General features: G+C 43.8%; 1 long non-coding RNA gene and 1 pseudogene across 1 annotated transcript; both read right to left on the bottom strand.

Moving 5' to 3' along the window:
- Window positions 1-28,132: 28,132 nt before the first annotated feature.
- On the bottom strand, window positions 28,133-43,319 carry LOC129347550 (uncharacterized). The gene is made up of 2 exons (XR_008599693.1): window positions 43,014-43,319; window positions 28,133-28,377 (listed from the first exon to the last, which is right to left on the bottom strand). It is a non-coding gene; the product is annotated as an uncharacterized LOC129347550 (long non-coding RNA).
- Window positions 43,320-44,519: 1,200 nt separating this feature from the next.
- LOC129347501 (probable serpin E3) lies at window positions 44,520-60,932 on the bottom strand (annotated as a pseudogene).
- Between the last annotated feature and the right edge of the window lie 11,157 nt (window positions 60,933-72,089).

The following is a 72,089-nucleotide window of genomic DNA, read 5'->3' as shown; positions in this document are numbered from 1 at the left end:
TCTAACATTAGATTTGAAGCCGGGTTAAATCAGAAACCAATACTTCAAATTAAATTTGTGGGGGTTCTTTGTTTCCCAAGTTCTTTACATCTAATAGAATTTATACAATGAATTGTGTTTTACAAAAACCTATGGCGCAACACATTAGTAGAAATATGAGAAACAGCACCAGAAATAGTACTAAAAACAGAAACATACGGCTGTGGCACCTAGTGGGCAAATAAAACCCACAGTTACCACACTGCCCTCTATAAGCCTCTGTTCTAAACACATACTGCAGTAACACAAAAGCAGTTAGAAATATCTCATCATTAACCAACACAAAAACACAATGCATATAATAATACATTCATATTTCATGGAACTAAGAACATCATGATTGATCAGCTTGGGTCAAGATGGTGCCAGTGTGTGTGGCAGCTTGTCTCTCACTGTCAGTTTTGTTGATGATTTTATTGTAGTTCACCCTCGGCACTCAACAAATCAAGTCGCTGCTCATGTATGATGGACAAACACTGCTGGAGCTTCGTTTCTCTGCTAAAGATGGAGTTACGCCCGCTGGGGGCTGGAGTGCAGCTTATAGGGGGGGCTCCAAGCCAAACAGGTTGGGAACCACTGCTCTAACTGTCGCTACTCCTCAGCACAGTACACGGACATAAAGTGGATTTTTAATGCAAATAACAAACTATTTACCACCCAGTCACTGTATTTCATAATTCAGTCTTTCATAGCACGGTATTATTTACATTTTCTTACTGTCCCACAGTAACCAGTAACCCTTTGTTCTGTTCCCACCACTTCCAGTATCTTGCCCTTTGACCTCAAAACTACCCCCAATACAACAATAACAATACGCCCCCTGCTGTCCAAAACGACAATCAGCAGAAGAGTCACAAACAGGGATTTCAGTGGTTTTCAGGATATTTACTTGCCTCTGTTTACCACCTGGTTACACCTGTATTAAAATTCAGGCCCAACAGCAGGAACTTTATGCATTTGGACACATTATGAGTCAAGACTGAAGTTTCCAGTGATTTTGTGCAGAACTTTAATTAGTTTTGGGCAAATTCTAAGTCATTTTGGTTGAATTTTAAGCTTTTAAGTCATTTCAGACATTTTCAAGTCAGTTTTTATCATTTTGAGCAGGTCATGATACAGTTTGATTATGAGACAAATATTATAACTTGTTTTGGACAAATTTTGAGCTTTTAAGTCATTTCATACAATTTCAAGTCAGTTTTTATGTTGAGGAATTTTGTACAATATTTTAAGTTGTTTTGGAAAATTTAGATTTTCTTTAGTCTTTTCAAAGAATTTCAAGTCAGTTTTTTATCTTGTTTTGAGGTATTTTGCACAATATTGTAAATTGTTTAATTGCCCTCATTTCTGTCTCCTTTTATTCCTTTTCTCTCTGTAGCAGATAATTTAATGAAATACTGGAAAAAATGATCCCACAGAACAAAAGAAAAGGACCCTAAAAACTGTGTTAAAACCCCTACTAGAAACCAAACAGATACCACAGGAAGCATAAAACCATCTGATACCCACATCCAATGTTACCCCCCCCAGATATATGGAACACCCAAAATACACAAAAAGACACTGCACTGCACCCCATAGTGGACAGCATCAGATCAGTTACCTACAACCTTTATAAAGCTCTGGTAGAAATCATCAAACCCCTCCTTGGTACATCACAACATCACTGCAAGAACTCCAAACAACTGGACAAGAACTAAACCATATCCATCCATTATCTATACACCGCTTAATCCTCACTAGGGTCGCGGGGGGGTGCTGGAGTCTATCCCAGCTGACTCGGGCGAAGGCAGGGGACACCCTGGACAGGTCGCCAGTCTGTCGCAGGGCTACATATATAGACAAACAATCACTCTCACATTCACACCTACGGGCAATTTAGAGTAATCAATTAACCTCAGCATATTTTTGGACTGTGGGAGGAAGCCGGAGTACCCGGAGAAAACCCACGCATGCACAGGGAGAACATGCAAACTCCATGCAGAAAGATCCCGGGAAAGCCGGGACGCGAACCAGGGACCTTCTTGCTGCAAGGCGAAAGTGCTAACCACTACGCCACTGTACAGCCCCTAAACCATATCACAGTAGAAAAAGAGGAGATATTCATATGACATGACGTAGTTTCATTCATCACTAAAACCCCGTAGACGTCACATTACACATCGTACAGGAACGACTCATGAAGGACAGGACACTGAAAGAACACACAAACCTCCCAGTAGACGACATCATCACATTACTCCGGTTTATTGCCAAATCCACCTGTTTTCAGTTGAAAGGAATAATCTACAGTCAGAAACCAGGTTTAGCAATGACACATCTGGCCAGGTCATCATTGTAAAGGAGAAACTGTTCTCATCTGATCTTACCTGGTAAAATAAAGTTGAAAAAAAGATCCACTTTCAGCCATAATGAGTAACTTTTTCATGGAGGACCTGGAAACCAAAGCCATCCCCGCTCTGCAGACCCACACTCTGGAGAAGATACGTCCACGACATCCTGGAAATAATAAAATCTGGACACACACAAGAACTCACTGATCATCTGAACAACATGGACGACACGGGAAACATACAATCCACACAGGAAGAGGAAATAAACCGGACCATTTCATTCCTGGACATGAACATTCACCACAGAGAAGACAGCAGCATGAAAATAACAGTTTACAGGAAACCCCCACACACGGACCAGAACCTCCTCTGGACATCAGAACATCCACAGAACACAAACTGCCAGTTAGAACACTATTAGAACAGACCAGAACCTCCTCTGGACATCAGAACACCCACAGAACACAAACTACCAGTTAGAACACTATTAGAACAGACCAGAACCTCCTCTGGACATCAGAACATCCACAGAACATAAACTACCAGTTAGAACACTATTAGAACAGACCAGAACCTCCTCTGGACATCAGAACATCCACAGAACACAAACTGCCAGTTAGAACACTATTAGAACAGACCAGAACCTCCTCTGGACATCAGAACATCCACAGAACACAAACTACCAGTTAGAACACTATTAGAACAGACCAGAACCTCCTCTGGAAATCAGAACATCCACAGAACATAAACTACCAGTTAGAACACTATTAGAACAGACCAGAACCTCCTCTGGACATCAGAACATCCACAGAACACAAACTGCCAGTTAGAACACTATTAGAACAGACCAGAACCTCCTCTGGACATCAGAACATCCACAGAACACAAACTACCAGTTAGAACACTATTAGAACAGACCAGAACCTCCTCTGGACATCAGAACATCCACAGAACATAAACTACCAGTTAGAACACTATTAGAACAGACCAGAACCTCCTCTGGACATCAGAACATCCACAGAACACAAACTGCCAGTTAGAACACTATTAGAACAGACCAGAACCTCCTCTGGACATCAGAACATCCACAGAACACAAACTACCAGTTAGAACACTATTAGAACAGACCAGAACCTCCTCTGGACATCAGAACACCCACAGAACACAAACTACCAGTTAGAACACTATTAGAACAGACCAGAACCTCCTCTGGACATCAGAACACCCACAGAACACAAACTACCAGTTAGAACACTATTAGAACAGACCAGAACCTCCTCTGGACATCAGAACATCCACAGAACACAAACTACCAGTTAGAACACTATTAGAACAGACCAGCATCATAACCAATGATAAAGACAGACAGGAGGAGGAAAAACACATCAGAACTCACTCACACACTACCAATATCCCATATGGGCCATAAACAAAGGAAAACAACAAGCCAAAAACAAAGAGAAAAAACTAAAACAAACAAAAACAAAACATACACAAAAAACAGACAACAAAAATGAAGACATAATCAGCATTCCATATATCTGAGGGACAACAGAACCCATACATCCCATAATGAGAAAACACGTCATCACATGTGACTCACTACCACAGTTCTTGAACTTACAGTTGTATGTGACCACCGTTTGCAAAAGGTTGAGATTATTTCTACTGACTCAAGAATAACCAGAAAATGGGTATTCAGATTATGTAATTAAATGCTAAATTAGCTATTTTTGCTTGTTATTGTTTGAATAAGCATGTCTATAAGACCTGAATTTTTAGATGTTAAGTAGAGCTACCTGAGATTTCTTTGTTTTGTCATTTTCAGATTCAGATTCAGAAAACTTTATTTATCCCCTAGGGGCAATTCAGTTTGCAGACATGGGTCGCAGCAGGACAGGACATGAAACACACATTCCACATACATTTGACTTGGATCTGTCAATAGTCAGGGTTCAGCAATAAAGTGCAACAGTGACAAAGTGCAACAATATCAATATATACCTCACTACATTTAAAACTACATGTAAAACTATAAAACAACACGGTCACTGTCATTTAAAAGCCTAATGGCGGAAGGAATAAAAGAGATGGAGTGAGATAGCGCCTCCCAGAGGGCATCAACACAAACCTGTGTGTCAGTACATGGTCAGAGTGTGCAATAATGCTCTTAGCTTTGTGGAGCACCTGCCTGCTCCATAGAGAGTGTAGGTCAGTAGTCTGCACATCCATGACTCTAGCACAAGTCCCAACTATGCTGGACAACGTGTTTTTGTTTTTTACTGACAGCCCATGAAACCATGATATAAAAGAAAAGGTTAAAAGACTCTCAATAAAAGAACAATAAAAGACAGATGAAATGGGTTTAGATACATTAAAAGAGTTCAGTTTCCGCAGCAGGTAAATAGGTTGTTGGCCTTTTTTTGAAATGACCTCCATGTTTTTGTCAAACTTGAGGTCGGAGTCGAATATTGTGCCCAAGTATCTGTACATGTCTATGATTTCGACCTCTTCTTTGTTTATGATGCTGACTTCCTGTTTTGCACGTTTTTTCCTGAAGTCAATTATCATGTCTTTTGTTTTTGTAACGTTAAGATCAAGATAATTGTCTTCGCACCAAGTGATAAAATCAGACAGGGCTCTGCCATGCCCTGATTCAGAGCCCTGTAGAAGGGACAACAGAACACTGTCATCAACAGGCCATCAACACATCATCAACACGCCATCAACACGCCATCAACACGCCATCAACACGTCGTCTGACGCTCTGAAGAAGACTGCAGATGCAGCAGAAACATGTCAGCAAGATAAAACCATCCTTTCCTTACCGAGTTGTCGGATTAAAAGTAAAGCTATTCTATAGATCATTTAAAAGGTTCAAACTGAGTTCATCACCAGACAGAAACTACTTTAAACTCCCACTAAATGGACTAGATGGCTTCATGTTTGTTTCTAGAGAACCACACCAGACAGGAAAGAACTGTAGCCATCAGTTAAACGTCATTATCTACACCTGGTTAGACACAAACCAAATCAGAACACATCAAACACAAAAACATCTCAAACACACAAGTCCATTTAGTCAACAGAACTGAACTGAACTTTATTTATAAAGCGCTTTAAACAGCAGCCGCTGAAACAAAGTGCTGTACAATAAACAATAAATTAAAACATTAAAACAATAAATAAAACATAAATAAAACATACACATATTAAGACAGCAGCACAATAAAACAGAAGCAGAGTCTCATGCTGTGTTAAAAGCCAGTGAATAAAAATAAGTTTTAAGTTTTGTTTTAAAAACCGCCAGTGATGGAGCCTCTCTGATGTGCATGGGGAGATTATTCCACAGACAGAAGCAGAAAAGACAGATTCTATTTCAGTGTCCTCATGGTGACACTAAAAGCTTCTTAATTAAAGAAGGAAAAAATCCAAATAATGTCAGTTCAAGAAATGATGGGTTCATTTCAGTTCAGTTTGAAGGTTTGGGTGAGTTAATGTGAGGAGTGGGAGTATAAAGGAGTGTAAATTAGTGTAGGTGAGGAGCTGAGGAGGGCAGGAGAGGCTAATGTGAGGATTATGCAGCCTAAAGTCTGGAGATTTGGACAGAAAAAAACACTGAACTTACCTCCACCAGGGTCCAACAGAAGGTGCAGACATCCCAACAGCTGAAGAGGTGGAATCTCCTGTCCTGGGATCAGTTCATATCCAGCAGGTGGTTCAAGAGCAGGAAAAAGCTGCTTCTGGATTCTAAATCTACTCCGTTTATTCCAGACTGCTCACTTTACTTTAATATATCACACTTTAGAAGAGAACTGACCACAATCTGGGAAGTTCCTCCTGAAATCTCCTGGTTCCTCCCAGTGCTCTCACTCATCTCCTTTGTTCTCCAGGCTTCTTTCATTAGCAGCAGCTCACAGGTGTATCTGCTTCATGACATCACTTCCTCCCTGCACTTCCTGCCAGGTAGAAATAAAAGTCTATTCTGTCCATTTTCTTTCTGTTGCAAAGTTTCCTGCATTTCCTGCAGTTGATTTATTCATTTTTAAAAGGTCAAAAGAGGTACAGTGGAGAAAAAAGTCATTTTCTCATTCAGAATCATGTTTCTTGTGTCATACAGGGTCTGAATTATTCTGCACATGTTCAGAAGGTTAGAGAGTCTAAACATACGACCAATAAGAACGCTGTAGAAGATCCACTGTCCAGTTCTCTGGTGAATTTAATGAAATATCTAACAGCTCACACTGAATCTTCCTGTGTTTTAGTTCTCCTCAGTGTCCTGCTGTTCCTGACAATGATGCATTCAGCTCCCTACCCTTATTATTCCTTATTGGCCCTGAAGAAATGCAGCACATTAGAGGAAAGGCTGACAAAGCACACAAGGTCAGTTACTGAGCATATGAACCAGAGAACTCGAAGTAGATGAGTGTCTTTGGTTCTATTTCCTGGTAAGTGATTCCACCAACATGAAGAAGCTCCATGAACGGATTCATTAAAGCTCCATGAACGGATTCATTAAAGCTCCATTTTGTACATATTTCTGGTAGTTTTATCTGTGTGTGTGTGTGTGTGTGTGTGTGTTGATACATATATGAAGAAATGTGTAAATTGAATGGAAAGTCCAGTGGGAGTCTGAGTGTCACCAATCAGAGTTTATGTCTCAACTGCGGACGTTAGAGAAGACAGGCGGAGACAGTCTTAGTGGGTGGAGCTAAACTACCTGAAACCTGTGTTTCATTCGTTATAGATCTCATTCCATCATTCTGAAATCAGTTTATTTCTCCCCCTCTTCTCTGTAACTATTTAGTTTAGAATTCTTTGCCTCTCCTGACAACTTTTGATAGAACAGCAGAAAAATACCGTCAATTATTACAATATCACTGTGATTCTCCACTGTGTATTATGCAGAATTGTAATATGATAGCAATTTATTTGTGTTGTGTTCATTATTGATGCCTTTAACTCTTCCATGCATAGAGGTCATGACAGTGTGCAGCTCTTCTAAAGCTGTTTTCTTGTATGTGCATAAGTTTTGATGGCATAGTTGGACATCAGCCACTACAGTGGATCCTATTGCATCATTTCTTCCACTGCCAGTGATTGGCTAGCCATTGCAAATTCTTTAAAAAAAGAGTCAAAACAAGATGGCCGACAGGCAGCCAGAAACACCAAGTAGCTCATTTTCTTTTGTTCAAGCCTTCTATAAAAAAGAGACCTTTGCAGGAAAGAAAAATATGGTGACATCGAGGAACATCTAAGGAGTCATGCAATTGCAAAATTTTCCAAGTATTGATGTTATATTGGGAGGCAATTATGATTAATCTCATGTCCACTAAAGTGCACATCATGCATCACCAGCTATATTTCAGCTACAATTCATTGACCACAATTATGGTATTACTGCTGCTGTTCTTGAAAATATGTCATCTGAGAGACTTGGGAATCTATACAGGAGAGTGAATCCCTCAATGCTGTTTGAATTATTTATGCATCAATTATTTTATTTTATAGTTCACATCACATTTCACAGTTCAATACACTGTATATCATTTTATCCATTTGTTTGTTAAATCCATATTTCTAGAGCAAAATGCATGGTGGCCATCTCAGTGGACATGTAAATATATTTTTTAGAAAAATGGGCTGAAATAAAATAAAGTTCAAACCTTGTTTTTCATGCCTAAAGATGAATAAAAACAATTGGGTGAAAAAAAATCCTAACTGAGGTTATCATAATTCATGCATGAATGGGAGTTAGGTAAAGTTGGCAAGATATTCACAGATTCGGACTTCCGGCATCAATAACTCATGAGATATACGTTGTAAAAACATAAACAATGCCTCTTTCAAATCGCTGTAAGCTAGACAATGTGCTACGAGGCCAGTTTTATCAAAAGTCGCTGTCTTTCAAGTTGCAGAAATAGCACTGATGTCTATGAGCAGCCGGCTGTGCAACGAGTGAACAGGGACCGTCTGCAAATAGCAAAACCGCTGCAACAGCGAAGAGAGACAAATATTCAATTACTTAACTTTTATACACTGTAGTGTCACCAAATTTACTGCAGCCATCAATTGTCTCCTGCTGCTCATACTACAACTCTTGGTTTGACACTAAATACAAAATCTGAATTTTAAGAAATTTTCATTATTTTAGTATTGTTTTATTAGTAATAAATTCAATAACTTCACTCTTGTTTACTTTAGTGTCACCAAAATCACTGGAACCTTCAATTGGCTTCTGCTGGTCATACTACAACACTTGGTTTGATATTAAGTACAAAATTAGAATTTTAAATAATTTTTATTGGTAATAAAATTCATTAACTTCACTCTTATGTACTGTAGTGTCACCAAACTCGCTGCTGCCATCAGTTGTCTCCTGACTGTCACAGTACAACCCTTGGTTTGATATTAAATACAAATCTGAATTTTAAGGAATTGTTATTGGTAATAAAATTCAATAACTTCACTCTTATACATTGTAGTGTTACCAAAATCACTGGAGCCATCAGTTGACTCCTGCTGGTCGTACTACAACTCTTGGTTTGATATTAAATAAAAAAATCTGAATTTTAAGGAATTTTTTTCTTATTTTCTTATTATTTTATTAGTAATAAAATTCAATAACTTCCCTCTTATGTACTGCAAAAAGATTACACTCTGTCTAACTCAGTTGGCTCCTGTTGATCATACTACAACTCTTGGTTTGATATTTAACTATTTTTCATGATTTTAAGGATTTTTTTATTGGTAATGAAATTGGAACACAGAGATACAAAAGTTAAAAATCCTGGCTCTAAGCCTTAATACAGTTTAGAGTGGACTTCACAGTTTATGTCACATGAGTGCATCTACATTAGCATAACATTTAATTTAATGTAGATGAGTTTTACTGCTCCAATCACAGACTGACCTGCTGCTGACATCACCTGTTCACCCGACAGCAGCAACAAACTGGAGAAGAACTGAGGGATTCTGATGACAAGTTCATGGATCAAATAATAATTCAGTGGAATCTTTACTGCAGTAACACATTTTCTTCACCATCATATTACCTGAGAACTAAAAGACACTCCTCAGTGAAGCAGCTCCTGGTTTATAAATCAAAACGCTGGAAAACACAGAGAAATACTAAAAGATCATTTTATTAAAACCAACAGAAGCTGGAAGAGGATTTTTTTTTTAAAAAAAGGCTTTTGTTGCATAAATTCTGCAGCTTCCTGTTGTTGTTGTGGGAACAAGGTTTGACAAAATCGGACTTTCTGAGTGTAAACTGACTCAACGAAACCTGAACTCCAGTCAGAGAACAGGTTCCATTAGATTAGATTCTTTATTGTCAGTGGAAAAACAAACATTTTTAGTGCCCAAAACACCACGACAACACGAGTAAACTTGTTTTATGGCCTAAAAAAGACAAAAACACACACAAAAAAACTCTTACATTTCACTTTCTTTCAGATTCTGTGCTGTTTAGAATCAAAATGAAAATAGAAAATAAAAATCTGTTTCAGTCCAATATTTTACTAAAACATTTCACAAATACTCCAAACACTGATAAGAACATTTCATATAAATCATCCATGCAAAAACCTCCAATCTCCAATTATTCTTTATAAATTTATACATTTTTACTGATATATTTGAAAAATATCAAAAAAAGGAAAACATACAGTAGAATTTTTTTAAATAAGTAAAAAACAAAACACATTTTCACATCTGAGCTCAGAAACTAAAATCATAGTATTTTAAACATAAATCTCACGTTTAGGTCGGATATTGTCCATTTATAAAAGAAACACAGAAAAGTGGGAAATATAAAATAGAAATAATTTTAAAGAAGTGATAAAAAGCCTTCATTTCACACACATACACACTTATAACGACCAGAATTATCACCAGAAGGACTCAATTATCAGCCAGAAACGTTAAAAACAGAAAGAATTCATTAGTTTTCTTTCCATCAGAGAAAATTAAGCATATTTAGGCTTCAAGTCTTGTGAAATTATCTTTACTGTACACATTACTGCTCTCTGGCGGACACAGGCGGTAACGACACTATTATTATTTGAGGCAAAGCTGGCGACAGTACAGATGAGCAGAGCTTCCTGTTTCAACGTAAAACTATCGTAATGCTCTTAGGCTAAAACGTGGTTTTGTGAGACTCAGAAGAATCTGCAGTATGAAACAAAATGTATTTAAGGACCACTAGCTTGTCGACTCCCTCAAATTGTGTTTGTTGTCACTATACGTTCAAAAATGAACACGTTATAGGTAATGTACAAATGCATTCATGACCGGAAGTGTTAGCCGAGCTAGCGGAAGTGCTAACGAGGGTTTGCTATGACACGTACTAATACCCTAACACACGTAGTTCTAAAATCAATTCTCTCCAAGACACAGAGCTCTAGCTCCGTTTCCTGTCCCGGGTCTAATGTTTCAGCCTGATATCGTGATCAGCACCTTTTAAAGAGACGCTGCTTGTAGCGCTGGAGTTAGCTTGTCACTAGCTTCTGATTAGCTGCTAGCTCGCTAACGCTGCCATCACAGATGCAGCTATAGATTGTCATTAGCTACATTGTGGATTCATTTCCTGTTAGGACGTGACTCAGACTACAACAAAAGTAATCGGAGCAAGTGGAGAAGCTAGCTGTCGTTAAATACGACTTGGTTTAAACCAGAGATCCTTCTGAATCGACCTAAATCGCTTAGTAATACGTTTGACATAAAATGTACAATACAGAAAGATGCTTTTACATTGAAGAGTAACAGGAAGTGCTGCTCACTTGTAATGTCACCAGCTATACAGTTAGTAATAATGTCGTGTCATTACCGCCTGTGTCCACAAGAGGTCAGTAGCGCCCCCTCCTGTGACATGATCTTACATGAGAGGGATTAGATGACAGCAGAGACTCAGACACAAATCTCTGTCCCTGCAACCGATCAATAATCAATAACAACACTGATACATTATCAACCAATCATATTTTGCTCATTTTGTACATGTTTCTGGTAGTTTTATCTCATATTTTGGTCATATTCACAGGACTCACCTGTTTTGAGAAAATCTCCACAACTCCTTGCACGGCTGGCATTTTCTGCACTTTTACAATTACATGTATTCCACAAGCCACTTTATGCTGATGTCACTTATAGTGTAGTAATACGGTATTTATTCATTTTTCATTCTTGTATATATTATTGTTATTATAATTATTATCTTTACTGTAGTAAACTGTAGTTAGTGCTGCTCTGAAAGATTTTTGCTGCTCTAACACTGGAAATTTCCCCTGACCTGGGGAGTAATAAAGGACTGTTGTATATCTATGTGCAAGAACTGATACCTCATCTTCCTGTATATAGTCTTCTACATGGTATTTTAAAAAATCTGTGCATATATCCCTCTGGGCTGGAAACTGATTATAGTTTACTGCTATGGTGTATGGCTCTGGCATTAAATATACTACATATATAGCTGGTGGTAAATTCAAAAATATGTAGACCAGCAAATCAAGTATAGTGAGGGTGATGCAGAGTAGATTGATGGAAATGGGCAGCTGGAAGCAGTGGGCTGGAGGAAGGTCAGCAGCAGCAGCATCCCACAGATGGAGATTAGGCCAGTTGGTGGGAGAACCACCACAGATCTGAAGCATCCAGCTCTGGGATCAGGGACACTTGGAGAAAGGACACAGGGAGAAACAGAGTGAGTGTAATGCAATAATGGAACATATATTTATGGTATACCATTGTATATAATGCTAGATAGAGAAGGGCTCAGTGCATCCAGAGAGGTCCTCCAGCAGCCTAGGCCTATAGCAGCAGAACTAAGGGACGTCCAAGAGGAAGACTCCAGCTGACCCCCTCAGGGTCCCCCAGTCAGTCCTAACGATAAGATTTTTCAAAAAGGAAGGTTTTAAGCCTGGTCTTAAAATTAGAGAGGGTGTCCGCCTCCAGAACCCAAACTGGGAGCTGGTTCCACAGGAGAGGAGCTGATAACTGAAGGCTCTGCCTCACATTCTACTTTTAGAGAGAAGTTACAGGTCACTTCTCCAAGTAAGCCTGCAGTCTGAGAGCGAAGAGTTCTGCTAGGATAATATGGTACTATCAGGTCTTTAAGATATGATGGAGAGTGGTTATTAAGAGCTTTATATGTCAGAAGAAGGATTTTGAATTCTATTCTACATTTCACAGGAAGCCAATGAAGAGAAACCAGCATAGGAGAAATATGATCTCTCTTGCTAACTATCCTCAGTACTCTGGCTGCAGCCCTACACTGCACTAACACTGATTTAGCAAGTCTGAGTTCTGAACCGTGGCTTTGGTACCAATAAGCTGGTTTTGTGTAATAGCCTAAAACTGCCTCAGATTGTTGACTGTGGTCATAAAGACTTATTTACTGAGCATTGAGAAACCTGCTGGGGGGGGGGGGACATGAGGAGAGAGAGACTTGTCCTTGGGGACATGAGGAGAGAGAGACTTGTCCTGGGGGACATGAGGAGAGTGAGAGAGAATGAGAGAGAGAAACAGACATCTGTCCTGGGGGACAGGAAGGGAGAGAGAGAGACTGACACCTGTCCGGGGGGAAGGGTGGCGAAAGAGACAGATACCTATCCTGGGGGACAGGAAAAGAGAAAGACACCTGTCCTGAGGGACAAGAATAGAGAGACAGACATCTGTCCTGGGGGACAGGAGGAGAGAAACAGATACAGACACCTGTCCTGAGGGCCAGGAAGAGAGAGAAAGACTTGTCCTGGGGGACATGAGAAGAGAGAAAGACTTGTCCTGGGGGACATGAGGAGAGACAGACTTGTCCTAGGGGACATGAGGAGAGAGAGAGAGAGAGAGAGAGAGAGAGACCTGTCCTGGGGGACAAGAGAAGAGAGACTTGTCCTAGGGGAACATGAGGAGAGAGAGACAGACATCTGTCCTGGGGTACAGGAGCAGAGAGACACCGACACCTGTCCTGGGGGAAAGGATGACAGAGGGACACCTGTCAAGCAGATCCAGAGGAGAGAGAGACACCTGTCCTGGGGGACAAGAGGAGAGTGAGAGAGAATGAGAGAGAGAGACAGACATCTGTCCTGGGGGACAGGAGGAGAGAGAAAGACTTGTCCTGGGGGACATGAGGAGAGACAGACTTGTCCTGGGGGACATGAGGAAAGAGAGAGAGAGAGACCTGTCCTGGGGGACAAGAGAAGAGAGACTTGTCCTGGGGGACAGGAGGAAAGAGAGAGACACCTGTCATGGGGGACAGGATGAGAGAGAGAGACACCTGTCCTGGGGGACAAGAAGAGAGTGAGAGAGAGACAGACATCTGTCCTGGGGGACAGGAGGAGAGAGCGAGAGACTTGTCCTGGGGGACAGGAGAGAGAGAGAGAGACCCGACACCTGTCCTGAGGGACAAGAGGAGAGAGACAGACAGACACCTGTCCTGGGGGACAGGAAGGGAGAGAGACAGACACCTGTCCTGGGGGACAGGATGACAGAGGGACACCTGTCAAGCAGATCCAGAGGAGAGAGAGACACCTGTCCTGGGGGACAAGAGGAGAGTGAGAGAGAATGCGAGAGAGAGACAGACATCTGTCCTGGGGGACAAGAGGAGAGAGACAGACAGACACCTGTCCTGGGGGACAGGAAGGGAGAGAGACAGACACCTGTCCTGGGGAACACTCGGGCTGAAACACCTGGGCAGTCATTAGCTGTAACACATTACATCTAATAGCTGTAGTCCAATAAATGATAGGCATTAGCTCTCATATGTTACTTTAATACATTAGCTGTTATACAATAGTTGTGGTACAATCATAATGATCATGGATAAGATTTATATAGCGCTTTTCAAGGCACTCAAAGCGCTTCACAATGAATCCATTATTCATTCACTCACACATTCTCACTCAGCGGTGGTAAACTACATTTGTAGCCACAGCTGCCCTGGGGCAGACTGACGGAAGCGTGGCTGACAATCTGCGCCTACGGCCCCTCCGACCACCACCAACATTCACACGCATTCATACTCCAGTGTGAGTAGCAGCACTGGAGGCCAGGTGGGTAAAGTGTCTTGCCCAAGGACACAACAGCACATGACTAGGACAGAGCGGGAATCGAAACGCCGACCTTTCGATCATTGGACGACCCGTTCTACCACCTGAGCCACAGCCGCCCCACGATAGGTATAATACATTAGCTCATATACATCACTAAAAATTGAGCTGTTATACATTAGCTGTAGTGCAATAGATGCAAACAAATGAACACTCGGGCTGGGGCTGGAACACACAGGAGGAAAGAGAGAGAGAGACAGACACCTGTCATGGGGGAAAGGAGGAGAGAGACAGACAGACACCTGTCCTGGGGGACAGGAAGGGAGAGAGACAGACACCTGTCCTGGGGGACAGGATGACAGAGGGACACCTGTCAAGCAGATCCAGAGGAGAGAGAGACACCTGTCCTGGGGGACAAGAGGAGAGTGAGAGAGAATGAGAGAGAGAGAGAGACATCTGTCCTGGGGGACAGGAGGAGAGAGATAGACAGACACCTGTCCTGGGGGACAGGATGAGAGAGAGCAAGACAGACACCTGTCCTGGGGGACATGAGGAGAGAGAGAGACACCTGTCATGGGGGACAGGATGAGAGAGAGAGAGAGACAGACACCTGTCATGGGGCACAGGTGGAGAGAGAGACAGATACCTATCCTGGGGGACAGGAGGAGAGAGAGAGTCTTGTCCTGGGGGACATGAGGAGAGAGACAGACACCTGTCCTGGTGGACAAGAAGAGAGTGAGTGAGAGAGAGACAGACATCTGTCATGGGGGACAGGAGAAGAGAGATAGACAGACACCTGTCCTGGGGGACAGGAGGAGAGCAAGAGAGACAGACACCTGTCCTGGGGGACAGGAGGAAAGAGAGAAACACCTGTCATGAGGGACAGGATGAGAGAGAGCAAGAAAGACACCTGTCCTGGGGGACATGAGGAGAGACACCTGTCATGGGGGACAGGATGAGAGAGAGAGAGAGACAGACACCTGTCATGGGGCACAGGTGGAGAGAGAGACAGATACCTATCCTGGGGGACAGGATGACAGAGGGACACCTGTCAAGCAGATCCAGAGGAGAGAGAGACACCTGTCCTGGGGGACAAGAGGAGAGTGAGAGAGAATGAGAGAGAGAGACAGACATCTGTCCTGGGGGACATGAGGAGAGAGACAGACACCTGTCATGGGGGACAGGATGAGAGAGAGAGAGAGACAGACACCTGTCATGGGTCACAGGTGGAGAGAGAGACAGATACCTATCCTGGGGGACAGGAAGAGAGAGACAGACACCTGTTCTGGGGGACAAGAGGAGAGTGAGAGAGAATGAGAGATAGACAGACACCTGTCCTGGGGGACAGGAGGAGAGCAAGAGAGACAGACACCTGTCCTGGGGGACAGGAGGAGAGCAAGAGAGACAGACACCTGTCCTGAGGGACAGGAGGAGAGCAAGAGAGAGAGACACCTGTCCTGGGGGACAGGAGGAAAGAGAGAGACACCTGTCATGGGGGACAGGATGAGAGAGAGCAAGACAGACACCTGTCCTGGGGGACATGAAGAGAGAGAGAGACACCTGTCATGGGGGACAGGATGAGAGAGAGAGAGAGACAGACACCTGTCATGGGGCACAGGTGGAGAGAGAGACAGATACCTATCCTGGGGGACAGGAAGAGAGAGACAGACACCTGTTCTGGGGGACAAGAAGAGAGTGAGAGAAAGACAAACATCTGTCATGGGGGACAGGAGGAGAGAGAGAGTCTTGTCCTGGGGGACATGAGGAGAGAGACAGACACCTGTCCTGGGGGACAAGAGGAGAGAGACAGACAGATACCTATCCTGTGGGACAGGAGAAGAGAGATAGACAGACACCTGTCCTGGGGGACAGGAGGAGAGTAAGAGAGACAGACACTTGTCCTGGGGGACAGGAGGAGAGCAAGAGAGAGAGACACCTGTCCTGGGGGACAGGAGGAAAGAGAGAGACACCTGTCATGGGGGACAGGATGAGAGAGAGCAAGACAGACACCTGTCCTGGGGGACATGAGGAGAGAGAGAGACACCTGTCCTGGGGGACAGGAGGACAGCAAGAGAGAGAGACACCTGTCCTGGGGGACAGGAGGAAAGAGAGAGACACCTGTCATGGGGGACAGGATGAGAGAGAGAGAGACAGACACCTGTCATGGGGCACAGGTGGAGAGAGAGACAGATACCTATCCTGGGGGACAGGAAGAGAGAGACAGACACCTGTCCTGGGGGACAGGATGACAGAGGGACACCTGTAAAGCAGATCCAGATGAGAGAGAGACACCTGTCCTGGGGGACAAGAGGAGAGTGAGAGAGAATGAGAGAGAGAGACAGACAGACATCTGTCCTGGGGGACAAGAGGAGAGCAAGAGAGACAGACACCTGTCCTGAGGGACAGGAGGAGAGCAAGAGAGAGAGACACCTGTCCTGGGGGACAGGAGGAAAGAGAGAGACACCTGTCATGGGGGACAGGATGAGAGAGACACCTGTCCTGGGGAACACTCGGGCTGAAACACCTGGGCAGTCATTAGCTGTAACACATTACATCTAAAAGCTGTAGTCCAATAAATGATAGGCATTAGCTCTCATATGTTACTTTAATACATTAGCTGTTACACAATAGCTGTGGTACAATCATAATAATGATCATGGATAAGATTTATATAGCGCTTTTCAAGGCACTCAAAGCGCTTCACAATGAATCCATTATTCATTCACTCACACATTCTCACTCAGCGGTGGTAAACTACATTTGTAGCCACAGCTGCCCTGGGGCAGACTGACGGAAGCGTGGCTGACAATCTGCGCCTACGGCCCCTCCGACCACCACCAACATTCACACGCATTCATACTCCAGTGTGAGTAGCAGCACTGGAGGCCAGGTGGGTAAAGTGTCTTGCCCAAGGACACAACAGCACATGACTAGGACAGAGCGGGAATCGAAACGCCGACCTTTCGATCATTGGAAGACCCGCTCTACCACCTGAGCCACAGCCGCCCCACGATAGGTATAATACATTAGCTCATATACATCACTAAAAATTGAGCTGTTATACATTAGCTGTAGTGCAATAGATGCAAACAAATGAACACTCGGGCTGGGGCTGGAACACACAGGAGGAAAGAGAGAGAGAGACAGACACCTGTCATGGGGGACAGGAGGAGAGAGACAGACATCTGTCCTGGGGGACATGAGGAGAGAGAGAGAGACTTGTCCTGGGGGACAGGAGAGAGAGAGAGAGAGACCCGACACCTGTCCTGAGGGACAAGAGGAGAGAGACAGACAGACACCTGTCCTGGGGGACAGAAAGGGAGAGAGACAGACACCTGTCCTTGGGGACAGGATGACAGAGGGACACCTGTCAAGCAGATCCAGAGGAGAGAGAGACACCTGTCCTGGGGGACAAGAGGAGAGCAAGAGAGACAGACACCTGTCCTGGGGGACAGGAGGAAAGAGAGAGACACCTGTCATGGGGGACAGGATGAGAGAGAAAGAGAGACAGACAGACACCTGTCATGGGGGACAGGAAGAGAGAGATAGACAGACACCTGTCCTGGGGTACAGGAGGAGAGCAAGAGAGACAGACACCTGTCCTGAGGGACAGGAGGAGAGCAAGAGAGAGAGACACCTGTCCTGAGGGACAGGAGGAGAGAAAGAGACACCTGTCCTGGGGAACACTCGGGCTGAAACACCTTGGCAGTCATTAGCTGTAACACATTACATCTAATAGCTGTAGTCCAATAAATGATAGGCATTAGCTCTCATATGTTACTTTAATACATTAGCTGTTATACAATAGCTGTGGTACAATCATAATAATGATCATGGACAAGATTTATATAGCGCTTTTCAAGGCACTCAAAGCGCTTCACAATGAATCCATTATTCATTCACTCACACATTCTCACTCAGCGGTGGTAAACTACATTTGTAGCCACAGCTGCCCTGGGGCAGACTGACGGAAGCGTGGCTGACAATCTGCGCCTACGGCCCCTCCGACCACCACCAACATTCACACGCATTCATACTCCAGTGTGAGTAGCAGCACTGGAGGCCAGGTGGGTAAAGTGTCTTGCCCAAGGACACAACAGCACATGACTAGGACAGAGCGGGAATCGAAACGCCGACCTTTCGATCATTGGAAGACCCGCTCTACCACCTGAGCCACAGCCACCCCACGATAGGTATAATACATTAGCTCATATACATCGCTGAAAATTGAACTGTTATAAATTAGCTGTAGTGCAATAGATGCAAACAAATGAACACTCGGGCTGGGGCTGGAACACACAGGAGGAAAGAGAGAGAGAGACAGACACCTGTCATGGGGGACAGGAGGAGAGAGAGAGAGACTTGTCCTGGGGGACAGGAGAGAGAGAGAGAGACCCGACACCTGTCCTGAGGGACAAGAGGAGAGAGACAGACAGACACCTTTCCTGGGGGACAGGAAGGGAGAGAGACAGACACCTGTCCTGGGGGAAAGGATGACAGAGGGACACCTGTCAAGCAGATCCAGAGGAGAGAGAGACACCTGTCCTGGGGGACAAGAGGAGAGTGAGAGAGAATGAGAGAGAGAGACAGACATCTGTCCTGGGGGACAGGAGGAGAGAGATAGACACCTGTCCTGGGGGACAGGAGGAGAGCAAGAGAGACAGACAGCTGTCCTGAGGGACAGGAGGAGAGCAAGAGAGAGAGACACCTGTCCTGGGGGACATGAAGAAAGAGAGAGACACCTGTCATGGGGGACAGGATGAGAGAGAGCAAGACAGACACCTGTCCTGGGGGACATGAGAAGAGAGAGAGACACCTGTCATGGGGGACAGGATGAGAGAGAGAGAGAGAGAGACAGACACCTGTCATGGGGCACAGGTGGAGAGAGAGACAGATACCTATCCTGGGGGACAGGAAGAGAGAGACAGACACCTGTCCTGGGGGACATGAGGAGAGAGAAACTTGTCCTGGGGGACATGAGGAGAGAGACAGACACCTGTCCTGTGGGACAGGAGGAGAGAGATAGACAGACACCTGTCCTGGGGGACAGGAGGAGAGCAAGAGAGACAGACAGCTGTCCTGAGGGACAGGAGGAGAGCAAGAGAGAGAGACACCTGTCCTGGGGGACATGAAGAAAGAGAGAGACACCTGTCATGGGGGACAGGATGAGAGAGAGCAAGACAGACACCTGTCCTGGGGGACATGAGAAGAGAGAGAGACACCTGTCATGGGGGACAGGATGAGAGAGAGAGAGAGAGACAGATACCTGTCATGGGGCACAGGTGGAGAGAGAGACAGATACCTATCCTGGGGGACAGGAAGAGAGAGACAGACACCTGTCCTGGGGGACATGAGGAGAGAGAAACTTGTCCTGGGGGACATGAGGAGAGAGACAGACACCTGTCCTGTGGGACAGGAGGAGAGAGATAGACAGACACCTGTCCTGGGGGACAGGAGGAGAGTAAGAGAGACAGACACTTGTCCTGGGGGACAGGAGGAGAGCAAGAGAGAGAGACACCTGTCCTGGGAGACAGGAGGAAAGAGAGAGACACCTGTCATGGGGGACAGGATGAGAGAGAGCAAGACAGACACCTGTCCTGGGGGACATGAGGAGAGAGAGAGACACCTGTCCTGGGGGACAGGAGGACAGCAAGAGAGAGAGACACCTGTCCTGGGGGACAGGAGGAAAGAGAGAGACAGACACCTGTCATGGGGCACAGGTGGAGAGAGAGACAGATACCTATCCTGGGGGACAGGAAGAGAGAGACAGACACCTGTCCTGGGGGACAGGATGACAGAGGGACACCTGTAAAGCAGATCCAGATGAGAGAGAGACACCTGTCCTGGGGGACAAGAGGAGAGTGAGAGAGAATGAGAGAGAGAGAGAGAAGGACATCTGTCCTGGGGGACAGGAGGAGAGCAAGAGAGACAGACACCTGTCCTGAGGGACAGGAGGAGAGCAAGAGAGAGAGACACCTGTCCTGGGGGACAGGAGGAAAGAGAGAGACACCTGTCATGGGGGACAGGATGAGAGAGAGAGACACCTGTCCTGGGGAACACTCGGGCTGAAACACCTGGGCAGTCATTAGCTGTAACACATTACATCTAATAGCTGTAGTCCAATAAATGATAGGCATTAGCTCTCATATGTTACTTTAATACATTAGCCGTTATACAATAGCTGTGGTACAATCATAATAATGATCATGGATAAGATTTATATAGCGCTTTTCAAGGCACTCAAAGCGCTTCACAATGAATCCATTATTCATTCACTCACACATTCTCACTCAGCGGTGGTAAACTACATTTGTAGCCACAGCTGCCCTGGGGCAGACTGACGGAAGCGTGGCTGACAATCTGCGCCTACGGCCCCTCCGACCACCACCAACATTCAAACGCATTCATACTCCAGTGTGAGTAGCAGCACTGGAGGCCAGGTGGGTAAAGTGTCTTGCCCAAGGACACAACAGCACATGACTAGGACAGAGCGGGAATCGAAACGCCGACCTTTCGATCATTGGAAGACCCGCTCTACCACCTGAGCCACAGCCGCCCCACGATAGGTATAATACATTAGCTCATATACATCACTAAAAATTGAGCTGTTATACATTAGCTGTAGTGCAATAGATGCAAACAAATGAACAGTCGGGCTGGGGCTGGAACACACAGGAGGAAAGAGAGAGAGAGACAGACACCTGTCATGGGGGACAGGAGGAGAGAGAGTCTTGTCCTGGGGGACATGAGGAGAGAGACAGACACCTGTCCTGGGGGACAGGATGAAAGAGGGACACCTGTCAAGCAGATCCAGAGGAGAGAGAGACACCTGTCCTGGGGGACAAGAGGAGAGTGAGAGAGAATGAGCGAGAGAGACAGACACCTGTCCTGGGGGACAGGAGGAGAGAGATAGACAGACACCTGTCCTGGGGGACAGGAGGAGAACAAGAGGGACAGACAGCTGTCCTGAGGGACAGGAGGAGAGCAAGAGAGAGAGACACCTGTCCTGAGGGACAGGAGGAGAGCAAGAGAGAGAGACACCTGTCATGGGGGACAGGATGACAGAGAGCAAGACAGACACCTGTCCTGGGGGACATGAGGAGAGAGAGAGACACCTGTCATGGGGGACAGGATGAGAGAGAGCAAGACAGACACCTGTCCTGGGGGACATGAGGAGAGAGAGAGACACCTATCCTGGGGGACAGGAAGAGAGAGATAGACAGACACCTGTCCTGGGGGACAGGAGGAGAGCAAGAGAGACAGACACCTGTCCTGAGGGACAGGAGGAAAGAGAGAGACACCTGTCCTGGGGGACAGGAAGAGAGAGATAGACAGACACCTGTCCTGGGGGACAGGAGGAGAGAAAGAGAGAGAGACACCTGTCCTGGGGGACAAGAGGAGAGTGAGAGAGAATGAGAGAGAGAGACAGACATCTGTCCTGTGGGACAGGAGGAGAGCAAGAGAGAGAGACACCTGTCCTGGGGGACAGGATGAGAGAGAGAGACACCTGTCATGGGGGACAGGATGAGAGAGAGAGAGACACCTGTCCTGGGGAACACTCGGGCTGAAACACCTGGGCAGTCATTAGCTGTAACACATTACATCTAAAAGCTGTAGTCCAATAAATGATAGGCATTAGCTCTCATATGTTACTTTAATACATTAGCTGTTATACAATAGCTGTGGTACAATCATAATAATGATCATGGATAAGATTTATATTGCGCTTTTCAAGGCACTCAAAGCGCTTCACAATGAATCCATTATTCATTCACTCACACATTCTCACTCAGCGGTGGTAAACTACATTTGTAGCCACAGCTGCCCTGGGGCAGACTGACGGAAGCGTGGCTGACAATCTGCGCCTACGGCCCCTCCGACCACCACCAACATTCACACGCATTCATACTCCAGTGTGAGTAGCAGCACTGGAGGCCAGGTGGGTAAAGTGTCTTGCCCAAGGACACAACAGCACATGACTAGGACAGAGAGGGAATCGAAACGCCGACCTTTCGATCATTGGAAGACCCGCTCTACCACCTGAGCCACAGCCGCCCCACGATAGGTATAATACATTAGCTCATATACATCACTAAAAATTGAGCTGTTATACATTAGCTGTAGTGCAATAGATGCAAACAAATGAACACTCGGGCTGGGGCTGGAACAGTCGGGCTGGGGCTGGAACAGTCGGGCTGGGGCTGGAACACACAGGAGGAAAGAGAGAGAGAGAGACAGACACCTGTCCTGGGGGACAGGATGACAGAGGGACACCTGTCAAGCAGATCCAGAGGAGAGAGAGACACCTGTCCTGGGGGACAAGAGGAGAGTGAGAGAGAATGAGCGAGAGAGACAGACACCTGTCCTGGGGGACAGGAGGAGAGAGATAGACAGACACCTGTCCTGGGGGACAGGAGGAGAACAAGAGGGACAGACAGCTGTCCTGAGGGACAGGAGGAGAGCAAGAGAGAGAGACACCTGTCCTGAGGGACAGGAGGAGAGCAAGAGAGAGAGACACCTGTCATGGGGGACAGGATGAGAGAGAGCAAGACAGACACCTGTCCTGGGGGACATGAGGAGAGAGAGAGACACCTATCCTGGGGGACAGGAAGACAGAGATAGACAGACACCTGTCCTGGGGGACAGGAGGAGAGCAAGAGAGACAGACACCTGTCCTGAGGGACAGGAGGAAAGAGAGAGACACCTGTCCTGGGGGACAGGAAGAGAGAGATAGACAGACACCTGTCCTGGGGGACAGGAGGAGAGAAAGAGAGAGAGACACCTGTCCTGGCGGACAGGATGAGAGAGAGAGACACCTGTCCTGGGGAACACTCGGGCTGAAACACCTGGGCAGTCATTAGCTGTAACACATTACATCTAATAGCTGTAGTCCAATAAATGATAGGCATTAGCTCTCATATGTTACTTTAATACATTAGCTGTTATACAATAGCTGTGGTACAATCATAATAATGATCATGGATAAGATTTATATAGCGCTTTTCAAGGCACTCAAAGCGCTTCACAATGAATCCATTATTCATTCACTCACACATTCTCACTCAGCGGTGGTAAACTACATTTGTAGCCACAGCTGCCCTGGGGCAGACTGACGGAAGCGTGGCTGACAATCTGCGCCTACGGCCCCTCCGACCACCACCAACCTTCACACGCATTCATACTCCAGTGTGAGTAGCAGCACTGGAGGCCAGGTGGGTAAAGTGTCTTGCCCAAGGACACAACAGCACATGACTAGGACAGAGAGGGAATCGAAACGCCGACCTTTCGATCATTGGAAGACCCACTCTACCACCTGAGCCACAGCCGCCCCACGATAGGTATAATACATTAGCTCATATACATCACTAAAAATTGAGCTGTTATACATTAGCTGTAGTGCAATAGATGCAAACAAATGAACACTCGGGCTGGGGCTGGAACACACAGGAGGAAAGAGAGAGAGAGACAGACACCTGTCATGGGGGACAGGAGGAGAGAGACAGACACCTGTCATGGGGGACAAGAAGAGAGTGAGAGAGAGACAGACATCTGTCCTGGGGGACATGAGGAGAGAGAGAGAGACTTGTCCTGGGGGACAGGAGAGAGAGAGAGAGAGAGACCCGACACCTGTCCTGAGGGACAAGAGGAGAGAGACAGACAGACACCTGTCCTGGGGGACAGGAAGGGAGAGAGACAGACACCTGTCCTGGGGGACAGGATGACAGAGGGACACCTGTCAAGCAGATCCAGAGGAGAGAGAGACACCTGTCCTGGGGGACAAGAGGAGAGCGAGAGAGACAGACACCTGTCATGGGGGACAGGATGAGAGAGAGAGAGAGACAGACACCTGTCATGGGGGACAGGAAGAGAGAGATAGACAGACACCTGTCCTGGGGGACAGGAGAAGAGCAAGAGAGACAGACACCTGTCCTGGGGGACAGGAGAAGAGCAAGAGAGACAGACACCTGTCCTGAGGGACAGGAAGGGAGAGAGACAGACACCTGTCCTGGGGGACAGGATGACAGAGGGACACCTGTCAAGCAGATCCAGAGGAGAGAGAGAGACACCTGTCCTGGGGGACAAGAGGAGAGTGAGAGAGAATGAGAGAGAGAGACAGACATCTGTCCTGGGGGACAGGAGGAGAGAGATAGACAGACACCTGTCCTGGGGGACAGGAGGAGAGCAAGAGAGACAGACAGCTGTCCTGAGGGACAGGAGGAGAGCAAGAGAGAGAGAGACAACTGTCCTTGGGGACATGAGGAAAGAGAGAGAAACCTGTCATGGGGGACAGGATGAGAGAGAGCAAGACAGACACCTGTCCTGGGGGACATGAGAAGAGAGAGAGACACCTGTCATGGGGGACAGGATGAGAGAGAGAGAGAGACAGACACCTGTCATGGGGCACAGGTGGAGAGAGAGACAGATACCTATCCTGGGGGACAGGAAGAGAGAGATAGACAGACACCTGTCCTGGGGGACAGGAGGAGAGCAAGAGAGACAGACACCTGTCCTGAGGGACAGGAGGAGAGAAAGAGAGAGAGACACCTCTCCTGGGGGACATGAGGAGAGAGAGAGACACCTGTCATGGGGGACAGGATGAGAGAGAGAGAGAGACAGACACCTGTCATGGGGCACAGGTGGAGAGAGAGACAGATACCTATCCTGGGGGACAGGAAGAGAGAGACAGACACCTGTCCTGGGGGATAGGAAGGGAGAGAGACAGACACCTGTCCTGGGGGACAGGAGGAGAGAGATAGACAGACACCTGTCATGGGGGACATGAGGAGAGAGAGAGACACCTGTCATGGGGCACAGGTGGAGAGAGAGACAGATACCTATCCTGGGGGACAGGAGGAGAGAGATAGACAGACACCTGTCATGGGGGACATGAGGAGAGAGAGAGACACCTGTCATGGGGCACAGGTGGAGAGAGAGACAGATACCTGTCCTGGGGGACAGGAGGAGAGCAAGAGAGACAGACACCTGTCCTGGGGGACAGGTGGAGAGAAAATGGAGACGGGAGCAGAAGCTGGAGAAGGGAACAGAACCTCGAGTCGGGAGCAACCTGGGAGTAGAACCTGGAGACGGGAGCAGAAAATGGAGACGGGAGCAGAACCTGGGGACGAGAGCAGAACCTGGAGACGGACGCAGGACCGGGGCTATCTCCCGGTCCTGTGCCCGTCTCCTGGCCCTGCGTCCGTCTCCCGGTCTGCTGATTGCAGAGTGCCATCACCTGCCGCCACAGCCTTCATGCACACACCTAATACACCTAATAAGGAAAACAGAAGGGAGGGAAAAAAAGTCCTACACAGAGCCTGCTGCTGCTGCAGGCCTGACAATTCTGTGCAGTTAGAATGACAGAAATCATAGAAAAATACAAAAACATAGAATTTCTCTGTAAAACTACAGCAAAGTGACACAAAAGAACGACGATATGATGCAACAGCACAGCAAAGAGACACAAAATGACCTAAAAAAGACAAACATCAACAATAAATAGATGCAAATTGAACATTCATACATGTAAAAACTACCAGTAACTACAAACAATAACTCCAAAAACAGACGGGACCAACAAAATAGACACTAAATGGTCACACAGAGACACCAAATCTCAACTATAAGATGCATAAAGACAGTGAAAGCTCTAAAATCCTGCACCTTTGTGGAAACAGAACAACATGAAAGAGGAGAGACAACTGAGAAATCTTTTGAAAAAGTTAGATGAATCAGGAGGAAAACAAACCGTGCATAAACACCTAACCTCACAGTTATTCCAGTCACAGTCGGAACCAGTTTGGTTAACTTCAGATCCACCGCTGGGAGCAGACGTAGATCTTCTTCCTCTCCAGCTCCGTTCATCTTCTTGGCTTCTATCTGCAGATCTCCACATTTATCCTCCAGCAGCCTCCAGAGATAACTTCACCAAACGCCGCCCCAGAGGCCGGTCGGGTCTTCAGATCCATCTGGAGGATGAACAACGTTTCCTCTCCTCGTCCATCTCCTGAGCATCGGTAAGAATCCCTCTGGGCTCTGAGGGTTTCTGCAGGAACGTCTGACGCTAAATGTTAGAGAATAGATCTCAATCTCCAGAACACTGAAACTAAAACATACATTTAACACAATAAACACATTTTATATCATCAGAAAAAACATTTAGACAAAAAACTGAAAAAACGGGGTTAGAAAAACTGTTAAAGCTCTAAAACTGTTTCTCTTCATGATACATAGAAATCAGGATTCAACTGAAATTCAGCAGAACAGAATATAAAACAAACTGCAGTCCATCACTCTGTTTATTAATTTTACAAGTTTCAGGACAGTTGGTTTTATCTTTAGACACTTTTTTTTTAAAATCCTAGAAGCTAAACGTGTCTAAAACTGATCTAACAAGAAGATCAGGCATAAAAACTGTTCACTGAAGAAGCACTAAATGTGTTAAAGATGTCAGAGAAAAGATCCAGTGTGCAGAAATGGAGAAAACCTGTAATGTAGAATTAATACAGAGCAACAATACTTGCATATATGCAGTGTTCAAACTGGCATAAATTAGAAAAAAAAAATAAATTATATGCATCTATCTGTAAACATTTAATCCATTTTAGGGTTAGGGTTCCTTTCAGATTCAGACTTTATTTCAATTCTCAAAGTTAATCTTTTTGGAGCAACATTTTGAGTCATTTTCAGACAGTTTTCACTTGTTTTAGTTGAACTTTTGTCAAATTTTGAGTAATGTTGGTGAAATTATGTTCATTTTAGTTAAGTTACCTCAACTTTAATTAGGTTTTCTATCAACTTATTGCATACATTTTCAATCTTTTTGGACAAATTTTGAGTAATTTCATATAATTTCGAGTCAATCTGGAAACGTTTTACTCATTAGGAGAAATTTTTGAGTAATTCTGCACCAAGTTTCATCTTTTTTTTGTCATTTTCAGACAGTTTACAGTTAAAAGAAATGTTAAAATGTTGAAGAACATTCACAACAAAATCAACTAAAATCCAGCAAATTTCGCAGATTTTTTTATGAATGCTCTTCAAGAAAATATTACAAGTTTTATTGATATGTACATACATACATATATATATATATATATATATATATATATATATATATATATATATATATATATATATATATATATATATATATATATAAATAAACACATATATATATATATAAATAATCACTGGATATTTTTAGGATGTTTTGGGGAGATTTTTACTCATGTTTTGAAAATATTTACAAGAATTTTCTTGCCAAATTTAGGAAATTTTTTGAAAATAAAACTTTTAAAGGAAACTTTTAAGGAGTTATTGCAATTTTCTTCCTGAAGGTTTTGCAAAATTTTCAGAAATTTGGGGATTTTTTTTGCTGATTTTTTTTCAGACAAGGTAACAATATTTTTTGGTGCCTGTAAATGAAGACAACAGGAAGGTTAATTTAGCTCAACTTGAATTCAGTTTTCTCTCAGCTTCTTTATAAATTCCAGTGTAAATTCCACGTGATGTGAAGTTGATGCTACATTATGATGTTGACCCAGTTTGGTTGACAGAAATAAGCGATAAATTTCCTCTTAGAGTGCATAAATAGAGTGAACTGTTGGTCTGTGGAAACTCTGATCTGTTAAATGTGGCGGCTTCCCGTCCTTATTTTCTGCCTCGCTACATAAACGGAGCAGCATCACGTGACTCTGAGTGTTACTAACAGTTTACACCTGTTACCTGTAATCTGCCCGTTACCACGGCGTTGCAGTTGTCTGTTCAGGGTGAAGCTTCCAGGAGGGATTTAGGAGTTCAGTCTGTTCAGAGCTGGATTTCCTCACATCAGTGGGCTGGGAGGGTGAGGAGAGGTGGAGGTTTTCAAATGTCAGGTCCAGAGAGATTAACAGACTCCCTCCAACATCCTCCAGTCTGGCAAAAAACGGAGTCGTTCTTTTCTCTCTGCAGACAAAGTTTTAATGCTGGAGAAGAGAGGAAAGTCTGAGTTAGAGCTCCAAATGTTAAAATACGCTCTGAAAAGCCAATAGAAGTCTGAGTTTATGTTAAAATACGCTCTGAAAAGTCAATAAAGTTTGAGTTTATGTTAAAATACGCTGTGAAGAGTCAATAAAAGTCTAAGTTTATGTTAAAATACGCTCTGAAAAGCCAATAAAAGTCTGAGTTTATGTTAAAATACGCTCTGAAAAGTCAATAACAGTCTGAGTTTATGTTAAAATATGCTCTGAAAAGTCAATAAAAGTCTGAGTTTATGTTAAAATATGCTCTGAAAAGTCACCAAAAGCCTGAGTTTATGTTAAAATACAAACAGAAAAGTCATCAAAACTCTGAGTTTATGTTAAAATACAAACAGAAAAGTCATCAAAAGTTAGGGCTGGGCGATATGGCCTTAAAAAAAAAAATCTCCGATTTTTTCACCAAAAATCCCGATTCACCCGATTTTTTTTTTTGCCCCCTACCTAATCTCCTCACGCCGGAGTCCAGTCTACTTAATGCAAATGAGCTGCAGCCCGCAGTGGGCGCACTCTGAACTACAGGAGCCCAGCAGGCAGGCGCTGGTGGCGGATGTTGATGAGAAAATCGATTTTCATAAAAACAAATCCGTTAGAGAGCAAGGCTCTCCAACCAGGGACCGCTTGCTGTAATGAACAACACGTGGCTTCTTTTTACTTGCAGCAAGGGTAACCCACGCACAGTGCAACACGACACGTCTCGTGTGAGCTTCCAAGAGGTGGTCCCTGCCGTCCTTTATTTATACAGTTGGGTTCACAAGTTAATGATATGCGAGTGGGTGTGAATGTGAGGTGTGGTCTGTGTGTGTGGAAAAATACAGTAAAATACAGTGGGGGTGGTAAATGCATTGAAACAATAGGTACAGGTTTCAGTAAGCTTATGTACTAAAAACATCATGTGTAACAGTGTAACAGTTCATACCATAGCTATTAAGCATAACTATTAATGATAATATAAAAACCTTCTAACAAAATCGACATTAAGTACAAACTCGAATTAATCGATAAAATCGATTTATCGCCCAGCCCTATCAAAAGTCTGAGTTTATGTTAAAATACAAACAGAAAAGTCATCAAAACTCTGAGTTTATGTTAAAATACGCTCTGAAAAGTCACCAAAAGTCTCTCTGTTTGTGGATTTAACACTGAATCTAACATTAGATTTGAAGCCGGGTTAAATCAGAAACCAATACTTCAAATTAAATTTGTGGGGGTTCTTTGTTTCCCAAGTTCTTTACATCTAATAGAATTTATACAATGAATTGTGTTTTACAAAAACCTATGGCGCAACACATTAGTAGAAATATGAGAAACAGCACCAGAAATAGTACTAAAAACAGAAACATACGGCTGTGGCACCTAGTGGGCAAATAAAACCCACAGTTACCACACTGCCCTCTATAAGCCTCTGTTCTAAACACATACTGCAGTAACACAAAAGCAGTTAGAAATATCTCATCATTAACCAACACAAAAACACAATGCATATAATAATACATTCATATTTCATGGAACTAAGAACATCATGATTGATCAGCTTGGGTCAAGATGGTGCCAGTGTGTGTGGCAGCTTGTCTCTCACTGTCAGTTTTGTTGATGATTTTATTGTAGTTCACCCTCGGCACTCAACAAATCAAGTCGCTGCTCATGTATGATGGACAAACACTGCTGGAGCTTCGTTTCTCTGCTAAAGATGGAGTTACGCCCGCTGGGGGCTGGAGTGCAGCTTATAGGGGGGGCTCCAAGCCAAACAGGTTGGGAACCACTGCTCTAACTGTCGCTACTCCTCAGCACAGTACACGGACATAAAGTGGATTTTTAATGCAAATAACAAACTATTTACCACCCAGTCACTGTATTTCATAATTCAGTCTTTCATAGCACGGTATTATTTACATTTTCTTACTGTCCCACAGTAACCAGTAACCCTTTGTTCTGTTCCCACCACTTCCAGTATCTTGCCCTTTGACCTCAAAACTACCCCCAATACAACAATAACAATACGCCCCCTGCTGTCCAAAACGACAATCAGCAGAAGAGTCACAAACAGGGATTTCAGTGGTTTTCAGGATATTTACTTGCCTCTGTTTACCACCTGGTTACGCCTGTATTAAAATTCAGGCCCAACAGCAGGAACTTTATGCATTTGGACACATTATGAGTCAAGACTGAAGTTTCCAGTGATTTTGTGCAGAACTTTAATTAGTTTTGGGCAAATTCTAAGTCATTTTGGTTGAATTTTAAGCTTTTAAGTCATTTCAGACATTTTCAAGTCAGTTTTTATCATTTTGAGCAGGTCATGATACATTTTGATTATGAGACAAATATTTTAACTTGATTTGGACAAATTTTGAGCTTTTAAGTCATTTCATACAATTTCAAGTCAGTTTTTATGTTGAGGAATTTTGTACAATATTTTAAGTTGTTTTGGAAAATTTAGATTTTCTTTAGTCTTTTCAAAGAATTTCAAGTCAGTTTTTATCTTGTTTTGAGGAATTTTGTACAATATTTTAAGCTGTTTTGGACAAATTTTGATTTTTTTTAGTCTTTTCAAAGAATTTCAAGTCAGTTTTTATCTTGTTTTGAGGTATTTTGCACAATATTGTAACATGTTTTGGACAAATTTCGAGCTTTTGAGTCATTTCAGAGTCAGTTTTTACTGTTTTTGAGGAGGTTTTGAGGCATTTTGCATGATGTTTTAGCTTGTTTTGAACACATTTGGCATACTTTCCGTCTCCTTTTATTCCCTTTCTCTTTGCAGCAGATAATTTAATGCTGCAGTGGCCTAACCAGTGACCACACCTCTTATGTCAGCAAGAACGATCGTCTCCTCTGCCACCACAGCCACATTGGGAATGCATCGTCCAGAACGCCTTCATGTCCAATGAGAAGTCCGACACACATTCCCTTCATTAAGATGTCCAGGGTTTCACCATGAACCTGAAACAATTGGATAAATTAAATCATTATTTTGTTGGATGTAATTCAGAAATTTAATAATGTCAGTAGTAAGTTCACTCTAAATGGGCAAAACTTATTTATGACTGATTATGCAAGAAGAAAAAAAACACATACCTCTTCAACTAATAAAACTGCACATTATTATAGATTATTGCAATTTAATAACTGTATTTTTTTTAAATGTCTGTCCCCTTGAGATAGACCAGTGACCCTGCTGCCTTTAAAAATTTCAGAGTTCCCATCGCCCTCTTTTCACATGATCTCGATTCCGACAATAGCCGAACACATGGAACTTTTGTCTATCCTGAAAGGAAAACTTTGGGATTTTTGAACCTGAGCTGTATTTAGGGTTGTCCTGGGGTGAAACTGAATGATAGGAACCAAAATCAGGCTGATCCATGCTGTATTCACCGAATAGATTCTGATCAAATTCTGAATTTGAATTTGACTTGTGGATTCTCTCCATGATGTTGTCAAATACTTGAACTAATATGAGCAACAAAACAAACTCCTATCACAACAGCATATTCAGCCATCACTTCAGAAACAAATTACAAGTTTCTGTAGCTACACACACACACACACACACACACACACACACACACACACACACACACACACACACACACACACACACACACACACACACACACACACACACACACACACACACACACACACACACACACACACACACACACACACACACACACACACACACACACACACACACACCCCTGCTTCAAATGACAGACTACATAACAGGATGTAAATGAGGGCAAGAAGCGACTTCAGGTAGACACAACATCGTGGACATTATTTGTCTCCATAATGTTGTCAGATACTTATCATAGCAATCTGAGCTGGTTAGTCAGAAAATAAACACTTTTACTGACATACTTTTGATGCAAGAAAGACAGATTTGAATCTGGTTAAAATATGGAGGGACCAAAACCCAAATAAAGTTGAATATTCATGTAACTCAGGTATAAGCAGGTCTCGTTCACGCATCGATTATTTCCTCATTTCAAGGGAAATTGTATCAAAAGTTAGAGACTGCCAACACAGTAGTATTGGAATAAGTGACCATGCCACCATATCTTTCAATATCATTGTAAATAATTTTTTTTAATAACCCACTTGATTGACGATTTCAAGTAAGATGGTTGCATAACCCAGAATTCCTCAAATTTATTGAAGAAAAAATAGATGACTACTTTGAGTTAAACACTGACCAAACCAATGCCTGCATAAGATGGGAGGCATTCAAGGCCTACATCAGAGGAAAAATAATTAGTTTCACAAGCTCTAAAACCAAACAACAAAAAGTAGAGATGAAACCATAGAAATCAAAGCTTTGGAAACAGAACTAAACCAAGGAGACGACCCCATGAAGCAAAGAGATGCCTTGTTTTTAAGAACCAAATATAACAAACTATCTGCTGATAAGGCAGCAAAGAGCATATTGTGGCTCAAACAGTCTTACTAGGAGAGAAGGCCGGGAAACTTTTAGCATGGAGAATCAGAAAGATACAATCTGATGAGGCCATTAACAGTATACAGATGTCTTCCGGCAGAGTGACAGTGGACCCCGTGGAAATTAATGATAGTTTTAGAGAATATTATCATCACCTTTACAAATCAGAATGTCCTGAAAACATAGAGGAAAGGAACTCCTTTCTTAACCAGCTTCAATTTCCCCAAATCTCAGACAATGCAAAAGAAGAGCTAGATAATCTTTTAACAACTGAAGAATTGTCACAGGCCATCCAAAATATTAGTAGTGGTAAAACACCTGGACCTGATGGCCTACCAATTTAATTTTATAAAACATCTGAAGTTACTTGTCCCACTATTAAAAATGTACAATGAATCTTATGAGAATGGCATCCTTCCCCATGTTATACTTTGATTTTAAAACCAGGCAAACCTGATACAGACTGTGCTTCGTATAGACCGATAAGTCTGCTTAATTCAGACACTAAAATCCTCTGTAAAGTTCTTGCAAAAAGACTAGATACATAAATTCCAAGTCTAATTCATAGTGATCAGAATGGCTTTGTGCAAAAACGACAAGGGTTCCACAACATCAGGAGAGTGCTCAATATATTCCATGAAAAAGCCAATGCCAAGGATACTGCAGTATTATCACTGGACGCCCGACAAGCCTCTGATAGAATAGAGTGGCCTTATCTATTTAACATACTACCTAAATTTGGTTTTGGAAATAGTTTCTTAAAGTGGCTCCAGATACTATGCACAGACCCAACTGCAAGTGTTCTAACAAATAATCTCCAAGCCGTTTATATTGCAAAGATGTACACGCCAGGGCTGTCCTACGGTGGCTGAGAGGTGCAAACCAAATTTACATAATGCAAAACACTTTTACAAAGCTTGAGACAAATTTACATTTAGGAAAACATTTTTACATATCATAAAACAAAACTACAAGTTCTGTAACAAATTTACATTTTAGAAAAACTATTTCACAAGATGCAAAACACTTTTACAACCTCCAAGACAAAATTACAAGCGACAAAACACTTTTACAAATCCAAAAACAAATTTACAAATTAAATTTAACCGGAAAGGGAATGTCCCAACTCCGGGATTGAACCGGAAGTGACAACGAGGAGCGGCTAATGCAACTTTTGGTCGTTGTTGATGGTGAACCAATATGGACAGCGAGCGGGTGATGTTTTGCCCGTTTTGTGGGGAACATATGAACCGATTGACGCGGTTTTGTTTTTCGTGTGGTCGGTCTTTAGAGTGTTTAAATGGCGCAGATCAGACCGACAGAGTGCATTAGCCGCTCCTCGTTGTCACTTCCGGTTCAATCCCGGAGTTGGGACATTCCCTTTCCGGTTAAATTTAATTTGTAAATTTGTTTTTGGATTTGTAAAAGTGTTTTGTTGCTTGTAAATTTGTCTTGGAGGTTGTAAAAGTGTTTTGCATCTTGTGAAATTGTTTTTCTAAAATGTAAATTTGTTACAGAACTTGTAGTTTTGTATTATGATATGTAAAAATGTTTTCCTAAATGCAAATTTGTCTCAAGCTTTGTAAAAGTGTTTTGCATTATGTAAATTTGGTTTGCACCTCTCGGCCACCGTATTGTCCTCTATCCTCGATGAATAATATCGGGGATAGAGGACAACCCTAGAGCAATATTCTGCTTTAATTCGGCTGACCCAAAGAACCTGAAAAAGTCCATTGATAATTGGTATAAAGTGCACAAGCATATTGGAGACACTCCATCTACTTCCCGCTTTGCCCCGATATGGGGTAATATGCAATTCAGTGCATGAAGGGCAGATGGTGGCTTTAAAATCTGGAAAAATAAAGGTGTGCAGAAAATAGAAGATGTCTGTTGATAATATTCTCTAAGGGCAGCCTCCTTACATTTGAACAATTGCGCCAGGTGTACGATATTCCAAAAAACATTTCTTCAAATATTTACAGCTACTGGAGAAACTCACTCACATGATCAAAACATAAAAATGTAATGACTGAACCACCACTATCATATTGAAAATGTCATTATTTAAAAGGACAGAAGCAGGTTTCTTTGTTTTACGAGGCCTTGAAGTGTCATGATAAAGAGTCTGCCACTGATAGGCTGGAAGCATGGCAATCAGATATGCAAGAATTGTATATCTGATTGCCTCTGAATGGGAGGCAGCATGTATCAAAGCCCAGAAACAAACTATTAATACCAGAATGAACTTATTACAAAACAAATGGTTAATGAGAACCTGTATCACACCAGTGAAATTGAACCGTTGGTCCCCTGACGTTCTAGATACCTGCATTAAGTGCTCAGAAGAAAAAGGAACTCTGATTCACTGTGCTTGGGAATGTCCAAAAATTTCCAAGCCAAACTGTGTACTTTAGGTATATATCCAGAAAACTTTAAAACAATCGACTGATTTTGGACTCCTGCCGGCCAGGAGGACGATATCTTTATCTAGGAAGAAAATGGACATTCCTCCGATAAGCGTATGGGTGAAGGAGATGGCATACTGTACTGTATTGGAGAAACTCACTCACATGATCAGAGGTAGAACGGAGGAGTCTGAAAATGTATGGAAACAGCTGTTGGAATATCTTGAACAACAAGGTGCTGTGGGATGAACTGCTGAATGTTGAGCGTTGTGTCTGTTGTACTATTTTTATTTTTTTTCCAAATGTATTCATTCTAGTTTACTTGTCTTTCTGTTTTGCCTTTTGACACCATATTGTCTGAATGTTTGTATAATGTTAAAATTTCAATAAAAATAGTGTTTATAATTTTTTTTTATCCAGATCTTAATTTCTAGGGCATCCTGACATTGGTCTTCCACGTTTCTTATCCTCCGAGAAGAAACGTGGAAAACCAAGAAGGGCAGCTGTCCTCCTGTTCTGATTTGTGTCCTACACAAAGTTAGACAAAAGTGAGCTCATGCAATACTACACTTCTTATGGAAGTTCACATTGACAAATTCACACTATACATACCTCTTTATCCAGGTACTGCATAACACTTTGAAGGGTCAACCTCCTGCTTGAAGAAATGGCTGCTTTATACAACTGCAAGAGAAAAAAAAACAAAATGAGCTGCATGTTTTGAAAAAGATAATGTGAATCAATTTTTAACCTATCTGCATCATCTTATATCGCATGAGTGAGTAAGAGTGAGAGAAAGAGATATTCTGGGTCCTTCTACATGAAACTGCATTTACGTTATCAAGTATTTCTACAAAGAACCAAAAAATCTAGTACAACATTTAAAAAAAGACACAGGGATTGGATCTAACAAATATTTGATATTGTAAGTTGTATAGAAAATAAATTCCAGGATTTCAATCAATAAAAATAAATTAATTTCCCCAAATTTGCCTTTTACAAGCTCCCAAATTGAAAAAAAATTTGCTCCATTGTTTTGTTTAATGTGACACTGAAAATAATCTATTTGGGACAAATTTGAGGGTGTCAATATGAGCTTAATGAAGCTGTCATTAGGAATAAGAATTACATCAAACCAGATTTTTCTGACCTTTTATGGAATAATCAATTTAATAACCAGATTAACAGTAGACTGTAGGGTAAGTAGTAAAAGTAGGGAAAGATAAACTAGACAAGCCACACAGTTCAGACAGTGCTGCACCCTGACAGAGATCTTCATCCCCAGAGCAGCTGCGGTAGAGGAGCTCTGTTGTGATAGAGCGAGCAAGAGGATGAATACAGAGAGAGAGAGCGATGGTAGATAAACAGCGTGAATGCAAGAAATTCACAGTATTTCAGCTCGTTTCATTACTATACGCCGTACAAACACAAATGCCGCCCCTCAAACACTCGGACCATCGACAAATACGTTGACTATATGCAGTAAATATAAGCGTCCAAGTCTTTAGACTTCATTAACTTGTTATTTCACAAGTTAAAACTTACCGTGCAGATGGACAAATAGACAAATAGCGGCCCTTTTGATCCGGGGAGGGGAGGGGGGCTCAGTTTCGCGGGCATACCGGCACAACTTTAACTGTGTGCAAACTAGCTAGCTAACAAAAGGGTAACGTTAGCCAGAAGTTGCTTGCAGGCAAATGTTGAATTCCAAAGTTTTTTTTATTGCTCCTGTCACGTCGGAAGCATTTCTAACCTAAATGAACGCCCCTCAACTAAAATGTCCGCCATTGACAACAGTGGTGTAGTTTACTAATGCGCCATTTCAAACTATGATTAACGCCATGGATTAGCATAGAGAAAAACACGGAAATGTAGTCATATTCGCAAAGCTCTGTCAATGTGCTGATTTTATTCCATTTTATCACAGAAGAAACTGCCATTGTTATTAAATTTTATCAACAAAAACTCAAAAGCACTTTCAGAAGATAACTTACCTCCTCGCGGTGTCTCTTCTCCCAGCAGAATGACGTATCCCTCCGCCCTGGTCAGTTGCACTCTGCTGCGTCACTGCGTCAGATTGCAGCTAGCTGGAAAAGGATGTCCCTCCGCAGCTGGAAGTAGTCCGCCGCTGTTTTCTATATTGTTTTGTCAATAATTAAGTTGGGGTTGAAATACTGTGGTTTGTCCAGTTTAGACAACAGGTGAGGTCGACAGTTCTTGTATATCATAGAGTTAGGGTTTTATTTTTGAATAATCCCAAGATTATGGTATTTTTTCAGCAGGGGAGGTGGAGGCGAGGGGGGTGGGGGGAGGCGGAGGGGGCCGAAGCACCTGCCCCTTTGCTCCTTGATGCCCAAAGTGCCCTGTTGTCAAAGTTGCTTTTTTAAATTCTATTTAATTTTGTTTTTATTTGTAAGTGTGTGTGTGTGTGTGTGTGTGTGTGTGTGTGTGTGTGTGTGTAAAAGTCTCTGAGGACCAAAATAATAAATAAAACAAAACTAAAAATAATTCAGATCTACCGTCGGTCGGTCACGTGATCTACGTAGACGTCCCCCACTGCTCTGAGGGGTCCAGATGTTCCCTGTAGCTCTGCGCTAGCGCCGCTAGTCTAGAAACCGGAGACCCGAGGGAGGACATCAACAACTGATGGTCCTGATGGAGAGGAGGTTCTGCAGCGGGATTCGTTTATGTACGGTGTATTTTTGCAAGATGACTGATGAAGTGAGCATCCTGTGTGTGTGTGTCTGACTCTAACACACACCTGTCATCAGTTCTAGCCGCTAGTTAACCCCACAGCTGCTGAGAGGATAAAGTCTGCCAGGCTTCTTTTTGTTTCTGTATGTTTCTGTTGTCATGGGCAAAGTGCATCAGAGAGATGTGTTATTTTACTGTCAGTGAGTTGCAGTGTGTTTCCTGTTTCTAGAGGCAATGAGACAGAGGTTATGTTATTTCACTGAAACTACGTACATGCATTTTCACATAATTTTGGACTATTGCAGTATAAATACAATAATAATTAGAAGAATTTGAATTGTGATTTTCTCAACCTCTCATTTAAAGATATCAGTACTTGTTTATAACATTTGTATATATAGACAAATTAAATATAATATGCCTAAATATAAAATATAAAACTTTTAGAACCTTGCTGTCTTGTGCAAAGTGGATAATCAAACTGAATAAAAGTACAAATACATTTAAATACATGATTCCTATATCATTTAATTGTTTTTAAACTTATTATTAGCACTACGAATAATAAAGGGCAGATTATGAATCAGCACCATGGAGCAAATCCGTGGCTCTACAGTACATGTCTGGAAAAGGTATGAAATTTAAAAGCAAGGACTCCAGGAAGAGTAGCCACAGTTAAACAGTCCAGTGTCTAATGGTGATGTAAATTCAGCTTCAAAATAATAATTTTTCTCACATACACTACATCACAGGTCAGAGTTTGAACCAATGACCTTCTGATCAGCAGTCCTGAGACTTAGCCACTGCTGCACCTTGTATTATGAGGTATGTGTCTGTGTGATGTTTCAAATTCTTGCTCCATGTGCCCCCTTTTAACTTTGAGCACCTGCCCCTCCAAAGGTCTCTGCACGGCCCTGCTCCCCTCCTCCCCCCAGCACCCCGTTTCTTTTTTCAAGGTATAACTTACAGAAATAAGTTAAATCAACACTGACGGTCCTGATAAAGTGATGTGGGACTGCTATTATTTTGAACACCACTGTAGATCTTCTTCCTCTCCAGCTCCGTCCATCTTCTTGGCTTCTATCTGCAGATCTCCACATTTATCCTCCAGCAGCCTCCAGAGATAACTTCACCAAACGCCGCCCCAGAGGCCGGTCGGGTCTTAGATCCGTCTGGAGGATGGACAATGTTTCAGTTTTAGGAACGTTAGATTCCTAAAGCCCTAACCCTAATTCTAGAAGTTAAATGTGCTTAACAAGAAGATCACATCAACTTATCGCATACATTTTGAATCTTTTTGGGCAAATGTTTGGGTAATTTTATACAATTTAGTCAATTAGAAAAAGTTTTTGGATCATTTTGCACAAAGATTCCGCTTTTTTGAGCAAATCAAGTCATTTGGATTCATTTTGAACAGTTTCCAGTTATTTTAGTTGAACTTTTGCCAAATCTTGAGTAAAATTGGTGAAATTGTCTTAATTGTTGTTGAGTCCAAACAAGCAAATAGAAGAATAGAGATACCTCAATTTGAATTCACTTCAATTTGAATTCACTTTTTAATGCACTTATGCACAAATTCTTAATCTTTTTGGAAAAATCATGGGTAATTTCAGATAATTTCAAGTCAGTTTGTCAAAGTTTGATCTCATTAGGAGAAATTTGTCAGTAATTTTGCACCAAGTTTCATCTTTTTTGTCATTTTCAGACAGTTTACAGTTCAAAGAAATGTTAAAATGTTTGTGAATAACATTCACAACAAAATCAACTAAAATCCAGCAAATTTCGCAGATTTTTTTTATGAATGCTCTTAAAGAAAGCATTACAAGTTTTATTGATATATATATATATATATATATATATATATATATATATATATATATATATATATATATATATATATATATATATATATATATATATATAAAAAAATAAATCACTGGCAATTTTTAGGATTTTTTTGGAAGATTTTTACTCATTTTTTAAATATATTTACAAGATTTTTCTTGCCAAATTTAGGAAATTTTTTATGAATAAAACTTTTAAAGGAAACTTTTAAGGAGTTATTGCAATTTTCTTCCTGAAGGTTTTGCAAAATATTCAGAAATATGGGGATTTTTTTTTGCTGATTTTTTTTCAGACAAGGTAACAATATTTTTTGGTGCCTGTAAATGAAGACAACAGGAAGGTTAATTTAGCTCGACTTGAATTCAGTTTTCTCTCAGCTTCTTTATAAATTCCAGTGTAAATTCCACGTGATGTGAAGTTGATGCTACATTATGATGTTGACCCAGTTTGGTTGACAGAAATAAGCGATAAATTTCCTCTCAGAGTGCATAAATAGAGTGAACTGTTGGTCTGTGGAAACTCTGATCTGTTAAATGTGGCGGCTTCCCGTCCTTATTTTCTGCCTCGCTACATAAACGGAGCAGCATCACGTGACTCTGAGTGTTACTAACAGTTTACCTGTTACCTGTAATCTGCCCGTTACCACGGCGTTGCAGTTGTCTGTTCAGGGTGAAGCTTCCAGGAGGGATTTAGGAGTTCAGTCTGTTCAGAGCTGGATTTCCTCACATCAGTGGGCTGGGAGGGTGAGGAGAGGTGGAGGTTTTCAAATGTCAGGTCCAGAGAGATTAACAGACTCCCTCCAACATCCTCCAGTCTGGCAAAAAACGGAGTCGTTCTTTTCTCTCTGCAGACAAAGTTTTAATACTGGAGAAGAGAGGAAAGTCTGAGTTAGAGCTCCAAATGTTAAAATACGCTCTGAAAAGCCAATAGAAGTCTGAGTTTATGTTAAAATACGCTCTGAAAAGTCAATAAAGTTTGAGTTTATGTTAAAATATGCTCTGAAAAGTCAATAAAAGTCTGAGATTATGTTAAAATATGCTCTGAAAAGTCAATAACAGTCTGAGTTTATGTTAAAATATGCTGTGAAAAGTCAATAAAAGTCTGAGTTTATGTTAAAATACGCTCTGAAAAGTCACCAAAAGTCTCTCTGTTTGTGGATTTAACACTGAATCTAACATTAGATTTGAAGCCGGGTTAAATCAGAAACCAATACTTCAAATTAAATTTGTGGGGGTTCTTTGTTTCCCAAGTTCTTTACATCTAATAGAATTTATACAATGAATTGTGTTTTACAAAAACCTATGGCGCAACACATTAGTAGAAATATGAGAAACAGCACCAGAAATAGTACTAAAAACAGAAACATACGGCTGTGCCACCTAGTGGGCAAATAAAACCCACAGTTACCACACTGCCCTCTATAAGCCTCTGTTCTAAACACATACTGCAGTAACACAAAAGCAGTTAGAAATATCTCATCATTAACCAACACAAAAACACAATGCATATAATAATACATTCATATTTCATGGAACTAAGAACATCATGATTGATCAGCTTGGGTCAAGATGGTGCCAGTGTGTGTGGCAGCTTGTCTCTCACCGTCAGTTTTGTTGATGATTTTATTGTAGTTCACCCTCGGCACTCAACAAATCAAGTCGCTGCTCATGTATGATGGACAAACACTGCTGGAGCTTCGTTTCTCTGCTAAAGATGGAGTTACGCCCGCTGGGGGCTGGAGTGCAGCTTATAGGGGGGGCTCCAAGCCAAACAGGTTGGGAACCACTGCTCTAACTGTCGCTACTCCTCAGCACAGTACACGGACATAAAGTGGATTTTTAATGCAAATAACAAACTATTTACCACCCAGTCACTGTATTTCATAATTCAGTCTTTCATAGCACGGTATTATTTACATTTTCTTACTGTCCCACAGTAACCAGTAACCCTTTGTTCTGTTCCCACCACTTCCAGTATCTTGCCCTTTGACCTCAAAACTACCCCCAATACAACAATAACAATACGCCCCCTGCTGTCCAAAACGACAATCAGCAGAAGAGTCACAAACAGGGATTTCAGTGGTTTTCAGGATATTTACTTGCCTCTGTTTACCACCTGGTTACACCTGTATTAAAATTCAGGCCCAACAGCAGGAACTTTATGCATTTGGACACATTATGAGTCAAGACTGAAGTTTCCAGTGATTTTGTGCAGAACTTTAATTAGTTTTGGGCAAATTCTAAGTCATTTTGGTTGAATTTTAAGCTTTTCAGTCATTTCAGACATTTTCAAGTCAGTTTTTATCATTTTGAGCAGGTCATGATACATTTTGATTATGAGACAAATATTTTAACTTGATTTGGACAAATTTTGAGCTTTTAAGTCGTTTCATACAATTTCAAGTCAGTTTTTATGTTGAGGAATTTTGTACAATATTTTAAGTTGTTTTGGAAAATTTAGATTTTCTTTAGTCTTTTCAAAGAATTTCAAGTCAGTTTTTTATCTTGTTTTGAGGTATTTTGCACAATATTGTAAATTGTTTAATTGCCCTCATTTCTGTCTCCTTTTATTCCTTTTCTCTCTGTAGCAGATAATTTAATGAAATACTGGAAAAAATGATCCCACAGAACAAAAGAAAAGGACCCTAAAAACTGTGTTAAAACCCCTACTAGAAACCAAACAGATACCACAGGAAGCATAAAACCATCTGATACCCACATCCAATGTTACCCCCCCCCAGATATATGGAACACCCAAAATACACAAAAAGACACTGCACTGCACCCCATAGTGGACAGCATCAGATCAGTCACCTACAACCTTTATAAAGCTCTGGTAGAAATCATCAAACCCCTCCTTGGTACATCACAACATCACTGCAAGAACTCCAAACAACTGGACAAGAACTAAACCATATCACAGTAGAAAAAGAGGAGATATTCATATGACATGACGTAGTTTCATTCATCACTAAAACCCCGTAGACGTCACATTACACATCGTACAGGAACGACTCATGAAGGACAGGACACTGAAAGAACACACAAACCTCCCAGTAGATGACATCATCACATTACTCCGGTTTATTGCCAAATCCACCTATTTTCAGTTGAAAGGAATAATCTACAGTCAGAAACCAGGTTTAGCAATGACACATCTGGCCAGGTCATCATTGTAAAGGAGAAACTGTTCTCATCTGATCTTACCTGGTAAAATAAAGTTGAAAAAAAGATCCACTTTCAGCCATAATGAGTAACTTTTTCATGGAGGACCTGGAAACCAAAGCCATCCCCGCTCTGCAGACCCACACTCTGGAGAAGATACGTCCACGACATCCTGGAAATAATAAAATCTGGACACACACAAGAACTCACTGATCATCTGAACAACATGGACGACACGGGAAACATACAATCCACACAGGAAGAGGAAATAAACCGGACCATTTCATTCCTGGACATGAACATTCACCACAGAGAAGACAGCAGCATCAAAATAACAGTTTACAGGAAACCCACACACACGGACCAGAACCTCCTCTGGACATCAGAACATCCACAGAACACAAACTACCAGTTAGAACACTATTAGAACAGACCAGAACCTCCTCTGGACATCAGAACATCCACAGAACACAAACTACCAGTTAGAACACTATTAGAACAGACCAGAACCTCCTCTGGACATCAGAACACCCACAGAACACAAACTACCAGTTAGAACACTATTAGAACGGACCAGAACCTCCTCTGGACATCAGAACATCCACAGAACACAAACTACCAGTTAGAACACTATTAGAACAGACCAGAACCTCCTCTGGACATCAGAACATCCACAGAACACAAACTACCAGTTAGAACACTATTAGAACGGACCAGAACCTCCTCTGGACATCAGAACATCCACAGAACACAAACTACCAGTTAGAACACTATTAGAACAGACCAGAACCTCCTCTGGACATCAGAACATCCACAGAACACAAACTACCAGTTAGAACACTATTAGAACAGACCAGCATCATAACCGATGATAAAGACAGACAGGAGGAGGAAAAACACATCAGAACTCACTCACACACTACCAATATCCCATATGGGCCATAAACAAAGGAAAACAACAAGCCAAAAACAAAGAGAAAAAACTAAAACAAACAAAAACAAAACATACACAAAAAACAGACAACAAAAATGAAGACATAATCAGCATTCCATATATCTGAGGGACAACAGAACCCATACATCCCATAATGAGAAAACACGTCATCACATGTGACTCACTACCACAGTTCTTGAACTTACAGTTGTATGTGACCACCGTTTGCAAAAGGTTGAGATTATTTCTACTGACTCAAGAATAACCAGAAAATGGGTATTCAGATTATGTAATTAAATGCTAAATTAGCTATTTTTGCTTGTTATTGTTTGAATAAGCATGTCTATAAGACCTGAATTTTTAGATGTTAAGTAGAGCTACCTGAGATTTCTTTGTTTTGTCATTTTCAGATTCAGATTCAGAAAACTTTATTTATCCCCTAGGGGCAATTCAGTTTGCAGACATGGGTCGCAGCAGGACAGGACATGAAACACACATTCCACATACATTTGACTTGGATCTGTCAATAGTCAGGGTTCAGCAATAAAGTGCAACAGTGACAAAGTGCAACAATATCAATATATACCTCACTACATTTAAAACTACATGTAAAACTATAAAACAACACGGTCACTGTCATTTAAAAGCCTAATGGCGGAAGGAATAAAAGAGATGGAGTGAGATAGCGCCTCCCAGAGGGCATCAACACAAACCTGTGTGTCAGTACATGGTCAGAGTGTGCAATAATGCTCTTAGCTTTGTGGAGCACCTGCCTGCTCCATAGAGAGTGTAGGTCAGTAGTCTGCACATCCATGACTCTAGCACAAGTCCCAACTATGCTGGACAACGTGTTTTTGTTTTTTACTGACAGCCCATGAAACCATGATATAAAAGAAAAGGTTAAAAGACTCTCAATAAAAGAACGATAAAAGACAGATGAAATGGGTTTAGATACATTAAAAGAGTTCAGTTTCCGCAGCAGGTAAATAGGTTGTTGGCCTTTTTTTGAAATGACCTCCATGTTTTTGTCAAACTTGAGGTCGGAGTCGAATATTGTGCCCAAGTATCTGTACGTGTCTATGATTTCGACCTCTTCTTTGTTTATGATGCTGACTTCCTGTTTTGCACGTTTTTTCCTGAAGTCAATTATCATGTCTTTTGTTTTTGTAACGTTAAGATCAAGATAATTGTCTTCGCACCAAGTGATAAAATCAGACAGGGCTCTGCCATGCCCTGATTCAGAGCCCTGTAGAAGGGACAACAGAACACTGTCATCAACACGCCATCAACACATCATCAACACGCCATCAACACGCCATCAACACGCCATCAACACGCCATCAACACGTCGTCTGACGCTCTGAAGAAGACTGCAGATGCAGCAGAAACATGTCAGCAAGATAAAACCATCCTTTCCTTACCGAGTTGTCGGATTAAAAGTAAAGCTATTCTATAGATCATTTAAAAGGTTCAAACTGAGTTCATCACCAGACAGAAACTACTTTAAACTCCCACTAAATGGACTAGATGGCTTCATGTTTGTTTCTAGAGAACCACACCAGACAGGAAAGAACTGTAGCCATCAGTTAAACGTCATTATCTACACCTGGTTAGACACAAACCAAATCAGAACACATCAAACACAAAAACATCTCAAACACACAAGTCCATTTAGTCAACAGAACTGAACTGAACTGAACTTTATTTATAAAGCACTTTAAACAGCAGCCGCTGAAACAAAGTGCTGTACAATAAACAATAAATTAAAACATTAAAACAATAAATAAAACATAAATAAAACATACACATATTAAGACAGCAGCACAATAAAACAGAAGCAGAGTCTCATGCTGTGTTAAAAGCCAGTGAATAAAAATAAGTTTTAAGTTTTGTTTTAAAAACCGCCAGTGATGGAGCCTCTCTGATGTGCATGGGGAGATTATTCCACAGACAGAAGCAGAAAAGACAGATTCTATTTCAGTGTCCTCATGGTGACACTAAAAGCTTCTTAATTAAAGAAGGAAAAAATCCAAATAATGTCAGTTCAAGAAATGATGGGTTCATTTCAGTTCAGTTTGAAGGTTTGGGTGAGTTAATGTGAGGAGTGGGAGTATAAAGGAGTGTAAATTAGTGTAGGTGAGGAGCTGAGGAGGGCAGGAGAGGCTAATGTGAGGATTATGCAGCCTAAAGTCTGGAGATTTGGACAGAAAAAAACACTGAACTTACCTCCACCAGGGTCCAACAGAAGGTGCAGACATCCCAACAGCTGAAGAGGTGGAATCTCCTGTCCTGGGATCAGTTCATATCCAGCAGGTGGTTCAAGAGCAGGAAAAAGCTGCTTCTGGATTCTAAATCTACTCCGTTTATTCCAGACTGCTCACTTTACTTTAATATATCACACTTTAGAAGAGAACTGACCACAATCTGGGAAGTTCCTCCTGAAATCTCCTGGTTCCTCCCAGTGCTCTCACTCATCTCCTTTGTTCTCCAGGCTTCTTTCATTAGCAGCAGCTCACAGGTGTATCTGCTTCATGACATCACTTCCTCCCTGCACTTCCTGCCAGGTAGAAATAAAAGTCTATTCTGTCCATTTTCTTTCTGTTGCAAAGTTTCCTGCATTTCCTGCAGTTGATTGATTCATTTTTAAAAGGTCAAAAGAGGTACAGTGGAGAAAAAAGTCATTTTCTCATTCAGAATCATGTTTCTTGTGTCATACAGGGTCTGAATTATTCTGCACATGTTCAGAAGGTTAGAGAGTCTAAACATACGACCAATAAGAACGCTGTAGAAGATCCACTGTCCAGTTCTCTGGTGAATTTAATGAAATATCTAACAGCTCACACTGAATCTTCCTGTGTTTTAGTTCTCCTCAGTGTCCTGCTGTTCCTGACAATGATGCATTCAGCTCCCTACCCTTATTATTCCTTATTGGCCCTGAAGAAATGCAGCACATTAGAGGAAAGGCTGACAAAGCACACAAGGTCAGTTACTGAGCATATGAACCAGAGAACTCGAAGTAGATGAGTGTCTTTGGTTCTATTTCCTGGTAAGTGATTCCACCAACATGAAGAAGCTCCATGAACGGATTCATTAAAGCTCCATGAACGGATTCATTAAAGCTCCATTTTGTACATATTTCTGGTAGTTTTATCTGTGTGTGTGTGTGTGTGTGTGTGTGTGTGTGTGTGTGTGTGTGTGTGTGTGTGTTGATACATATATGAAGAAATGTGTAAATTGAATGGAAAGTCCAGTGGGAGTCTGAGTGTCACCAAGTCAGAGTTTATGTCTCAACTGCGGACGTTAGAGAAGACAGGCGGAGACAGTCTTAGTGGGCGGAGCTAAACTACCTGAAACCTGTGTTTCATTCGTTATAGATCTCATTCCATCATTCTGAAATCAGTTTATTTCTCCCCCTCTTCTCTGTAACTATTTAGTTTAGAATTCTTTGCCTCTCCTGACAACTTTTGATAGAACAGCAGAAAAATACCTTCAATTATTACAATATCACTGTGATTCTCCACTGTGTATTATGCAGAATTGTAATATGATAGCAATTTATTTGTGTTGTGTTCATTATTGATGCCTTTAACTCTTCCATGCATAGAGGTCATGACAGTGTGCAGCTCTTCTAAAGCTGTTTTCTTGTATGTGCATGAGTTTTGATGGCATAGTTGGACATCAGCCACTACAGTGGATCCTATTGCATCATTTCTTCCACTGCCAGTGATTGGCTAGCCATTGCAAATTCTTTAAAAAAAAAAAGAGTCAAACCAAGATGGCCGGCAGGCAGCCAGAAACACCAAGTAGCTCATTTTCTTTTGTTCAAGCCTTCTATAAAAAAGAGACCTTTGCAGGAAAGAAAAATATGGTGACATCGAGGAACATCTAAGGAGTCATGCAATTGCAAAATTTTCCAAGTATTGATGTTATATTGGGAGGCAATTATGATTAATCTCATGTCCACTAAAGTGCACATCATGCATCACCAGCTATATTTCAGCTACAATTCATTGACCACAATTATGGTATTACTGCTGCTGTTCTTGAAAATATGTCATCTGAGAGACTTGGGAATCTATACAGGAGAGTGAATCCCTCAATGCTGTTTGAATTATTTATGCATCAATTATTTTATTTTATAGTTCACATCACATTTCACAGTTCAATACACTGTATATCATTTTATCCATTTGTTTGTTAAATCCATATTTCTAGAGCAAAATGCATGGTGGCCATCTCAGTGGACATGTAAATATATTTTTTAGAAAAATGGGTTGAAATAAAATAAAGTTCAAACCTTGTTTTTCATGCCTAAAGATGAATAAAAACAATTGGGTGAAAAAAATCCTAACTGAGGTTATCATAATTCATGCATGAATGGGAGTTAGGTAAAGTTGGCAAGATATTCACAGATTCGGACTTCCGGCATCAATAACTCATGAGATATACGTTTTAAAAACATAAACAATGCCTCTTTCAAATCGCTGTAAGCTAGACAATGTGCTACGAGGCCAGTTTTATCAAAAGTCGCTGTCTTTCAAGTTGCAGAAATAGCACTGATGTCTATGAGCAGCCGGCTGTGCAACGAGTGAACAGGGACCGTCTGCAAATAGCAAAACCGCTGCAACAGCGAAGAGAGACAAATATTCAATTACTTAACTTTTATACACTGTAGTGTCACCAAATTTACTGCAGCCATCAATTGTCTCCTGCTGGTCATACTACAACTCTTGGTTTGACACTAAATACAAAATCTGAATTTTAAGAAATTTTCATTATTTTAGTATTGTTTTATTAGTAATAAATTCAATAACTTCACTCTTGTTTACTTTAGTGTCAACAAAATCACTGGAGCCTTCAATTGGCTTCTGCTGGTCATACTACAACACTTGGTTTGATATTAAGTACAAAATTAGAATTTTAAATAATTTTTATTGGTAATAAAATTCATTAACTTCACTCTTATGTACTGTAGTGTCACCAAACTCGCTGCTGCCATCAGTTGTCTCCTGACTGTCATAGTACAACCCTTGGTTTGATATTAAATACAAAATCTGAATTTTAAGGAATTGTTATTGGTAATAAAATTCAATAACTTCACTCTTATACATTGTAGTGTTACCAAAATCACTGGAGCCATCAGTTGACTCCTGCTGGTCGTACTACAACTCTTGGTTTGATATTAAATTAAAAAATCTGAATTTTAAGGAATTTTTTTCTTATTTTCTTATTATTTTATTAGTAATAAAATTCAATAACTTCCCTCTTATGTACTGCAAAAAGATTACACTCTGTCTAACTCAGTTGGCTCCTGTTGATCATACTACAACTCTTGGTTTGATATTTAACTATTTTTCATGATTTTAAGGATTTTTTTATTGGTAATGAAATTGGAACACAGAGATACAAAAGTTAAAAATCCTGGCTCTAAGCCTTAATACAGTTTAGAGTGGACTTCACAGTTTATGTCACATGAGTGCATCTACATTAGCATAACATTTAATTTAATGTAGATGAGTTTTACTGCTCCAATCACAGACTGACCTGCTGCTGACATCACCTGTTCACCTGGAGCTCACCTGTTCACCCGACAGCAGCAACAAACTGGAGAAGAACTGAGGGATTCTGATCACAAGTTCATGGATCAAATAATAATTCAGTGGAATCTTTACTGCAGTAACACATTTTCTTCACCATCATATTACCTGAAAACTAAAAGACTCTCCTCAGTGAAGCAGCTCCTGGTTTATAAATCAAAACGCTGGAAAACACAGAGAAATACTAAAAGATCATTTTATTAAAACCAACAGAAGCTGGAAGAGGATTTTTTTTTTTTTAAAAGGCTTTTGTTGCATAAATTCTGCAGCTTCCTGTTGTTGTTGTGGGAACAAGGTTTGACAAAATCGGACTTTCTGAGTGTAAACTGACTCAACGAAACCTGAACTCCAGTCAGAGAGAACAGGTTCCATTAGATTAGATTCTTTATTGTCAGTGGAAAAACAAACATTTTTAGTGCCCAAAACACCACGACAACACGAGTAAACTTGTTTTATGGCCTAACAAAGACAAAAACACACACAAAAAAACTCTTACATTTCACTTTCTTTCAGATTCTGTGCTGTTTAGAATCAAAATGAAAATAGAAAATAAAAATCTGTTTCAGTCCAATATTTTACTAAAACATTTCACAAATACTCCAAACACTGATAAGAACATTTCATATAAATCATCCATGCAAAAACCTCCAATCTCCAATTATTCTTTATAAATTTATACATTTTTACTGATATATTTGAAAAATATCAAAAAAAGGAAAACATACAGTAGAATTTTTTTTTTAAATAAATAAAAAACAAAACACATTTTCACATCTGAGCTCAGAAACTAAAATCATAGTATTTTAAACGTAAATCTCACTTTTAGGTCGGATATTGTCCATTTATAAAGGAAACACAGAAAAGTGGGAAATATAAAATAGAAATAATTTTAAAGAAGTGATAAAAAGCCCTCATTTCACACACATACACACTTATAACGACCAGAATTATCACCAGAAGGACTCAATTATCAGCCAGAAACGTTAAAAACAGAAATAATTCATTAGTTTTCTTTCCATCAGAGAAAACTAAGCATATTTAGGCTTCAAGTCTTGTGAAATTATCTTTACTGTACACATTACTGCTCTCTGGCGGACACAGGCGGTAACGACACTAATTATTTGAGGCAAAGCTGGCGACATTACAGAGGAGCAGCACTTCCTGTTTCAACGTAAAACTATCGTAATGCTCTTATGCTAAAACGTGGTTTTGTGAGACTCAGAAGAATCTGCAGTATGAACCAAAATCTATTTAAGGACCACTAGCTTGTCGACTCCCTCAAATTGTGTTTGTTGTCACTATACGTTCAAAAATGAACACGTTATAGGTAATGTACAAATGCATTCGTGACCGGAAGTGTTAGCCGAGCTAGCGGAAGTGCTAACGAGGGTTTGTTATGACATGGACTAATACCTTAACACATGTAGTTCTAAAATCAATTCTCTCCAAGACACAGAGCTCTAGCTCCGTTTCCTGTCCCAGGTCTAATGTTTCAGCCTGATATCGTGATCAGCACCTTTTAAAGAGACGCTGCTGGTAGCGCTGGAGTTAGCTTGTCACTAGCTTCTGATTAGCTGCTAGCTCGCTAACGCTGCCATCACGGAGATGCAGCTATAGATTGTCTTTAGCTACATTGTGGATTCATTTCCTGTTTGGACGTGACTCAGACTACAACAAAAGTAATCGGAGCAAGTGGAGAAGCTAGCTGTCGTTAAATACGACTTGGTTTACACCAGAGATCCTTCTGAATCGAGCAAAATCGCTTAGTAATACGTTTGACATAAAATGTACAATAAAGATGCTTTTACGTTGAAGATGAACAGGAAGTGCTGCTCACCTGTAATGTCGCCAGCTATACAGTTAGTAATAATGTCGTGTCGTTACCGCCTGTGTCCACAAGAGGTCAGTAGCGCCCCCGCCTGTGACATGATCTTACATGAGAGATTAGATGACAGCAGAGACTGACACAAATCTCTGTCCCTGCAACCGATCAATAATCAATAACAACACTGATACATTATCAACCAATCATATTTTGGTCATTTTGTACATGTTTCTGGTAGTTTTATCTCATATTTTGGTCATATTCACAGGACTCACCTGTTTTGAGAAAATCTCCACAACTCCTTGCACTGCTGGCATTTTCTGCACTTTTACAATTACATGTATTCCACAAGCCACTTTATGCTGATGTCACTTATAGTGTAGTAATACTGTATTTATTCATTTTTCATTCTTGTATGTATTATTGTTATTATAATTATTATCTTTACTGTAGTAAACTGTAGTTAGTGCTGCTCTGAAAGATTTTTGCTGCTCTAACACTGGAAATTTCCCCTGACCTGGGGAGTAATAAAGGACTGTTGTATATCTATGTGCAAGAACTGATACCTCATCTTCCTGTATATAGTCTTCTACATGGTATTTAAAAAAATCTGTGCATATATCCCTCTGGGCTGGAAACTGATTATAGTTTACTGCTATGGTGTATGGCTCTGGCATTAAATATACTACATATATAGCTGGTGGTAAATTCAAAAATATGTAGACGAGCAAATCAAGTATAGTGAGGGTGATGCAGAGTAGATTGATGGAAATGGGCAGCTGGAAGCAGTGGGCTGGAGGAAGGTCAGCAGCAGCAGCATCCCACAGATGGAGATTAGGCCAGTTGGTGGGAGAACCACCACAGATCTGAAGCATCCAGCTCTGGGATCAGGGACACTCGGAGAAAGGACACAGGGAGAAACAGAGTGAGTGTAATGCAATAATGGTATATATACTGTATATTAAATATAATGGTAGATAGAGAAGGGCTCAGTGCATCCAGAGAGGTCCTCCAGCAGCCTAGGCCTGTAGCAGCAGAACTAGGGGCAGAACTAAGGGACGTCCAAGAGGGGAAGTCAGTTGTGCAAATGAAGACACCAGCTCACCCCGTCAGGGTCCCCCAGTCGTCCCCCATCGTCACCTTCATCATTTACACCTGACAGGAAAACCTTCATCTTCATCAATTATACCTGACAGGAAAATCTTCATCATCATCAGTTACACCTGACAGGAAAACCTTCTTCTTTATCTTCATCAGTTACAGAGTTAGGGTTCTTCAACAGGTCCTCCATCAGCAGGTCAGTTCTGTTTCAGATCATCAGATGAAGCTCTGGGAAACGTTGCATCAATGTAGAAAAGTTTCCTGGATGGTTTTTTTTATTTCACCACTGAACATGAATCACAGAACAGAAACAGATTATTTATTAATTTCATTTCTAAACTTCTGAGAGAGAAGGTCCAACAGGAGTAATTCACACACGTGTTCCAAAGCTTCTGTTCACAAAAACCCTCCAGGAGCTCAAGGATAGGTCACCTGTTGATGCTCAGCTCAAACCTGTCTGCTCCACTGAGTATTTCTGTAGTGTCTGATCAGTGCAACTCATTCAAAGATCTATTTATTTTCATACTAAAACTAAAATGTCAAACAGCATACCCTGACTAGGGTGCTTTTCTAGACTAAAACATTGAAAACATCTGTATGATGTGAAGTAAATACCTGTGTGAACCTGTTGCAGTAGAAATAAGAACGGCCGATCTGCTTTGAAAACTGGAGCTCGGGATCTTTTGAGGAGGACCATCCCTGCAGGGATAGAAAATCATGTTTTAGAAACTTTAGACAGTTGGTTTGTTCTGTTCTATTAACCCTCGTGTCGTCCTGCGGCTCAAAATTGACCCGTTTTAAATTTTGAAAATGTGGGAAAAAAATATTTTCACAGTGAAACTTCTGATGTCCACATTTTCAACATTTTGGGGAAATTGTTGAACATTTTTTTGGTGGAAAAAAATGTTAAAATGTTTCTCAACAACATTCATAAAAAAATCAACCAAAATCCAGCGAATTTCACTGGATTTTGGTAGATTTTTTTTGTGAATGTACTTAAAGACAATAGTAGAAGTTTTACTGATATATATATATATATAATCACTTTAGATAGATTTTTTGGAATATTTTTACTCATTTCTTGAAAATATCTACAAGAATTTTCTTGCCAAATCTGGGGGATTATTTTAAAATAAAACTTTTAAGGGAAACTTCTAAGGAATTATTGGAGTTTTCTTCTGAAGCTTTTGCAAATTTTCAGAAATTTGGGGAATTTTTTTGCTGAATTTTTGGATCTTTTTTCAGACAAGGAAACAATATTTTTTGGTGCCTGTAAATGAGGACAACAGTAGGATTAATATCTATTTGTTATATTAATATCTATCATATTATCACCAGTAGCAGCAGCTGCTTTGGTCCCGTCCTCCGTGACTTCTATCCTGACTTCATGAAAGGCATCAGACACATAGAGACCCTCCTCCACTTCAGAAGGAACAAACTGTCAGATACCTGAAGAACCTGGGATTAAACCTGAAGGACATCCTGGATGTTTATGAACTGATGGACTGACCTGAGATCCCGGTGAAGTCGGCTGCTGTGGGGTTGAAGGCGTCGCTGATGCCCATAGCGGGGAGCACCGACCTCAGGTTGAACTTGTTCTGCATTCTGAATCTGGAAACACCAGAAGAAGATCCATGTTTATGAACCAAGCCTCATGAAGAGTCTGCAAGTCCTGAACCAGTCTCTAATCCTGAAGCATTGTTCTCTACCTTGGGAGGAAGATGTCCATCCTGGTTCTGCGCAGGCCGGTGTCCCAGGACGCTAGGTGGCGCTGTGTGAGCTGAGCCTCCAGGGAGGACAGTAGCGTCTTCCTCTCGCTGGGTAGAACCACCTGCAGGCTCAGGGAGCGGCCCAGGAACGGCAGCTCCAGAACCGTGTAGCGCTGATCCGATCCCGTCCTGAGCTGACCTGAGGGGAGATCAATGAGGTCAGGACTTCTTCTGATTCAGTCATCAGTAGAGTTTAGCTCAGGTCTATTTCCACCTGATTTCACTTTAAACGTCACAGAACCATGTCCAACAGATTAAAAGAAAGACAACACCAGAGTAGAAACAGAAACGACTCACATCATTTGTAAATGCGAAACATATTTAACTAAACATTTTATTAAATATCGAGAAAGTGAAACATTTTCTCTTGTCACTGTGATAATAAACAATTATTGGATGGTGAAAGAAAATGTATTTAAATGTTCTGAATGGAACAAGGTTGTAATTAAATACAGGCAGGACTGGAAAATAAAGAGATTACAGAGATAACAGTGAGTTTCTAATAAATGTGGAGCTGCATGTCTGATAGAGGAACTGGTTGATGAGAAACAGATGGTAGAAGCTCCACTGGGATCAGCTGCAGAGAGGGATTAATGTCATTTAGTTCAGAAAATGACAAAGAAACAGTCAAACATCACCTTGATGATGATCAGAACTGTCACTGACAAATGTTATTGAACAACCATCTAAGAAGTTTAAATAACTGAAGTTCCAAATGTTCATAGAAATACTGCTCTTTTAAATTCACTGGAGATATATATATATATATATATATATATATATATATATATATATATATATATATGTATGTATGTATATGTGTGTGTGTATATATGCAAAAGTATTGGCTCATCCATCCAAATAATCAGAATCAGGTGTTCCAATCACTTCCATGTCCACAGGTGTATAAAATCCAGCACCTAGGCTGCAGACTGCTTTTACAAACATTTGTGAAATAATGGCTCGCTCTCAGGAGCTCAGTGAATTCCAGCGTGGAACTGTGATAGGATGCCACCTGTGCAACAAATCCAGTCGTGACATTTCCTGGCTCCTAAATATTCCACAGTCAACTGTCAGCTGTATTATAAGAAAGTGGAAGTGTGTGGGAACGACAGCAACTCAGCCACCAAGTGGTAGGACACGTAAACTGACGGAGCGGGGTCAGTGGATGCTGAGGAGCATAGTGCCAAGAGGTGGCCAACTTTCTGCAGAGTCAATCGCTACAGACCTTCAAACTTCATGTGGCCTTCAGATTAGCTCCAGAACAGTGCTTCAGCAGAGAGCTTCATGGAATGGGTTTCCATGGCTGAGCAGCTGCATCCAAGCCATACATCACCAAGTGCAATGCAAAGCGTGGGATGCAGTGGTGTAAAGCAGCCACCACTGGACTCTAGAGCAGTGGAGACGCCTTCTCTGGAGTGACCAATCACGCTTCTCCATCTGGCAATCTGATGGACCAGTCTGGGTTTGGTGGTTGTCAGGAGAACCATACTTGTGGGACTGCATTGTGCCAAGTGTAAAGTTTGGTGGAGGGGGGATTATGGTGTGGGCTTGTTTTTCAGGAGCTGGGCTTGGACCCTTAGTTCCAGTGAAAGGAACTCTGAATGCTTCAGCATACCAAGACATTTTGGACAATTCCATGCTCCCAACTTTGTGGGAACAGTTTGGAGCTGGTCCCTTCCTCTTCCAACATGACTGTGCACCAGTGCACAAAGCAAGGTCCATAAAGACATGGATGACAGAGTCTGGTGTGGATGAACTTGACTGGCCTGCACTGAGTCCTGACCTCAACCCCATAGAACACCTTTGGAATGAATTAGAGTGGAGACTGAGAGCCAGACCTTCTGGTCCAACATCTGTGTGTGACCTCACAAATGTGCTTCTGGAAGAATGGTCAAAAATTCCCATAAACACACTCCTAAACCTTGTGGACAGCCTTCCCAGAAGAGTTGAAGCTGTTCTAGCTGCAAAGGGTGGACCCACGTCATATTGAACCCTATGGATTAGGAACGGGATGTCACTTATGTTCATATGCGAGTCAAGGGCAGGTGAGCGAATACTTTTGGCAATATAGTGTGTGTGTATATATATATATATATATATATATATATATATATATACTATATTTATATATATATATATATATATACTATATATATATATATAAGCAGCAACCACAGGGAGAGCAGAAGGCGGAGGATGCTGCGTGAAACGTGCAGCAGAAGCGACTTCAGATGAGTGAAACTAATCACAGAATACACCCAGTCATATAATACACTGTATATACACTCTATAACTAAACTGAACAGTTCCTTCTAACTACATCCTAGAAGCTCATCCAGTGGATGATTCTGGTCTCTTACCAAAGCTGACCTCTGCAGCCTCGGTACTTCATGGGCACCTTGATGGGAGTCCCATCAGACAGGATGAAGGGCAGGTTCTGGGAGTTGGTGAACAGAAACTGCTTCTGCCAGATGCCCCTGAAGGCCACCGTGTTGACCAGCGCCACCTGCAGGTGGGTGTCCCCACCACAGGGCCTCGGCCTGGGCCTCTCCTGATCCAGAGAGCTCTCCGCTGCTGCTTCCCTGACTGGAGGGGCCACGACTCATCTGGAGGGAACCAGGGGAACGGCAGGGGTTAATGGAGAGGCCACGAGGCCGTTATCGACTCATGTGGTCTGATGCCATGAATAAATGAATGAACTGGACGACTCACAAGAACACAAAAAGAAAAAGCCGACAAGAAAACAAAAAATCAGCCATCAGGGATCGCTGCAAAAGAAATAATCTTATCATGGACTGGGACAGGGGGAGGATTTTAACATCAGAGACCCAACAAACATAAACGATGGATCAAGGAGGGCCATCGAGATCAGGAAGCAGGCGAGCTGCTCCATGAAACCGGGACCGAGGGGGACTACACCCTCTAATACCTGGGACTCCATCCTCCAGAGACCACCGGACGGCGGGGGGCGTGGCCTATCTGACAGATTCTGACAGAGCTGTCAGACTGGTCACATGATAAAAAGGACACGTCAGCACACGCCAGATGACGCTCTGAAGAAGACTGCAGTTGCAGTTGAAACATGTCAGCTAAGGTGAAAACCATCTTATTTTGATTTGTTGGTGTAAAAGAAATAACGTTATCCTATGATAGTCAACAACAAAATGAACATCATCCAAAATAATAAAAGTTTGTATCTATCTATCTATCTATTCTATCTATCTATCTATCAAAACATGATTAAATTGCTGAAACAGCTTTGAAAGAAGTCAAAAGTCACACTGTTTTCCTGTTCCAGTCCCTTCAAATTTATTCATTTTTCTGTTTTATTTTTTGGTTATGTGATCATTTTGCATTTCTTTATGGTCATTTTGTGTCTCTTTGCGGTCATTTTTGTGTGTTTTTGTTCAAATTTTTTGTTTCTGTGATTATTTTGTGTCTTTTTGTGGTCATTTGGTCAACACTCAGGCTTCATTAGCTGTAGCACATTAGATCTAACAGTACAATTGATGATAAGCATTAGCTCTAATACGTTACTGTAAAAAATTAGCTGTCATGCATTAGTTGTAGTATAATATATGCAATACATTAGTTGCAGTACAATAGATGCAAACAATGAGCTCTTATACATTTAAACTATTGCAGTAAAAGATGAATATTAGAGCTAAAATGCTGCAGTAAAAGAAGAATATTAGAGGAAAAATACTGCAGTAAAAGATAAATAATATGTGTGTGTGTGTGTGTGTGAGACACTAAACCACAGAAACATAACCTGTAGTTACTGTGCGTAGAACACAGCTGTGTTTACTCGCACTAAGCTCCACTCTCCTTACTGAGCATTTAAAGGTTTGGAAGATCCTCCATGATGGCGGAGGGGACTGATTTCCAGGTCACAGTAGCAAAGAGCACTCAAGGAGTAAGTATAAGTTGGATGCTTAGAAGCGCTATTGTTAAATATAGCAACTTTTATTATTTTCGAGCAGCTGTTTGCCACATGCAGCCCTAAACTGTAACAGCTCTCCAATAGAAACACTTCTTGGTGAACAGTTTTATGACCAGGAAAACAATTTGGACTACAATGTACTCTTCATATATGTTTATATTCATGGAAACAAAACCATTGCTCACTTATTGAACATTAAATGCAGTGGACACACACCATCAGAGTCAAATGGTTTGGACAAAAAGGAAGTCTCTTACTACTAAATCAAGACATCAAACTTGCGGAAGATCACGGTGGAGACCTCAAAGTTTCGCTCCAGCCATCCATTTGTAGCCTGAAGTCCTGCGAGAGGTTGGACATGTCGGCCCACTTCCTCATCTTAGAGGAGAACTGGATCAGACTGAGACAAGGACATGTTAGGATTTATTTTTTTAAGGCACTGCTAGCTGAACACTGAACTTGATGTCACATATGAGTAATACAATATTGATATTTGTAATGTATAAAACAGTGTTATGGTCACTTTAAGAAGTACCTGCGCAAGGTATTATGGGATGCCTGTTACCCCATGTTTGGCAGTCTGGTCTGGCAGTTCAGAAGTAAACACATTGAAAGACACCACTCTCGTTTCGCCTCATTATATTTTATGTCTATATAAGATATACAGACATTACAATATTAATAACCATTTGTTGTGTAATTAATGTATGAGTTGTGTTGACCTGAATAGAGAGAGAGAATTAACCCCAGGCTCTGAAGGGTTAAATACATGATGGATACACACAGGTCAGGCTGGAAAGCTACAGCTGCGCACACACACACACACACACACACACACACACACACACACACACACACACACACACACACACACACACACACACACACACACACACACACACACACACACACACACACACACACACACACACACACACACACACACACCAGTACAAAGAGTGTTTTCACACACACAGCACATTCCTATGTCCTTATAATAAAACAACTAATTTTACTGAAACCGCTAAACTCAAGGTTGTTTAAGAGTGGAAACCATAATAATCCTCCCTATGAGACACCACCAGCAGCTGCATCACATCTCAGTTAACAGAGGAATAAGACTGACAGGTAGAGAGAGGGAAGAGGGTTCTAGGAGGTTCTTTTACAGGATGGTTCCTGGAGATTGGATGAATTGTGTGCCAGAGATATGGACGTATCTGTGCACCAACCAATGGGAGAGCTAAGTCTACACCACGGTTATCCCCACCTTTAGCCAATCACTGTTCAATATTTGAATGATATGTTTGTGTTCAATAACCAATCACATTTCACAATACGGTATAAAATGTTCTGTTCATATCAGACTTTGTCATTTTCTGGGAGGCTGTTCCAGACAGAAAAGGTCCTTGATCAAGATTCTTTTGAGACACTGATGGCAGAAAATAAACAGCTTAACTGGAAAGTAGTAGTTTGTTTTCTATCTCAAAAAACGGACCTGCTCAACAGACACAAGTGTCAAAAAGCATTCACACAAAGCAACTAACTTTCCACTGTAAAATAATAAAAACAAGGGTTTTCTTGCAGTGAGAATTGTTTTACACCATCCAGAGGTTTGAGCAGGCACCAAAGGAAAATAATAACAGAACTTAGTATGAAATCCGTTTTCACATTTTGGGTTCCAAGTACTCAAGCATTATTGATGTGTCTGTTACTGAATAGTGAGAAAAAACAGAAAAATACTCAGATTTTTGTCAGATAAATTCACTCTACAGCATTTTATCAGTCATGCTCACTGCTGTGTGTGGTCAAACATCCATTTTAAGATAAGAAAAACTCAGCAGTAGGTTTAAGAATGAAACTAGCCCAGATGTTAAAGAACGACAAGTCTGAAAAAGAACAGGAAAACATTTTCAGTTCAGTGGCTGAACTAAATAGTCTGATACCAAGTCGAAGAAGTCATCTTGATGGTGTGGTTGCATTTTTGTTAAAATCGAAGATAAACTTTGCAAAAAACTTTTTAATATCACAACTCAACAACCAACTTGGCAGAGCATCTAAAGACAGCAGGTTAAACGCATTTGTTTTCTAATCCTGGATCATTCTTGTGTTGGAATCACAAGTTCACATATTTCTGTTTTCAGAAATCATATGAATAAGGGGCTGCTCTGTTGTTATCATCATATCACAATATCTCATTCAGAGTGCAGTTATTTCTTCTGTTACTGATCTACATCACCATGTAACACAAAACGCCTGCCTGGTGGCTAGTTTGGCCTCAAACAAAGAATGAGCAGCTTCTTCCGATGCTGCTACATCCCAATACTCATGTTAAAATAATGTGTTTTTTGAAAATGAATACTTGTAAACATTCTACTCGACCCACAAAATCAATTCAGAACCTCTAAATGTGTACACTATGGGCTCTCTGAGAAACGTTTATAACCTGAGGTAGCTCTGTGACACAGACAAAGAGGAGATATAAAAACAGGTCTACTGTGCTTGTTCACTGGCTCCTGTTTAAAATAACTCACTGAACAACTGCTGACATTTTTCAACTCACTTTGGCAAAGCCTGAGTTTGCAAACACATAGTTCATGATCCAGTAGTTTGAAGGATTACACAGCTTTAAAAGAATAAAAGACATTTAACCAGAATCCATTAGTTATTTAAAATAGTTGAGTGTTTTTATGCATTGGACCGTATTCAGAGGCAGGTTTTACTGGATTATTGTCCTGCAGAGGCGCCAGCGTCTGACCTGAGTTTGGACGAGTGAAGGATCCTCCCTCCATCAGTCCTTTACCCACTGTGGGAGTGGAGCCCTTCCTGCAGGCTGCATCCAGCCAACAGGCCAGCCAGTGCACCACCTCCCCCTGCAGAGACACACAAAGTGAACCATGTTAGCAAACAGCGGCGGCACCATCGTTCTGCTGATATAGAAAGCTTGATGACCGCTGGTCCGCTTCAAGCAATTTAAACAGAAGCATGAAAGGTTATGCACCACAATTACACATGTACACACACTTAGCTAAAACCTCTGCAAAACTTTAACAGCAGAAATCACAAGTGGTTGTTTTGACGGTGAGTCTGTTGAATGCCCCAGTGAGACATAATTGCACAGCATTTTAGCTGAGGTACTGAGAATTACATTTTTAGAAATAAAAGTCAATTAAAAACAAGCACAAAAGACAATTGCATTTGGTCTTCTCATTTTCAAACATAATACCTACACAAAACAGCTGACAGTAACAGCAAATTGGGTTTGAATTATTCTGACAATTATTTCATCTAATGCATCACTTTTTAAGAAAAAAGTCAAATGTGTGTATTTTCAGTTTTTTTATGTCACTGTAAGAAAGCATTTATGTCCACTTTATGATTTTAGATCCTGCATTTAGGTTTTCAATCTCATTTTCTCCTTCCTCTGTACGTTTTTGACATCATAGTAATTCTAATTATTATTATTTCCCACCTAACACATTTTGTAACACCCAGAAATGTGACACAACCAGGTTGTTGTTGTTGCTATTACAAATTCAATATATTCAGGTGTGTGGCCTGTTCAATCTGGCATCCCATATTTTTTTTTTTAACCAATTTTCTGACAAGCGATTAACAGAATGATCAACTACTCATCTGGACAATAATCTGAATATTAGACAATAAAAAAAATAATAGTAGCAGCAGGCTGCACAGTAGCTTGGTGGTTAGCTCCGTCGCCTCACAGCTAGAAGATTCTCGGTTTGTGTCCCAGTCTTCCTGGGATCTTCCTGCATGGAGTCTCCATGTTCTCCTGTACATGCGTGGGTTTCCTCCAGGTTCTCCCACAGTCCAGAAACATGCTGAGGTCAATTGGTGATTCTAAACTGTCCATAGGTGTGAATGTTTGTCTCTCTGTGTAGCCCTGTGATACAGTTACCTGTCCAGGTGAACCTGTGATAGACTGTTACCTGTCCAGGTGTCCCCTGCCTTCACCCGCAGTCAGCTGGGATAGACTCCAGCCCCCCATGACCCTGATGAGGATCAAGAGGATCCGACGACTCGACGGACAGACGCTTTATTAATCCCGAGGGAAATTCAAAATATTCAGCAGCTTACATACAAAAACAAAAATAACAAAAAGGCAAAACAGACAGGTTAGTAACATGAACGTTAACGGTTAGTATATACTCTAAAAAACTTGCTGTATAATACTATAAACATTTCTAATTTTAAAATCTATAGAAATACTAATTGTATTAAAAGTCAATAAAACAGTGTTTACACCTTTCAAGACAACGTGGTTTAAAGTGATTTAAAATTATTTAAATGGTTTAAAGTGATTTTGACAGGTAGCACGAAAACACTTGTAAACTACATAAAATGCAGACATTCTACAATCACATTGGATCAGTCCTGATGTGCTCATGACTGCGTGAGTATCAGGTAAACAACACTTAAAACAGGATGATGAAATTTAAGAAAAACAATGCAATATATTATTAATGGTAATAACTTTATTTACACTGACCTTTCTCTCTGGCTGTGGTGGGCACTGGACACTTTACCACCAACAGCTGCTGGAAACTGATTTTTGTTTCACACCTTTGCTTTTTCCTTTTGAAAAACAATCACAGTCCATAACATCTATTTTTTCAGGACAACTCAGATCATATGTCACATAAGGATGCAGGAGTGTGACCTGAGTCATGTACTTCATTTCAGTGTGAAAGAAACTTGAAAATGATCAGGTTGAAATGCGAACATTTTTCGACGGTGAATCCCTCATCCCTGGAACACACAGGAGAGAGAGACACCTGTCCTGGGGGACAGGAGGAGTGAGAGACACCTGTCCTGGGGACAGGAAGAGAGAGAGACACCTGTCATGGGGACAGGAAGAGAGAGAGACACCTGTCATGGGGACAGGAAGAGAGAGAGACAACTGTCATGGGGACAGGAAGAGAGAGAGACAACTGTCATGGGGACAGGAGGAGTGAGAGACACCTGTCATGGGGACAGGAGGAGTGAGAGACACCTGTCATGGGGACAGGAAGAGAGAGAGACAACTGTCATGGGGACAGGAGGAGTGAGAGACACCTGTCATGGGGACAGGAGGAGTGAGAGACACCTGTCATGGGGACAGGAAGAGAGAGAGACAACTGTCATGGGGACAGGAGGAGTGAGAGACACCTGTCATGGGGACAGGAAGAGAGAGAGACAACTGTCATGGGGACAGGAAGAGAGAGAGACAACTGTCATGGGGACAGGAAGAGAGAGAGACAGATCTGTCCTGGGAACAAGTAGAGAGAGAGAAAAACACCTGTTATGGGGGACAGGAGGAGAGAGACTTGTCCTGGGGGACATGAGAGAGAAAAACAGGAAAACCTTCATCTTCATCAGTAACACCTGACAGGAATACCTTCATCTTCATCAGTTACATCTGACAGGAAAACCTTCATCTTCATCAGTTACACCTGACGGGAAAATCTTCATCAGTTATACCTGACAGGAAACCTTCATCGTCATCTTCAACAGTAACACCTGACAGGAAAACCTTCATCTTCATCAGTTACACCTGAAAGGAAAACCTTCATCTTCATCAGTTACACCTGACAGGAAAACCTTCATCGTCATCTTCATCAGTAACACATGACAGGAAACCTTCATCGTCATCTTCATCAGTAACACCTGACAGGAAAACGACACCTGGGCGGAGAACCTGGCAGAGAACAACAGGAGGGGCGACCTGGGCACTGAACTTGGAGGAGAACCTGGAGGAGAACGACAGGAGGAGCAACCTGGGCACAGAACGTGGAGGAGAACGATAGGAGGGGCCACCTGGGTGGAGAACCTGGCGGAGAACAACAGGAGGAGCGACCCGTGCACAGAACGACAGGAGGAGCGACCTGGGCGGAGAACCTGGCGGAGACGGATAGGAGGGGCCACCTGTGCACAGCATCTCGAGGAGAACCTGGAGGAGAACGACAGGAGGGGCCACCCGGGGGCAGAACTTGGAGGAGAACCTGGAGGAGAACGACAGGAGGAGCGACCCGTGCGCAGAACCTGGAGGAGAACCTGGAAGAGAACGACAGGAGGAGCCACCTGGGCGGAGAACTTGGAGAAATTTGGAGGAGCGACCTGGGCGGAGAACCTGGCGGAGAAAAACAGGAGGGGCCACCTGGGCACAGAACTTGGAGGAGAACCTGGAGAAGAACGACAGGAGGAGCGACCCGGGCACAGAACGTGGAGGAGAACCTGGAGGAGAACGACAGGAGGAGCGACCTGGGCACAGAACGTGGAGGAGAACCTGGAGGAGAACGACAGGAGAGGCCACCTCGGGGCAGAATTTGGAGGAGATCCTGGAGTACGACAGGAGGGGCCACCTGGGCGGAGAACTTGGAGAACCTGGAGGAGAACGACAGGAGGAGCGACCTGGGCACAGAACGTGGAGGAGAACCAGGAAGACAACGACAGGAGGGGCCACATCGGGGCAGAACTTGGAGGAGATATTGGAGAACGACAGGAGGGGCCACCTGGGCGGAGAACCTGGCGGAGAACGACAGGAGGGGCCACCTGGGCACAGAACTTGGAGGAGAACCTGGAGGAGAACGACAGGAGGAGCAGCCTGTGCGCAGAACGAGGAGGAGAACCTGGAGGAGAACGACAGGAGGAGCCACCTGGGGGCAGAACTTGGAGGAGAACCTGGAGGAGAACGACAGGAGGAGCGACCTGGGCACAGAACTTGGAGGAGAACCTGGAGGAGAACGACAGGAGGGGCCACCGGGGCGGAGAACTTGGAGAACCTGGAGGAGAACGACAGGAGGAGCAACCTGGGCGGAGAACCTGGCGGAGAAAAACAGGAGGGGCCACCTGGGCACAGAACTTGGAGGAGAACCTGGAGGAGAACGACAGGAGGAGCAACCTGGGCACAGAACGTGGAGGAGAACCTGGAAAAGAAGGACAGGAGGAGCCACCTGGGGGTAGAACTTGGAGAACCTGGAGGAGAACGACAGGAGGAGCCACCTGGGGGTAGAACTTGGAGAACCTGGAGGAGAACGACAGAAGGAGCCACCTGGGGGCAGAAGGACAGGAGGAGCCACCTGGGGGTAGAACTTGGAGAACCTGGAGGAGAACGACAGGAGGAGCGACCTGGGCGGAGAACGTGGAGGAGAACGATAGGAGGGGCAACCTGTGCGCAGCATCTGGAGGAGAACCTGGAGGAGAACGACAGGAGGAGCGACCTGGGAACAGAACGTGGAGGAGATCCTGGAGGAGAACGACAGGAGGAGCCACCTGGGGGCAGAACTTGGAGAACCTGGAGGAGAACGACAGGAGGAGCGACCTGGGCGGAGAACCTGGCAGAGAACAACAGGAGGGGCCACCTGGGCACAGAACTTGGAGGAGAACCTGGAGGAGAACGATAGGAGGGGCCACCTGGGCGGAGAACTTGGAGAACATGGAGGAGAACGACAGGAGGAGCAACCTGGGCGGAGAACCTGGCGGAGAACAACAGGAGGGGCCACCTGGGCACAGAACTTGGAGGAGAAATTGGAGGAGAACGACAGGAGGAGCAACCTGGGCGCAGAATGTGGAGGAGAACCTGGAGGAGAACGACAGGAGGAGCAACCTGGGCACAGAACATGGAGGAGAACCTGGAGGAGAACGACAGGAGGAGCCACCTGGGGGAAGAACTTGGAGAACCTCGAAGAGAACGACAGGAGGAGCCACCTGGGGGCAGAACTTGGAGGAGATCCTGGAGGAGAACGATAGGAGGAGCCACCTGGGGGCAGAACTTGGAGGAGATCCTGGAGAACGACAGGAGGAGCCACCTGGGGGCAGAACTTGGAGAACCTGGAGGAGAACGACAGGAGGAGCGACCTGGGCGGAGAACCTGGCAGAGAACAACAGGAGGGGCCACCTGGGCACAGAACTTGGAGGAGAACCTGGAGGAGAACGACAGGAGGGGCCACCTGGGCGGAGAACTTGGAGAACCTGGAGGAGAACGACAGGAGAAGCGACCTGGGCGGAGAACGTGGAGGAGAACGATAGGAGGGGCAACCTGTTCGCAGCACCTGGAGGAGAACCTGGAGGAGAACGACAGGAGGAGCGACCTGGGCACAGAACGTGGAGGAGAACCTGGAGGAGAACCTGGAGGAGAATGAAAGGTGGAGCGACCTGGGTACAGAACGTGAAGGAGAACCAGGAAGAGAACGACAGGAGGGGCCATCTGGGCGGAGAACTTGGAGAACCTGGAGGAGAACGACAGGAGGAGCGACCTGGGCACAGAACGTGGAGGAGAACCAGGAAGAGAACGACAGGAGGGGCCACCTCGGGGCAGAACTTGGAGGAGATCCTGGAAGAGAACGACAGGAGGGGCCACCTGCGCACAAAACTTGGAGGAGAACCTGGAGGAGAACGACAGGAGGAGCAACCTGTGTGCAGAACGTGGAGGAGAACCTGGAGGAGAACGACAGGAGCCACCTGGGGGCAGAACTTGGAGGAGAACCTGGAGGAGAACGACAGGAGGAGCGACCTGGGCACAGAACGTGGAGGAGAACCTGGAGGAGAACGACAGGAGGAGCAACCTGGGCACAGAACTTGGAGGAGAACCTGGAGGAGAACGACAGGAGGGGCAACCGGGGCGGAGAACTTGGAGAACCTGGAGGAGAACGACAGGAGGAGCAACCTGGGCGGAGAACCTGGCGGAGAAAAACAGGAGGGGCCACCTGGGCACAGAACTTGGAGGACAACCTGGAGGAGAACGACAGGAGGAGCAACCTGGGCACAGAACGTGGTAGAGAAACCTGGAGGAGAACGACAGGAGGAAGCCACCTAGGGGTAGAACTTGGAGAACCTGGAGGAGAAAGACAGGAGGAGCCACCTGGGGGTAGAACTTGGAGAACCTGGAGGAGAACGACAGGAGGGGCCACCTGGGCGGAGAACTTGGAGAACCTGGAGGAGAATGACAGGAGGAGCGACCTGGGTGGAGAACGTGGAGGAGAACGATAGGAGGAGCAACCTGTGCGCAGCATCTGGAGGAGAACCTGGAGGAGAACGACAGGAGGAGCGACCTGGGCACAGAACGTGGAGGAGATCCTGGAGGAGAACGACAGGAGGAGCCACCTGGGGGCAGAACTTGGAGAACCTGGAGGAGAACGACAGGAGGAGCGACCTGGGCGGAGAACCTGGCAGAGAACAACAGGAGGGGCCACCTGGGAACAGAACTTGGAGGAGAACCTGGAGGAGAACGATAGGAGGGGCCACCTGGGCGGAGAACTTGGAGAACATGGAGGAGAACGACAGGAGGAGCAACCTGGGCGGAGAACCTGGCGGAGAACAACAGGAGGAGCAACCTGGGCGCAGAACGTGGAGGAGAACCTGGAGGAGAACGACAGGAGGAGCAACCTGGGCGCAGAACGTGGAGGAGATCCTGGAGAACGACAGGAGGGGCCACCTGGGCGGAGAACTTGGCAGAGAACAACAGGAGGGGCAGCCTGGGCACAGAACTTGGAGGAGAACCTGGAGGAGAACGATAGGAGGGGCCACCTGGGCGGAGAACTTGGAGAACATGGAGGAGAACGACAGGAGGAGCAACCTGGGCGGAGAACCTGGCGGAGAACAACAGGAGGAGCAACCTGGGCGCAGAACGTGGAGGAGAACCTGGAGGAGAACGACAGGAGGAGCAACCTGGGCGCAGAACGTGGAGGAGAACCTGGAGGAGAATGACAGGAGGAGCCACCTGGGGGCAGAACTTGGAGGAGATCCTGGAGAACGACAGGAGGGGCCACCTGGGCGGAGAACTTGGAGAACCTGGAGGAGAACGACAGGAGGAGCGACCTGGGCACAGAACGTGGAGGAAAACCTGGAGGAGAACCTGGAGGAGAACGACGGGAGGAGCGACCTGGGCACAGAACGTGGAGGAGAACCTGGAGGAGAACGACAGGAGGAGTGACCTGGGCACAGAACTTGGAGGAGAACGACAGGAGGGGCCACCTGGGCGGAGAACTTGGAGAACCTGGAGGAGAACGACAGGAGGAGCCACCTGGGGGCAGAACTTGGAGGAGATCCTGGAGGAGAACGACAGGAGGAGCCACCTGGGGGCAGAACTTGGAGGAGATCCTGGAGAACGACAGGAGGAGCCACCTGGGGGCAGAACTTGGAGAACCTGGAGGAGAACGACAGGAGGAGCGACCTGGGCGGAGAACCTGGCAGAGAACAACAGGAGGGGCAACCTGGGCACAGAACTTGGAGGAGAACCTGGAGGAGAACGACAGGAGGGGCCACCTGGGCGGAGAACTTGGAGAACATGGAGGAGAACGACAGGAGGAGCAACCTGGGCGGAGAACCTGGCGGAGAACGACAGGAGGAGCCACCTGGGCACAGAATGTGGAGGAGAACGTGGAGGAGAACGACAGGAGGAGAAACCTGGGCACAGAACGTGGAGGAGAACGTGGAGGAGAACGACAGGAGGAGCAACCTGGGTACAGAACGTGGAGGAGAACCTGGAGGAGAACGACAGGAGGAGCCACCTGGGGGCAGAACTTGGAGAACCTGGAGGAGAACAACAGGAGGAGCCACCTGGGGGCAGAACGACAGGAGGGGCCACCTGGGCGGAGAACTTGGAGAACCTGGAGGAGAACGACAGGAAGAGCAACCTGTGCGAAGCATCTGGAGGAGAACCTGGAGGAGAACGACAGGAGGAGCGACCTGGGCACAGAACGTGGAGGAGATCCTGGAGGAGAATGACAGGAGGGGCCACCTGGGTGGAGAACTTGGAGAACCTGGAGGAGAACGACAGGAGGAGCGACCTGGGCGGAGAACCTGGCAGAGAAACACAGGAGGGGCCACCTGGGCACAGAACTTGGAGGAGAACCTGGAGGAGAACGACAGGAGGAGCGACCTGGGCACAGAACGTGGAGGAGAACCTGGAGGAGAACGAAAGGAGGAGCGACCTGGGCACAGAACGTGGAGGAGAACCAGGAAGAGAAAAACAGGAGGGGCCACCTGGGCGGAGAACTTGGAGAACCTGGAGGAGAACGACAGGAGGAGCGACCTGGCACAGAACATGGAGGAGAACCAGGAAGAGAACGACAGGAGGGGCCACCTCGGGGCAGAACTTGGAGGAAATCCTGGAGAACGACAGGAGGGGACACCTGGGCGGAGAACTTGGAGTACCTGGAGGAGAACGACAGGAGGAGCGACCTGGGCACAGAACGTGGAGGAGAACCAGGAAGAGAACGACAGGAGGGGCCACCTCGGGGCAGAACTTGGAGGAGATCCTGGAGGAGAACGACAGGAGGGGCCACCTGGGCGGAGAACTTGGAGAACCTGGAGGAGAACGACAGGAGGAGCGACCTGGGCGGAGAACCTGGCGGAGAACGACAGGAGGGGCCACCTGGGCACAGAACTTGGAGGAGAACGACAGGAGGAGCAACCTGTGCGCAGAACGTGGAGGAGAACCTGGAGAACGACAGGAGGAGCCACCTGGGGGCAGAACTTGGAGGAGAACCTGGAGGAGAACGACAGGAGGGGCCACCGGGGCGGAGAACTTGGAGAACCTGGACGAGAACGACAGGAGGAGCAACCTGGGCGGAGAACCTGGCGGAGAACAACAGGAGGGGCCACCTGGGCACAGAACTTGGAGGAGAACCTGGAGGAGAACGACAGGAGGAGCAACCTGGGCGCAGAACGTGGAGGAGAACCTGGAGGAGAACGACAGGAGGAGCCACCTGGGGGCAGAACGACAGGAGGGGCCACCTGGGCGGACAACTTGGAGAACCTGGAGGAGAACGACAGGAGGAGCCACCTGGGGGCAGAACTTGGAGGAGATCCTGGAGAACGACAGGAGGGGCCACCTGGGCAGAGAACTTGGAGAACCTGGAGGAGAACGAGAGGAGGAGCGACCTGGGCGGAGAACCTGGCAGAGAACAACAGGAGGGGTCACCTGGGCACAGAACTTGGAGGAGAACCTGGAGGAGAACGACAGGAGGAGCGACCTGGGCACAGAACGTGGAGGAGAACTTGCAGGAGAACCTGGAGGAGAACGAAAGGAGGAGCGACCTGGGCACAGAACGTGGAGGAGAACCAGGAAGAGAACGACAGGAGGGGCCACCTCGGGGCAGAACTTGGAGGAGATCCTGGAGAACGACAGGAGGGGACACCTGTGCGGAGAACTTGGAGAACCTGGAGGAGAACGACAGGAGGAGCGACCTGGGCACAGAAGGTGGAGGAGAACCAGGAAGAGAACGACAGGAGGGGCCACCTTGGGGCAGAACTTGGAGGAGATCCTGGAGGAGAACGACAGGAGGAGCCACCTGGGGGCAGAACTTGGAGGAGAACCTGGAGGAGAACGACAGGAGGAGCGACCTGGGCACAGAACGTGGAGGAGAACCTGGAGGAGAACGAAAGGAGGAGCGACCTGGGCAAAGATCTTGGAGGAGAACCTGGAGGAGAACGACAGGAGGGGCCACCGGGGCGGAGAACTTGGAGAACCTGAAGGAGAACGACAGGAGGAGCAACCTGGGCGGAGAACCTGGCGGAGAACAACAGGAGGGGCCACCTGGGCACAGAACTTGGAGGAGAACCTGGAGGAGAACGACAGGAGGAGCAACCTGGGCGCAGAACGTGGAGGAGAACCTGGAGGAGAACGACAGGAGGAGCGACCTGGGCACAGAACGTGGAGGAGATCCTGGAGGAGAACGACAGGAGGGGCCACCTGGGCAGAGAACCTGGAGAAGAACGACAGGAGGAGCGACCTGGGCGGAGAACCTGGAGGAGAACGATAGGAGGGGCAACCTGTGCACAGCATCTGGAGGAGAACCTGGAGGATAAGGACTGGAGCAGCAACCTGGGCACAGAACGTGGAGGAGAACCTGGAGGAGAACGACAGGAGGAGCGACCTGGGTGGAGAACCTGGTGGAGAACAACAGGAGGGGCGACCCGTGCGCAGAACCTGGAGGAGAACAACAGGAGGGGCCACCCGGGGGCAGAACTTGGAGGAGAACCTGAAGGAGAACGACAGGAGGAGCAACCTGGGCACAGAACGTGGAGGAGAACGATAGGACGGGCCACCTGGGGGCAGAACTTGGAGGAGATCCTGGAGGAGAACGACAGGACGAGCCACCTGGGCGGAGAACTTGGAGAAACTTGGAGGAGAACGACAGGAGGAGCGACCTGGGCGGAGAACCTGGCGGAGAATAACAGGAGGGGCGACCCGTGCGCAGAAACTGGAGAAGAACCTGGAGGAGAACAACAGGAGGCGCCACCTGGGCAGAGAACGTGGAGGAGAACGATAGGAAGGACCACCTGTGCGCAGCATCTGGAGGAGAACCTGGAGGAGAACGACAGGAGAAGCGACCTGAGCACAGAACTTGGAGGAGAACCTGGAGGAGAACGACAGGAGGAGCGACCTGGGCGGAGAACCTGGCGGAGAACGACAGGAGGGGCGACCTGGGCGGAGAACCTGGCGGAGAACGACAGGAGGGGCGACCCGTGCGCAGAAACTGGAGAAGAACCTGGAGGAGAACGACAGGAGGAGCGACCTGGGTGGAGAACCTGGCGGAGAACAACAGGAGGGGCGACCCGTGCGCAGAAACTGGAGAAGAACCTGGAGGAGAACGACAGGAGGAGCGACCTGGGCACAGAACTTGGAGGAGAACCTGAAGGAGAACGACAGGAGGAGCGACCTGGGCGCAGAACGTGGAGGAGAACGACAGGAAGGGCCACCTGTGCGCAGATCCTGGAGAAGAACCTGGAGGAGAACGACAGGAGGAGCGACCTGGGCGGAGAACCTGGCGGAGAACGACAGGAGGGGCGACCCGTGCGCAGAAACTGGAGAAGAACCTGGAGGAGAACGACAGGAGGAGCGACCTGGGTGGAGAACCTGGCGGAGAACCACAGGAGGGGCGACCCGTGCGCAGAAACTGGAGAAGAACCTGGAGGAGAACAACAGGAGGGGCCACCTGGGCAGA

This window comes from Amphiprion ocellaris, chromosome 19 (genome assembly GCF_022539595.1).
Source record: "Amphiprion ocellaris isolate individual 3 ecotype Okinawa chromosome 19, ASM2253959v1, whole genome shotgun sequence".
In the NCBI taxonomy this organism is placed as follows: Eukaryota; Metazoa; Chordata; class Actinopteri; family Pomacentridae; genus Amphiprion; species Amphiprion ocellaris.
Note: the sequence above shows the minus strand (reverse complement) of the source record. Positions and strands in the feature narration are given on the sequence as shown.